At 38.7% G+C, this 72,089-nt stretch overlaps 1 long non-coding RNA gene across 1 annotated transcript; it reads left to right on the top strand.

The window, feature by feature from the left end:
* Window positions 1–61,084: 61,084 nt before the first annotated feature.
* On the top strand, window positions 61,085–71,678 carry LOC148977570 (uncharacterized). The gene is made up of 4 exons (XR_016169796.1): window positions 61,085–61,156; window positions 61,248–61,327; window positions 64,769–64,870; window positions 71,217–71,678. It is a non-coding gene; the product is annotated as an uncharacterized LOC148977570 (long non-coding RNA).
* The last annotated feature ends 411 nt before the right edge of the window (window positions 71,679–72,089 follow it).

Here is a 72,089-nt window from a genome sequence, read left to right as displayed (position 1 = left end):
CATGCCCACCTCGGGACTCGATCGCGAAGCCACAGCTGAAGCGGTCTCATATGAAGCAAACCGAGCGGCGTTGCCGCGGCCGCGGATGCCATATGCCCCAGGAGCCTCTGAAAAGTTTCAGTGGAACCGCACTCTTGCCCTCGAACTGACGAAGGCAAGCCAGCAGTGAGTGCGCGCGCTCGTTCGTGAGCTGCGCGGACATGGCGACCGAGTCTATCTCCATGCCGAGAAAAGAGATCCTCTGCACGGGGCAAAGTTTGCTCTTTTCCCGGTTGACCCGAAGGCCCAAACGGGCTAGGTGCCGGAGCACCAAGTCTCTGTGTTCGCAAGCTGAGCTCGAGAGTGTGCTAGTATCAGCCAGTCGTCGAGATAATTCAGGATGCGAACCCCGTGTTCGCGAAGGGGAACAAGGGCTGCCTCGACGATCTTCGTGAAGACGCGAGGGGACAGAGCTAACCCGAATGGGAGAACGGCGTACTGATATGCCTGGCCCTCGAAGGCAAACCGAAGAAACGGTCTGTGTCGAGGTAAGATGGACACATGGAAGTACGCGTCCTTCAGGTCGATCGCTGCAAACCAATCCTGATACCGAACACATTCGAAAATGCGTTTGGCCGTGAGCATCTTGAACGGTAGTCGATGGAGAGAACGGTTCAAAATGCGCAGGTCCAGGATCGGTCGTAACCCACCGGTCTTCTTGGGGACAATGAAGTAGGGGCTGTAAAACCCGGACTCCACCTCGGCTGGAGGGACCGTCTCGATTGCACCCTTCGCCAGCAGGGTCGCAATCTCCGCTCTCAGGAGTGGGGCATTGCCACCAACTATCGTGGAGCGAACTCCCCTGAAGCGGGGAGGAGACCGTGCGAACTGAATCGCGTAGCCGAATCTGATCGTTCTGATGACCCAGCGGGATATCCCGGGAAGCACTAGCCAGGCTTCCAGGAAGTGAGCCAACGGGGTCATGTGAACCACAGACGTCCCCCCGGAGGGGCAGCGTGGCGGGTCGACTGGCACGCGTGCAGGGATGACCCAGCTCGGATGCGTCGAAGCCCGCTCCCCGACGGAAGGGACCAGGGAAAGCGGAGCGTTCCACGGGGGTCCATTCCGCCGGGGGTCTGGCGACAGAGGGGGAAGGGATTGGCGTAGCCCGGGGACGACACTCGCACCCTTCCGCACCCTCAGAGACAGAGAGGAATGTGTGGGCTGACGCACTGGAACGTCGAGCGCACTCATTCCAGACTGTGGGCTCAGTGATGATGTCAAGTCTTTCTTAACCAACTCAGGGCGCTGCCCACCCGTGGGCGAGCAGCGGGAACTGAAAACGAAAGATTTTCCCCCCGGCCCTCCACCGGGGGCAGGAGGGGGCCTGCTCCCGCCTCCTGGGGAAAAACTCAACTCCATCACTGAGCAGCCCGTATCAGGATCATCGCTTACCTGGCGTTTAGCGGGGTGTGCGGCCTGAGGGGGCTGTGACGCCTGCCGGCGGCCTCCTCCACGCCGTGGCCCGGATGAAGGCTGCTGCTGGGGCGGGGCGGGAGGCAGGGGAGCCGCGGGGGGGCGTCCTCGGCGGCGAGCAGCGGGAGGCATCTGTGCCGACGACTGGGTGGAGGCAGCAGCTGGTCGTCGGGGCAGAACATGTTTGATTGCCTCCGTCTGCTCCTAGGCAGTGGAGACTGCTGGGCAAGAGTTCTCGACTGCACCGCCAAAAAAGGCCAACCTGGGAGAGAAGGGCGTCGAGCAGACGAATCCGCTCAGCGCTCCGAGTGTCTGCCAGGTTGACGCTCCTGGACCACACTAGTGGCCATCACCTGACCAACGGCGCGAGCGGCCACTTTCGTTGCCCTTTTGGAGAGCAAGGTCAGTGGCGGACCGCAAATCTTCGAATGCCGTTGGATCAGTCCCGCCCTCGAGCATATCTCTGAGCATCTGCGCTTGCACAGTGCTCATCGCATGCAAAGCGGAGGCCGCCCGTCCCGCCGCTCTACAGGAACGCGCCGCCATGGCAGACGAGAACCTACAGGCTTTGGATGGGTGCCTAGGAGGACCACGGAGGAGGCGCTCCGTGGACACAGCTGTATCGCAACAGAACGCTCCAGCGGGGGCATCCCAGTGCACCCACGGGCGGCCCCCCCATCGAGGGGGGAAAGGCGGGGGAGAGATCGCGCTCTCGAGTGGACAGAGGAGTCCCCCAAGAGCGCGATAACTCCGCATGCAGCTCGGGGAAAAAAAGGCAATGGAGTTGGCCGTGGCCTCGCGGCGGCAGCTTTGTCCAAAAACCAATTATCCCTCCGTGAGAGATCGGGGGAGAATGGAGGATGCCACTCTAACCCAATACTCCCAGCGGCTTGAGACAGCATGCCGTCAGCTCGGGATCCGACACGGGCAGCGCTGGCTCTCCCGAAGGGGGCAGTGCAGCCGCATCCTCATCTCCCGAGGACTGTAGCCCGCCTAGTGATGCTGCGATCGACATCACATCATCATCTGGAGCGCTGCTCGAAGCAGCCGGTACCACTGAAGAGGCAGCCGACTGAATCAAACTAACGCTCGCTGGCTCACGCACTGAGGCGGGAGGTGTGGCCCGAGAAATCGTCGGGGCTTTATGCCACACCGTCACCGTTAATTCGCCGGGTCCCCGGTCGACGGGCCCCCTTTCGTGAAGGAAGCCGATCGAGTAAGGGGGACCGGGGCTCTCACTCTAGTGAGATTTTTTTTTTTTTTTTATATATAAAAATATATATTTTATATATAAAATATATATATATATATACATATCTTTTTATATATATATATATATATATTTTAACCTCAGTGTGGAGATGGTCATGTCCCCATAGCAGGAACATGAGTCATCCACGAACGCTGCTGCTGCATGCTGAATGCCCAGGCATACAGAGCAGCGATCGCGACCATCAGATGACGACAGAAATCGACCGCATCCAGAAGAACACGGGCGAACCGTCTTTAAAAAGACGTGCCGCGTGTAGCTCTTTTACAGAGAGGAGGAAATTCACTCTTTCAGCGCTGAGGCGACCAGGGAGAAGCGCAAAGTCTGGCAGACCACTGCACAGATCGCAGGCAATGCAGAAACTCGCTGGGTACCGCCGTCACACCAACACTGAAGAGGACGCTCGTCTCGAAGAGTCTTGTAATAGCTTTCAGGAGTGAAGAGGTTCTCTTGGCTCCGAAGCGAAAACATACTGCGGTTGCGTTCACTTCCTCCTTTTATACTCACGGAGTAGGGCGGAGTACGCTATGCAAATTTCCGCAGCCCCAAGGCATTGCATGCCATTGGCTCGTTTTTAAATACTCGAAGAGGATTGGCTTTCTATGCGAAACCCCCAATCTCCCAATCTCCGTCACTTCTGACGTAACTCGAAGTGACTACGAAAGGGAAGCTCAGTTCTCGGAGTGACAAATGCAGAGAGACAGGGTCTGGGGTGGCGAGAGATGAAGAGGAAATGTATGGGTGATTCCATGTCTCAACAACTTGCTCAGGTCCAATACGATATGATTTTAACTGAATGTATACACACATTTCATGCACACATACAAAGAGACCTCACCTGAAGGGTCATGGGGGTTATTGAATATCCAACTGGGAAATGTCATCTCTTGGTCTGAAACTCCTGACATACATATTGTACAGTTCAGTGTGTGTGTGTAGTGACCTGGTCAGTGATGGCTACGTTTTATATGATGTGACAGAAGAAGATGACCAATATGTGAGGCGACCCTCTCTATCCTGAAAAACATCCCGCAGGACCATTGACTGTCTGTTGAGGTTATTGTAAGTCTTGGGGCTTTATTGCGTGAGATGGCCAACAATTGACCAACAATAAGCTCAACAATTGTGAGGGGGAAAAAATGGGAAAAAAAAGTATTAGATATATATTGCAACTCACATCACCTTGTACAATGTCTTGGTTATGAGAGGAAGTTTCAGAGTTTCTAAAACTTGCCACAGTAATAAAAATAAATGTTTTTTAAAGATTTTTTTTCTTTAATGTTGTACTGAGAGCTTTATTCATCATATTGATTAATATTATGAACACGTGTGGCATGTGAACATGACTTACATGTTTATGATTGATGATTGACGCTCTAAATACCCAAAGGCCTTAATGTTTACTTAAAAAGTTTGGCTTTAGGCTATGGCTGACCATAGTTATATATCACACAGATGATATGTAGTTTCCATATATGTCGGTATTTATTTGTGGATTGTATTTATGGATGTACCGAATTGCCTTAAAAATGTTCAGCACGCCTTTTTGAGAGCATGAGAAAGAGGATGCCTGTCACAAGTGTTCTGAGTAGTTATGGTGCTTTGTGTGTGTTTTAAAGCCCATATGTCACAAGCGATGCAGTCAAGTGGCATGTAAATCCAGTTAAAGCTACATTAGGCAAGTGCTATTCACACAAGACACAAAAACACATGCAAATCCACTCAGGCTACATAATGGAAATTGTAGTATGTTACCGCATAAACTACTATGAATGCCCACAATGATTTGCACAAACATGCAAATCCTGTTGGTCTGTGTAAAGACGGTATTATAAGCCCCTTTCTCGTACACAATACAATTTGGCGATATTATGTCGGAATCCTGTTATCACACATCAATAGAGAAGGACCACAAGCGGGGGAGCCCTTCAGGACAAAAAAAACAACGGCTTCAAACGTCTGTCGAGAACGTGTGCGTGCACTCGTCCAACAGTCTTTGAAAATTAAAGACTCACTGATGAAAGACAAGCCCACACTCTGAATAGGTTAGCGTAGCAATGCGACTCAATTAGTTGGATCGCTAAATCGAGCCGTGTCCGCAAAAACAATACTCGCGTTGTGATTGAGACTGTGCTAGACTGAAACGTACAATAAAAACGTGTTCGTTATTTCCTCCCTTCTGTCTTATCCTCCTAAATATACAACGAGAGACTTTTCAAGATGCAGATAATGCAACCAGCCTGCTTTGTGGTGGATTAGTACGTGTTAGTGAAAATTAGCATTCGCAGAGTTCTCTAGAATGACATGTGTTTGTACGCATTCAGCTCGCCCAGCTGTCTCCCTTCAGTATGCCAGCGCGACCCGCTGGTCCTAGTGTGTGGACAATGCCCTTGCGCCATAATTAGCTCTGCCAGTCAAGTGTCTCAAATTGGATTAGCCGCAGTTCTTTTGGGGTTTCTTCATATCAGAGGAATTCTCCACATAAAGCTCCTGATTGAGAGAGTCTCTGAGGGTCCTGAGAGAGGGCCCAAACCGCATAATGTTCAGGCCATAGCCCTATGGTTTTTCACCCACTAGGGTGCCCCCATAAAACAGACAATTGCATTATTCTCACTAAGTAGCATGGCGGGATAAACACAAATGGCCGTGCTTTCGATTTGTGGGCCGCTGTTTTTTTTTTTTTTTTTTTTTTTTTTGCCACAAGGGAAAGACTGATAAAAGAGTTCTTGAGGAGACAATTATTGATCACTATCTTTGTCAGCACCACAGCAACCCCATTTGAAAGCCTCCATTGTTTCTGTCATAAACTTATGAAACAAGCATATTTTGGTTTTATTTGAAGGAGGCTGAAATGAAATGCTGGCATAATAAAGTAGTTTTCTACAAAGAATGCAGAGATGGAAGAAATTAATCCACATGTGGACAATCAACTTATGTTCTTTGCTGCAAGACAAATCAAATTGAGATGTTTTTTATAGAAATAAAATCAGTGTGTTTATACTTTTTAGTGTACAAAGCAAACCATTAAATGATGCTCAAGTAATTAAAACTTGTTGCATTGGTTAGCACTGGCTATGCTTATTTTGGTTTCAATTTCTATCAGTCTGTTTGGTCACCTGTGTTCTTTTTTTCTCCTTTTCCAGCGTTAATCAGTTACCATGGATATTCATTTAATCTTCTCAGATGTTCATCATTTAGTTCATCACCATGTGTATTTAAGTTCCTCATCTTCACTCATTCTTGGTGAGGATTCATGGTTTATGTATATGTAAATGAACACATTCCTTTTTGTATAATGTCCGATTTGCTTAGGTCGTATTTACTTAACATGGTTCAAGTGACCCATTTCCAATTTTTTCTCCCATGTGGCACAGATTGGATATGACCCACGGATGTGTAAATGGGAAAGAAAAAAAAAACAACAACAACACATGGATTCTGATATTCTCAGATCAGTTTCAGGCCTCACTCATATTTGGAAATAAATGTGATATGCCTTGTAAGCGGACAGAACGAATATCCCCATTTATACGAGTTGTAGGTCATTGAAAAGCAAAGGTGGCAAATTGCATCAACTCAGGTGGACACTAACCATGATCAGTGATCACTTGACTCTTTTCAATTTCCAAGCTGCAACAAGGACTCTCTATGAATGTCTTGCTGACCTTTAATAGTGCAGTAAGCAAAAGCTTGTATTATCATTTCGTCTGCGACCATTGCAAATTGCGCTGGTTTTACTACTTACCTTTTTCAGCCTAAAGGTCCTTAAACTCTGTGTAAAATTCTTGTCCAAAATTTCCACACATTTTGTCAATCATGCTTACAAACTCCCTCCGAAACATTCGTCTATCATAAAATCGGATTGGATTTGATTTTCTGCGTTTTACGCATCCGTAGCAATCATTTTGAGAGGTGTTTTGACAATTCGGAGCCAACAAATGATGAATACGACAAAATGCTAAAGTTTCAGACTCAGCGTGCAAGGACTTATGCTTTTCCAGGTCAGTATTGGTCATACTCAACAGTACTGGTGTACTCAACAAATCAGAATTAGGCATCAAGACCTACAGTGTAAATGTGAAAATCAATTAAATAAAATAAAGTGTGCTGCCTGTCTTGGCCAGAACCCTCTTGCAAAAGAGATTTTATATAAATCTCACTGCACATCTGTCAGCCGTGTCTGTTTGTTTTACTAAATTGTTTTACAATTCATCAGAATATTGACGACTAAATCAAGTTTTTTTTTTGGTAGATGAACGTTTAGGGCTCAGAATGAAGCCAAACCCAGTTATTGTGCTGGTGATTTTGATCACTTTCTTAATCAATTATGTCAAACATACTGCCGGTTACAACCACTACATGTATAATGCTGATTCACCTACACACGAGACTTCTGCAACGCGTCTTTATTCCTACGACACATTGCTGTTACCACCGGGATGTGTCAGGGGTAACAACGCCAAAGCAAGGAAACGTGGCGGGAAAGGAGGAATCCAGGAACATGTGAAAAGACAGCCCTACAGACAATCACTTCCATCTGTTATGCTCGGCAATGTCCAAAGCCTAAGGAGTAAGACAGATGAGTTGATGGCCAGCACTCAGTATCTCACCGACTACCGTCAATCCTGCCTCATCTGCTTGACAGAAAGCTGGCTCACTGAGGCGGACTCTGACTCGTCGGTCGACCTAGAGGGCTACATGCTGGTGAAGATGGACCGCAACCTGAACTCCGAAAAATGAAAAGTGGAGGTGTGCGCGTGTTTATCAACAATTAATATTGTAACCCTGGTCATATTACGATGAAGTACAGTATCAGGTTTGTACGAAGGACATTGAACTACTAGCGCTCTGCCTAAGGCCTTACCATTTGCCTAGGAAAATATTGACCACACATTGACCGGTGGCACTATGATTCATGAACTTGTAACTAAAGCGGAGGAAGAGGCCCCAATTTCATGTTGGGTGACTTAAATTTATGCAGTTTAAAGGAACATTTACCTACGTACAAACAATATGTAACCTGTTCTACGTGCAATAAAGCTTGCCTCGACCATCCAGGATGCGGCAGGGAGTCCAATCTAAGCCCAAGAAGTACCCTATGGTAGCAGAGAATTATCTTAACCCTCTAGGCGCCACGGTCAAGTTTACTCGAAAAGTTGCGGCACTGCATAAAATGGCCGATTTTGTCAAATTGGGTGTCAAATTTAATTCGCCCTCCCCTCCACTAGATGGTACACATGTCATTGGATCTTTTAATACGATCCAATCCCACCTTTTGGTAAGAAAATTAGTGAATTTGGGAGTAAATTCCCAATTGATTTTATGGATCTATGACTTCTTGACACCCTAGTCAGCAAGTCAAAATCTGATTCATGTATATAATTTTCAAAAATTATAAATAAAGGGGCAACACAAGGGTGCGTTCTGTCGCCCATCCTATATAACAGTCAAGCTTCTTCTTCAGCCCACTCTTACTTTACATATGCTGACGACACTGGTTGTTTTTTTTTTGTTTTTTTTTAAGTCTGACATTTCCTCTCTAAATGGATTTCAGAGGGAATTACAGGGTTTTACTCAGTGGTGTTCTCATAATTTTCTTGAAATCAATGTGATGAAAACAAAAGAGATGGTCATAGAATTTAGCAAAGAGATCCCTCTAATATCCCTCTCTAAGATCAATGGTGAATTAGTGAAGAGGGTCTCAACCTAGAAATACTTGGGAGTTGAAATTGATTCTAATTTAACTTTTAATGAATGTGCACTGAACAAAACTAGAAAATGGACCAGTGGATGTACTTTCTGATAAATTATATAATTTTAGATTAGACAGACAAATTCTTGTAATGTTTTCTCTTGTAAGGTCTTCTCCAGAGTATTCTGTCCTTTGTTCTTATATTTGTGTTTGGCAACATGTACGTTCAGGACCAAAACAAACTGCAGCGAATGATAGAGATGGCCCTTAAGATCATCAGAGTTGACCAGGTGTCGGCAACTCAGCTTTGCAATGACCCCACTCACCCTCTCTATTATAAATGTATGAAAAGAAATAATAGGTAGAATCAACTGGCAGAATTTTACAATGTAGAATTAGAACAGAAAGGAACCATACATCGTTTGTACCAACAGTGATCAGATTGTATAATGATCAAGCACATCGCAAGCTATCTCATTTTTAGCTACCTGATAATATTAGACTTTTTTTAGATGTTGGATTGTTATTGTGATTTCTGTTATTTTGTGTTTTATCTTTTCTTTTGTCACTGTTAATTTCTGTCATTTCACATGTTTGTTTTTAGAGAATATGTTGTGGCGTGTAATGAATGACCCTATGAATTTCCCCCTGTGGGATAATAAATGACTTTACCTTGACCAATAAGTTAATGAAAAATCGGCATCACTAATGCAATAACATGGACATTTTGCTGGTCGTTTTCTTCATTTTATAAAACATACTACTTGTAATACAGACAATGTAATGAAAATGCTACCAAATAAATTCAGATATGTAAGTTATGTATCTTCTCCAGCTCGGCTGTGTAACATTAATAAAGTTGTTTGAGGTAATAATCTCACACAACTGCTGTGCTGCTGCTGGCCAGACATGTAAGGAACTATAGGTAGTCTTGAAGATTTTGATCTGTCAAACGGCCATGAAAGCAGGACCCCCTTCCAGCTGGCAGGAGCGCAGGCCCACCCCTGCCGTGGTATTTACATGGTAATTAAGCCGTCTTTATTGGAGATCAGGTCTCTCGTGCTGCTGACCGACCATGATCTTTCTGCCTGACCAGACAACTATTAAACATCCAGAAATTACAACACGTCAAGAGCTGGACACTGCAACCCTGAGCTACCACTGAGCGATTGAATGTTGCTATTCAAAGTATAATCATGCAAAGGAGAGAGACAGACAGAGAGGGAGAGGAGTTAAGCTCATCTATATTCACCATCAAGACTCCTCGTGTTTGTATTTAAGGAGCATGCCGGATCTTCGGTCTTCGATCTTCGCCTATACACTTGTTAGTGCCCTTTGTTTTAGTTTTTTCGGCATTCTTACTTTAAATTGAATAGATTGAACGCAGCAAATAACTGTCCCCATTTGAATTGTTAGTCTTAGTGAACATCTTAAACAGCAATCTTCAAGTCACAAAGCTGTTTCTGCATATTTATCTTTACATAATGAAGCCTGAACAAGTGAGGGAACGGGGCACTTTAAATAATATGAATTTTAATCTTCTTTTTTTTTTTTTTTTTACTTTTTTTTTTTAATAAATGTGCCACCCAAAGCAGTTGGTACTGCATATTCCTGTAGTACTTGACTGGTTGGGAGCCAAGCTAACAAGATTAGTTACTGTGGATTTTCAGCTTTTACACTTCATATTGGTGGAGGTTCGTTGTGCGTTTGATCACCTAACATGCGATTACGTTTTCCCAGTGTGGATTAGCTTCCTCGGAGGGGTCTTGTACGCTAGGTGTATCTCTGCACTGTAAGAAGCTTAGCGGAGAATGTGTGCAGGGTAATAGCTTTAGTTTTCTGTGCCGTTTTAGCTCTAAAAATCAGATTTATTCCTAAAGTTTGATGTACACACAGTGATTTGTCACACAGGCACAAATCCAAGGTTGAGTTTTTGGGGTTTAACTTCAGCTACAACTCCGCCACAGACATGCTAGTTAGCATTGTATGTGCATGGTTAAGTATGAAGCTTGTGTGTGTGTGTGTGTGTTTTTGTGTGTGAGAAAGCGGGATATTGGGCGTAAGCACTAAACTGTTCAGAATTCATTGGAAAGTCATGACCCATTCTTCATGATATTGCTGAGATGCTGGATAATAGAGTCCTGCATTCTGCTGGTGAGGTGATATTTCCCTGATATGTAATTTTGGAGTATATAGCGTAATGATGTGAGCAAACATCTCTCTCGCTCTCTACAGAGTCACTGACTGGTCTGCTTGCTCAGCAGAAATAACAATAGGCTGATTTAAAAGCAAAGTCCATGCATTCATAAACAGGCAAACACACACACGCACACACACACAATATTAAATGCACTCATCGCCAGGTAGATCTTTTTGTTCACTTCACTCTTTTATTTCTAAATTTATGCTTGGCTAATACATTATAATCGAGATCAGCGGCATGGCCCTTATCCAAATGCATACAATACGTGCTCATTCTTAAATTTGGCCCGTATCATGCAACCTAAACCATTTCCTCTCCAGGGTTGGGTAACTTTCAGAAGTAAAGAATTGGCTGCATTTTCAGTTCATGTGTTGGACTTTCAAATGAATTGGCCACACAAAACAGAACGTTGAATTGTAATGATTGCTGTCTGTCTGAATTTAGTTCTGAATGACGTAGCCTGAACCTGCCATGTGAATGTTGTGGGCTCACGGTGCCACTTTTGCTCTTTTCAAAACGTATTTCCAGAAATTACCCGAGGGTTAGTTTATTTTGAGAGTCTTCTTTGTTAACCTTTTTAACCCTCTGGGGTCGGCGGTATCGCGGGGCGATACCAGCTCACTTTTTTTTTTCTTTTTTTTTTTTTTTTCCAAAGTGCAATAGAGACTCAAAATAGTCTGCTGATTTTGATCTTACATATAAGTGTTATACATCATTCAATCCTGATATGTCTATATTTTTGTGTATACTCACAAAATAAATCAAAGTGTTCTGCTTTCCGTCAAATAAAGAAAAATAAACATGATGCGAATTTTGCCTTTTAACAGCAGTAAAATATTAGCCTTGAAAGCCAGACCTATCAAGATGTTAGGTCTGGGAACTCACAATTGGCATACCTCAATCCGAGGGGCGGGATCAAATGTTGTCATTCAATATCCCTCTGCACTCAATAGGATAGCGCCACAACCAACCAGAGCAACGAACGGCTGTGGATGAGTGAGTCCAATGCGTTTTCCCTCCAGTGGAGCAAGTTGATATATTAAACTTTTGCCGTATCCGGTCGTCAAAACTCCGAACACATCTTCCTTTTTTTAAGAATGACTTAAGTGACGTTCTCTTAACTCCAAGTCATCCAGAGTCGCGGTCAAAGCCGAATCCAAAGACCACTGTTCGCTAGCAGCATCTTGTTCGTTTTTAAGTAGCAGGGAAATCACCTATGGAAAATCACAGCGCAGAACCTTGACAACTCTGCTGTCGTTGTGTGTGATTGGCCTGACCAGAGTTTGGTTTTTCCACTTCGAAAGCAAACGGAGAGTTGCTAGACCACACTTTGCTGCAAAATATTTTTTTGCTGCCGCTAGGGTGCGTCTAGATTTCTAGGCTAGTAAAATTTGATAAAAAGCGCTGAAAGAGTTTGATGACTTTGCCCCAAAATAAGTTTTAAAACGCCCTTTTCCCCACAGGTTATACGTTTACTAAGCATGTGCAAGTGTTTTCGTCTCCGTTGTCACAAAACTCAACGTGCGTGCATCAGCGGAAACAGACGATAAGACAATGTTTCCCAGCTTGACTGTTAAAAGCAGACGATTTGCTTTCCAGCGGGAGGGGCGGGGAATGTGCATATAACCGTCATCTTTGGTGTTACGGGTTTTCCCTGTATTTGTATTGAGGAAGTGGCATGTCTCAATATAAATTTTCTCTGGCGCTATTCAAATGCATATGTTGAGGCAAGCCATACCAACAGTTTTATCAGGTGGATAAAACATCCAGTTTAATAAGAATCTTGTACTTTACCTCGTCTTGCTGTGTTGTGAGGAATAATACTATTGTAATAATCCTGTGAGGAACAATACTATTGTAATAATCCTGGAAAATTTACCTCAGAAGTGCTGGTAGTTTAATTTCAAAGAGCACGGATTCAGCTGATAAAATAAGTTATTTATTCTTAAGTGCTTTGTTCTAATCACGTTATTGAATAGTGTCTGTAAACTGCACAAAAACTGTTTAAACTGCACCTCTAATCACACACCACCTTGCAGATGTGTATTAAGATGCAGTAGTAAACCCAGATAGCCAACAGATAACAAAGATCTGCATGGAGCTGTCAGATTGGGTTTGTTATTGGAGTTATTTGCTCATGGCACTGTATGCATCCCAGGTCTGCCATGTTCTATGTTGAGCAGTGACCAAGCACCATCTCTCGCTCTCTCTTGTGTGTGCACGCTTCTTCCTCCGCCTGCTCTCCTTCAGGTTCTTGAGGAATTTGGTGAAGCAGCTCAGGCATCTTCCCTACTCCAAGCCATTTCCAATAAAGGTTTTGTAGTTCATAGTAAGAGTATTGTTTAGTCACTACCTGTTTAGTCAAACACTCAACCATTGTGTGTTCAAAAAAGAAAAACACCCCTTATATTCTTTATGTAAGCAGGTCAATTGAAAACACAGTGCTGACTACTTATCGGTGGTGTTTCATTGCTGAGCTCTAATGTTTGTAGAGTGCTTCTTAACGCTTGCATTATCACACTCACGCTGCACTTTATACTGGCTTTCTAAGCAATTTAGGACCATGGCAAACGTCTTCATTTGCATTCGAGTCGATAAAGCACTTTGCTTGTATGTTTTTTTTAGAACTGATAATCATTGTAATTATTATTATTAATCAATGAAGCAATTATTATTCAAAAAATAACATACTATACATTCAAGAGTGTTGCGCAACATTAATTCTTGAAAAAAACTAGTTATTGTAATAGTAATTTAATGGTAACACTTTACAATGAGGTTAATTAGTTAACATTAGTTAACATGAACTATAATGCATTTGAACTAGCAATACATTTTTCACGATCTTTGTTGATGTTAGCTAATGAAAATATAGCTGTTCATTGTTTTTTTCATATTAGTTCATAGTACATTAACTAATAATAACAAATACAACCTTTGATTTTAATAATGTATCAGTTTGAATTGAAATTAATATAAACTAATATATCTATAATTGCTGCTGTATACAATTAAATGTAACATTTAATTTAATATTCAACAATAATATTGATCTGCCTGCATTGACACCATTATATGAGAACTGAGCTGGATAATGACATCAGTTTTCTCCAGAGCAGCTATACATAAATTAACTAAATTAATAACTTCTTTACAATAATGAAACATCACTGAACTTACTTAAGCTGCATGGACTGTCACGCTATTTTCTTCTGGAAACAAGCTTTGTTGCATTATTTTATGTCTGTAAAGATGCTTCGAAACAATCAGTATTGTAAATAAATGTGACTTGACTTGTTGAAATTTTATTTTTGCCATTTGTAGCAGTAGAGCTAGTACAAGTACATAGGATTTTTTGTAGCAAAGCTCGTTGAGTCAACATTAAAAAGTCAACACAAGAAGAACTAACAAAACTACACACAATAAATAGATTTAAGAAGGTACAGTAAACAAAGAACAGTATAAAACACACAAACACAATAAAGATTATCACCTCCATATCAGAGTATTGCACTGTCCTGAGATTATACATAATATACATATTTAAAAAGTACTGTAATAAAACATTATCTGTTTAACAGAGACAGGCCCATACAAACATCACAGGCTCAATATAAAAGGAGATAACACCTATCATTTTATAAAAAAAAAAAAAAAAAAAAAATATGAGAGACATTTGTTGGCTCTGCCATATCCTCAGCCATCAGCCATGGCTGAAAAAAACAAACAAACAAAAAAAAAAAACTGTTATAAAACCGCACCCTGTAAGATAATACTTTGCGGTCTGCCATCTCTCAAGTTATATGTTGAGTGTTTAGGCCTGGACTTTACTTAATAGACATTTTTAAAGTGCTACCAGTAAATTCACTGAACTAACATACACATTAACAAAGATGAACAAATGCTACACAAATGTATTGATCATTGTTACTTTATGTTGACAAATTAGACCTTATTGTAAACTGTTACCAATATAAAAAAAATAAAAATTACTGTTGAATGTTGGTTTATTCTCAAATCATGCCGAAGAAGCATGATCATCCTGATTTAAACAATTTTTGTAATAAATTGTGAATAAGAAGATTTGATAAAATTAAAAAAAAAAACATTTAGATGCATTTTCACTAGTCATCTCAGTCTTCTGGGCCCGTTTGCAGGCTTCTCGCTTGGTTTGTAAGTTCTCAGAGAGACAATTTGCTGATTAGTCTAGTATGTAAAATTCTTGTGTTTTGTTTGGGCCCTGATCTTGAGGAATGTGGATACGGCCTGAGGAGTTATTTGCGTATTTATTTGTTTGTTTGTATTTGGAGCGTGTGATGGCAAAGCTGTGAATAATTGGCCCAATTTGTATTCTATTTACCAGACTCTGATAAAGGCCTCACAGGAATTCCACAAATTGATTAATTCAGACGGGGAAAAAATTTATCACCAGCTGCTGCTGAGCATCCCTCTCAAATGCATCAAAGGACCTTATTATAGGTCACAACAGAGTGGCCTCCAGGAACAAGGTTGGGAGCCGCTGTGTTAGGGAGAGAGAGGACCAGCGCTTCACACAGATGCTCCAGATTTGACCAAAGTGTGCAAATGCAATATGCTGAGGTTTGTTTGGAAATTTTATCTTATCATTGCTCTCGCTGGGAGAAGATATAGGTTGTAATTTTTCAATGAAGTTCAAGAAACAAACTGTGACGGCAAAACTAAGCAAATAAATCCGACATGTGCTATTATTAATAATGTATGTACACTACTATAAAGCAAACATTCTGACCCCAGACTTTTTGAAAGGCTGTGTTTATTTGATAAGTTCTTTGAAAAAATATAATGTTGGGGAAAAAAAACGCATTTATTAAAAATAGTAATCTTTCTTGTTTATGAAGTTGATTAAATGTGGTTAATAAATCACATGTAGTGTTCAGTGATCATAACTGTCACCTGGATTTGATATATGGTGTGATATTAATCTAAGCACTGTGACTTTTATATTATGCAATGTGGGAGGATGACAAATGGAGAACTAAAAAGATGGAAATGTCTTAATCATGGAGTGAAAAGTTCTAGTTGAGATTTATTTATTTATTTATTTATACACATAGGCCTATACATCCATACATTACTTAAAGTAATGTGATTATATGACAACTAATGCCTGAATTCCAACATCTCCATAATTCTAATTTTGTTTTTCATACCTGGAGAAGTTTAAGCTTGAAGTATCACTTTCATCTAGACACATTTTTTTTTTTAAGTTGAACTACGGCTTGATATGAATCATTAAAAAAAAAGAATAATATAAAATAATATTAATAAACACTACTTGTAATGTAATTATTCATTTTGTTTCATTGTTTAATTTTGAACATTTTGTAATTTGATTACAAATTTGAAATGATTGACAGCCCTAATATAAAACATAGACTTTGGAAAAGATATAAATCTTTTCAAACCACACGCAGGTTGGTGCACAGACATGTTTAGTCACATACACACACAGGTATTATCCAGCGGAGCTAAAGGCCAGGCTCAGTGCCGCAGAGCTGATGTACTCTCTGTATGTCTGCCCTGCATCAGTTCCCTGTCTGGCGCTGGCTCTCGGTGACAGATGAAACAGGAAGCTCACCGCCAGTTTGGCCTGTCACACTGTATGTAGAATTACTGCTCTGCTTCTCCAGCCTGCCAAATCTATCAGCACAAATAGAGAGATAGGAGCATGGATGGATAGTACATGGCCAAAAGTAAATTGCAATTTTGTGATGTTTTTTTTTTTTTTTTCCTATCTCTCCTATTGATGATTGAGCAGACTTGAATGTCACTGTTTTTTTTGTTTTTTTGTTTTTGTTTTTTGGTTGTTGTTTTTACAATTTATAGAGTTGCAGAGTCATTTATAAAGTATTGCATTAAGTTGTTATTTCATTTAAAGAAGGGGTGGTATAATGCCCTTTTCACAAGATGTAAAATAAGCCTTTAATGTCCCCAGAGTGTCTATGTGAAGTTTTAGCTCAAAATGTCATATTATTTTTTATAAAATGGTAAGATTTGAGGGTGAGCAAAAACACTCCTTTTTTGATTACCTCCACACAGATATGCACTGCAAAATTTCAAAAACCTTTAGCCATTTATGTTCAAAGTGGAGTCAGACAAAGATGGAGAGACTCAAAATGTAGTGACAACACATAGAATGCAACAGTAAATTTCTGAATGGTTAGTTGATGAATTTATGTGGCTTATGTGTAATTATATTCTATAGCTGGGGTGGGGTTAATGTAAGTTTGAGGGTTAGTGATGTCACTAACCCGGGAGGAATGTTGTGTAGTCCCTACCAGCTGTTTGTTGTAGTCCTTGAAAAGCAATTTCTTTAAAGAAAATATCTCCCTTTGCTTTGAACTTTGAGTGTTGTAACTTTGCAGATATAGTTTATGGTCAACTAAAGTCAACCACCCCTTAAAACATTCCATAGTGACCACAGCCCATCAATGGGCACCACATTTGATTTGTTTACCTCAGCAGAAAATCATCAGTGAATAATGGCTTAAATTTTTCTGAAAATATCGAATGCTTTGTTTGTCCTTTCTTTGGAGCTTGAAAGCCTGTGGCCCATTCAAAATGTGTTTTTTTATTATTATTTTTTTATTTATTTTTTTTAAGAAAAATAAATATTCATCTTACATGGTTATATAAAAAAAATACACCTTCAATCCCAAAAGAACTTTTTATGATTTCACTTCTTTTTTTAAACACTGCTGTACTGTTTTTCTTTTTTTTTTTATCCTTATGTTTTCCTTGCAATAACGTGGAGGTGGATTGTTGGAATGAAGTTTGTGTAAAGCTCTCCACAAAGGGGCAAAAAACATACTGTCCAAACTTATTTACGACCAAAGCAATTTTATCACAAAGCTTTGGACTCATTCACTCACTCATCTCCCGGACTAGAACAGAGCTTCAGTGTGGATTTGGAACAGCCCTCATTGCTGAACAAGACAGTCCACTAAAGCATGCACTTCCACTCAAACCCTGCAACAAAACGAGAATTGGACTTATGAGACAATATGTCTTCCAACCCACTCATGGCAAAAAATGTCTTTACGGCAAACTGGACTTCATTACATGGCAGAAAACAAAATCTCAGAGAAAAACAGTCTGTCTCAAAGAGAACATTGCCACAAACTCCCTGGAGGATTTCAACATTGATATCATTTAAGATTCCCCAAAGGATTTCCACATGGACACTGGGTTGTTGCCCCACGAAATGTAATTACCTCCTTCAGCAATCCCATTTGTACCACATGGAAAAAGTAGGACATGTGTAAAGTGTTCCTACATAATAAGTCTGACTTTTTGAGAGAATGTATTGACTCAAGGTGCATGCCTATTACAGAGGACAGACTTGCATATATTGTAGATAAGGGAATCCATTATGGAAGACATGTGGTATAACAAGCAACAATGGCATTTCAAGATAGCAGAGTGCAATTGGATAGTGCTGGTAATTCTGCAATGGAACCATACATCAGCCTGCAAAGTTATGGCTCACATCTTTATGCCTTTTTCCAGAACAAAGGTGCACTTCTTAAAGGTGCAAAACGCAAGTCTTTGAGTTTTTGCAGAACTACGCCCCCTCTGGCGACAAGCAAAACTGCAACCAGAGGTGTGCACGCTAATGGATCACACACACACACACATGCACATTTGCACGAGCTGTTCCTCATAACCAAAGGAGCATCAGCCGCACACATATTTTGTTACAGTCATACTCAGGTTATAAATCTGCAAGTCATTTAAAATATATGAAAGGAAAGGCATTCGAGTAAATTACACACTTTTGTGTGTGAGGGGGGAAACGGGGGTGGTAGAAAACTTTGTTTTTTGTTTCCATCCATCTCAGTGTTGAACTGTTTTATGTGCTTACTGTATCCACTTATGATTGTATCATTATGGAAACACCTTCATGAACAATATAAGTTATTACTTTGTATAGGATCCTTTTGAGCACTAGAGCAGACCAGAGATCTCTCCATTTGTTGAAAGCTTCCCGATGTTGACTCTCGTCTTACTCCGATGCCTGGCACCAGACAAAAGTTGAATTTTCTTTGTCTTACGTGGAGTTTGCGTTGGGGTTTGGAATGAACTACAAGCCAGTCTCTTTGAATCCATCTTCTACTTTTGTCGAAAGTTGACTAAAGTTGTGTCGCTCGAGTTGTCTTCGCTGATACGGAGAATGGTGGCGAATACACAAACCTGCCAGACATAGCCAGGCAAGCTGGCTATGTTGAAACTGAAACTGTCCAAGTGACTACCGTGGCTCAACCATAAGTTTATCAAACAAACAAAAATAATGACGTTATTCAACTATTTGTTTTCTTCTATGTGGGCCTCAGAGTGAGTTCGCTACGTCAGAACGTAGGCGCACTATTGGCCGACGCTGGTAATGAGTGTGATGCTGGCCAAAAGTGAGCCTGCAGCTGTTACACTACGTGAATCTATTATTCTCAGATTTAATCAAACATATCTTCATTTGTGTTCTGAAGATGAACAAAAGTCTTATGGGGTTGAAACAACATGAGAGTGAGTAATTACTTACAGAATTTACATTTTTGGGTGAACTAACACTTCAACCACTTATTTTTAGTTGGATGTATGAAATCAACCCGCCTTACTTGCACACGTAAGATTACTTGATTAGCAGAATAACTACGGGTATAGTTAAATTAACTGTAAACAAATTTCACAGAGTTTGACAACCAGTAAATGTCCAAAACTGCTTCTCATCATTTTGAACATGATTTGTTTCATAATATATAGCCAACTTCTTTTGGGATTTTTTGCTTGGATAAGGTGTCTACTGGACATTTTTGGAGCCATTTTATATGTAGTAGGATCTTTGAATGCTGTTTAAGATAAGTTTGATTCGGACAGGATTAAAATCACAAAGTCTTTAAAGTATAAATATATCCTTAAGGAGAGCGCGTCTTGTCCAAGCTTGGCTTGTAATATGGTATTTGAACACAAAAATTGGGTTTTTACATCGATGGACTCCCTTGTAGTTAGTTTATCCAATATTAAATGTGCATGAAATTCATTGTACATGATCAACCCATCTGAAATGGATCCATCAGGGTTCTACTGCTTTCACTGCCACGTCACTGAGTCGTCGGCCTGGTGCGTGAAAACATGTTCAGTCAATCACATTACTCATGAATTGCATTTGTATTCGATTACAAGCAATGTTCTTGTCCTGCATAATTAGAAATGCATTTTAATAAAAGCATTGCACATTTAATATGGTCAATAATCAGGCCAGCCAGCATTCTATTAGCACAAGGACGGACGGCAAACAGTTGTGTATGGGTGACACAAGTCTGCTCAAACACACACACTATGCATTTACCAAACAGTTCACACACACTCTAAAACACATTCCTAGAGACCGTTAAAAAGAAAAGATGTGTCTCAGCACCTGAGCATCTTGCCAGTTGGACCTCCTTTTTCTGTCTCACGCGAATCCACAGATTCTCAGCCTCGGGAGATGAGGGAAAGTCAAGAAAACGTGGCATGTCTTTAAAGCCACAAGATTAATAAACCACCCACAGCTCATGTCAAATTGGAAATAGAATTCTGCATGTAATCACACAGAACCCTGGCTGCGTGCGAGCGCACACATGTGCGAGGGAACCTGTGTGTGTGTGTGTGTGTGCTGGTCTGTGTTCGGTTAGAGCCGGAGTAAATAGAAGCCAATAAAACTGCGTCAGAGGCGTACTTTCACCTGCATATCCCCAGCTTGATAAATACCACGCCGACCAAGAGAAAATTGCCTGCAAAGGACAAGGTGACTAATTTTCGGGAGAAAAGTTATTAAGTTTCTTTTATTATTATATTTTTTTTCCTCCTCCCTCTCCGCTATGAAGGACTTACAGGTTGTTTGAATGAAAATGAGACCTGTTCAATAATACATAAGGCCTCGAGAGAAGACCATTACCAAAGAATATGTTTTATGAAAAGCTGGTAAAATGGGATATATTTCCATGGTGGCATACATCTTTGAGACAAGATAAATGGCAGCGTGGTGGAGAAAGTGCCCAGTGAGCTAATGCAGTGAGGCTGAAAAGCCTCTTTATGCGTAAAAAACACCCCACGCACTAACTACAACCAATTCTGAACTTGACTTTAACACTGCCGAGTCCAGTGCTGTATTCATTATGGAGATTGTTTAGTGTACTTCAGTCCCGGGTGCAACCGTACAGATCTACGCTTGCTGATTTTGAACTGATGCTAGCATTTATGCTCGGAATTGCATCAATACTGGTTATGAGCTAAATAATTTAAAATGAAATGTATCAAGCTGTGGGAATAGTCACTGTTTGCATAATCAGTTCCTTAATGTGTTGTGTTTGTTACCGTTAGTAATGTAAGGTTTGTGCATTTAAGTAATATCAGTTCTGCATTTGAGGTATTCTAGTATGTGCCGATTGAATTAGAAAGCTTGGCTTCCATCTGTCACGGTGGCTGTACAGTGATTGTTCCAGTGGCTCTCTCTGTTTCAATCCCAGCATGCATCAGCACAGCATGAGCTATCTAACATGGATTTAGCCACAAAACAATGAATAACTTAAAATGTGAATAAACAAGAAACTTTCTTTCTTTCTTTCTTTCTTTCTTTCTTTCTTTCTTTCTTTCTTTCTTTCTTTCTTTCTTTCTTTCTTTCTTTCTTTCTTATTTATTTCACATTTTACCTTTCAGAATCATGAGTCACAGACACAGAGGGTGGAGCTGCTGCTCTTAAAAAGTCCGACCACCTCAGATTCCTTCCTTTCAGTCCAACACTGGAGCATGTGGAAGAGAAAATCTTTACTGAGCATTTACTGAAAAGCCTCTTGAGAAGGTGCCATTCAGCTGAGGTGAGATGCTCTTAGAGGCAGATGTAAAATTAAGCTGAGCTCCTGGTGGCTTTTATATTAAAGTAAATCAAAAATAATCATCACTGAAGTGTTCCTTTTTTTTTTCGATTGCCAGTCATAAAAAGAGAGAGAGATTGACATAACACCCACTCTGAAATTACTGACATTTTAAGAGAAGAAAACATGCCTTCAAGTTAAATACCTGGATTCAAATTACTTCTGTTGGTTTTTTTTTGTTTTTTTATTTATTTATTTTATGTTTCTTTTTCATCATTCTTTCCATACAGGCATACAGTGCTTTGCATAAGTGAACACCCAGGCTAAAGTTGACTAAAAAGAGGAATACAAAATAATCTTTTGGAAATTGATCTTAATAACTTAACTTTAAAAAAATGAGGAAAAGTCCAACCTTTAAGCACATCAATTTTCGTAAATATCGTAAATAAATAAATGTTCTTCCTTAAAATATAGGACCCTTCTAAGTCAGGATGACCCTATGTTAAATTCCCATAGAGGCAGGTAGATATTTACATTTACATTTATTCATTTAGCTGATGCTTTTATATAAAGCGACTTACAATTGCTATATATGTCAGAGGACGCACACCTCTGGAGCAACTAGGGATTAAGTGTGACACATTTGTGTCTCACAGTGGATTCAAACCTGGGTCTCTCACACCAAAGGCATGTCTTAACCACTGTGCCATCACCACCCACCCAATGTTAAGAACAAATTGCGTTGTGCGTAGGAACGTGACGTTAACCTTTTTTTTTTTTTTTTTTTTTTTGTGAGAAGCTTTCCTACAGAATAGTCCACAGAATTATTAGTCGATGAGACCCAGTGTTTGTGTGTGTGTACATACTCAAGTATACGCATGACTGAAACCATTTCGCAATCTTGACGTTTCACATCACTCTAAGTGTTACATCACTCTTATACACTAAGTGTAAGAGGGAAGAGTCGCAGGCAATTAAAAGGCCTAAAACTGATGCTTGAACACACACATGCACACCAGGGAGTGGCTAAGAACGATTTCAGACAAGGTTGTATGCTGATCCTTGGGGAAGCCTGGCTCAGCTAAGAAATGACTTTAGAGAGTGAACTGAAGTGGAAGGTTACAGGGAGAATTCAACCTTAGAAAAGATATATATATATATATATATATATATATATATATATATATATATACCCTAACCACAATCTCAGGGTTGAGGTAGGACCAGTGTGTATTGTACAAGTCTTTTGTAAAAGATCACCCCCACTGCCCTGTGGGCAGCTAAACCAACATTCAATTCTAGTTCTGCATTCGATAGAAAATAGAAAACGCCTGTTTGTTGCACACAAACAGTATGAATTCTTATAGCAATATGAGACATTCACGGTTCATTGACTAAGACAATTGATATGTACTTTCTTCTGTATGCCTCCCCTGGTGAAACAGAAACCAGTGTTTTGATTACAAAATCATGAAGTGAAGAGTGTCAAAGCCATCTTTTCCCTCTCTCACTCGAACTCCCTTTCTCTTCCCAAGCGTTGGTGTTTGAAAGTATCCCAAATGAATTCCTTCGCAGGTGATTTGTTTGAAGAATAGTAGCTCTGATAGATTTAGGGTGGAAAGGAAGTCATAACCACATCAGTGCCTCTGACGGCTGGGCAGGGAGAGCGGCTCCATCACTCAGGAGATGACTGGCTCTTTACATATCTCAGGCCTCGTGCCAATAGCTGCCTCTGCCTACTCTTCTCATCCATTCTGTCTGGAGTTCAAGAGTTACAGCATGCCATAAATCCCACCTGAGAGCTCATTACTTTCCACGTTTGACGTCAAGGACGATCACCCCTACCTCACAGGCACACACAACCCTCGATGTCCACCCACAAATGCTCTCCCCGGCCAAACTTTGGCTATATTGGTGTGTGAGGTAGGGCTTGCACTCATGTTTACAAGTCAACTGGAAAAGCACTCAACTCGAGTAAGTGTTTGCCTCATGTAAATGACTCAACATTCTGTCTCGTATTATTATTATTGTTTTGAGCCAAGTCCACTCCAAAATCTTCCATTTTGTGTGCTTTTCATTTCATGGATTTAACTGGAAAACAGTTTTCAGGAACGAAATGCTAGTTTGGGGTCATGATGACCCCATACACACACTCATACATATAGATATCAGAAAGATGCATATGATATGAAATCAGAAAAATTTATCAATTAAATTGATGACGTTCTTTTGAACTTTCTATTTATCAAGGAATCACTGTTTACATGCAAACATTTGTCAACACTGATAGTAATAAGAAATGTATTTTGAGCACCAAATCAGCATATTAGAATGATCTAATAGTAGTAATGCGACACTGTTAGTGAATGTTAGTGTATGTATTTGAAACATTTCACATTATTATCAGTTATTTTTTGTGACTCCACATTATTTTATTAAATACTAAATACATACTCAAATCATTGACTCCATCCAGTTAGTTACAGTGTGTGCCCGAAATATTCCAGGTTATTCGGCACTACTGTAAATGGATTTTAACCAAACTCAAGCACAACTAAATGTACTAAACGTAAACTAACCGACACAGACCCAACACATCGAATAGTGGTGAAAGTTGTTGATTTCTTAAAACTCAGATGTGGAGATATCAGAGGTAACCTCGATTCTGACTCTGGCTTTTTAGTCTCTGGGGAATCAGTATCATGAGAAATTTTGCTGTCGGGGTAAATGCAGTAGCAATAATGCAGATAAATATAGAGAGGTCCTAGGCATCTCTGCGTGTACATGTCTCCCAGCAGGCCACAGAAGAAGTGAGTATAAATCTCTCAGCCAGGCCTCATAACTGCAGCTTCTGTCAGGCCTGATGTAGCACGGACTGCTCGTAAGTCTGGCACTGAGATGCTTTATCCCCCCTCTCTCTTTTTCTTAGATGAGGAGAGAGGGAGTGACAGGGCTGGTTTTAATTCCTCTCTCATGGGGCCAGCAGACATGGCTTTGAGCTTGACTTATGGGCGAGCCATTTAAATAAAGATTGAGAGATTGTTATAGAGTCAGAATGAGAGGAAAAGGATGGGATTGAAAAAGAAAGAGTGAAGGAGACGGAGACTTAGCACCGCTGGGAATCGTTCCTGTTATCTTTATGCGTGTGTGTGTTTTTCAGGAAGTGCAAGAGTTTTAATTAACACTGCAAGCAGAGAGAGGGCAGGCTTATCTCTAAAGCGGCTCTGATTGGCCGACGACGTGAATCTGCCGGCATGCGCGTTCACACTTCAGTGACAATCAGCCAAATTATTCTGCCTTCACCGCTGAGGCTCGCTGTAGACTTAACCTGCCTCGTGTGAATTCGCAAGCAGGAGTTTGAAAGCAACTCGCAGTGACACTCTTAATCATTGATCCAGATGGGAGTGTGTACCCGCAGATTCCCGGCAGGGTTTTGTATTTCCTCTATGAACAAAATGCTTGTCTGTGCTGCATTAAAAAGCTGTGTAAACAATTAATCTGATTGCAAGGTAGTGTGCTACAACTACCTCTTTGATGTAGAGATGGCACAGATGGGCACCTGATGGCAACAATGTACACAAACACACTCACACACACCCAAGTAAAATAATTCACTAAATATCCTCCATATGGCACTAAATAAGCTATTGACTCCTGTCTAAATATGACCCCCCCCCCCTCTCTCTCTCTCTCTCTCTCTCTCTTTCTTTCTTTCTATCTATCTATCTATCTATCTATCTATCTATCTATCTATCTATCTATCTATCTATCTAGTTGATACGCAAGTATACATTCTTGTTTTAAAATTCACCCATCGTCATTCCAAGCCAGTATGATATTTTTTTTTCCACTGTAAATGATAAATACATTTTTGAAGAACCATTATGCAAATCTATCCATGCAACAACAGTTCAATATGACTAGAAGTGTATATGTGTAGGTGTATATCCTTAGTGAAAATAACATTTTAATAATCTAAAATCGTTTGTCTCTATTAAGAACCTTTTGTGTACAGGAAATGCTCCATGGATGTTAAAGGTTCCTCGTGGAACCATTGATGCAAATAAAGAACTTTTATTAATATGCGTATTTGAAACATTTCATATTATTATCAGTTAAAATCTTAATATGTTTGTGGATTCTCAAAATTCTTTGATAGATATGAATTAATTTCAAAAGAACAGTGTTTATTGGAAATGTAAATAATTTGTATCATTGTCTTTAAATGCTAATTTTGATCAACTTAATGTAGCTATGCTGTAATTTATTGATTTATTTTTTAAATTTCTGATCCTAAACTATCAACGCATTCTCACCCCAAGGCGTCACCTTTGACCATGCTTCAATATTTGACGTTTTAGGCGCCCTTTAGCGTCACTTACATGACGCGATCCTTCGGCGTCATCTAACTGACGCTAAAGGAAAGCATCAGTTAGAGGACGTGGTTAGGTTTAGGTGTGGGGTGGGGGTAGGGTACACGCGATCCTAGGGCGTCATCTAACTGACGCTAAAGGGCGCCTAAAGCGTCAGATATTGAAGCATGTCCAAATGCTTCCCAAGGCGTCAGTTAAGTGACACCTTGGGTGTGAGAATGGGCTGAAACTATGCAAGTAGTTAATATAACATAGGCTAAAAAAAAGGGCAATTCACCTAGTGACCAGTTGGATGGCAGGCCAACTAAAATATGAACTGCACCATCTATTGTACTGGAGAAAATGTGCTTTTTGTTCAGCCCCTCCAATATTAATTTCGCTCTTTATGTGAACATGCTATTTTGCACTTTTTTCTTTCACATTTAGTGTGAAAGGGCCTTCAGGGTCTTCAGTGTGTTTAATTCCCTTCCTGGTTCCTCTTCAAGCATGTGGTGATGAGAAAGTACTGAAAGCCCAGGGCTGATCCAGGACCGACACCTGAGATATAAAAGGCGCCACTCTCTTAGGAGATTGAACGTCTTTCTTGCAGTAGGTCAGTGAGTGGAGCTGAGAGATCCAGCTCATATCTTCCTCACTCATGTATTTATGGATGACTCTTTCTTTATCCAGTGCTTTATCTAATGACGGAAGCCCCTGGTGGGTTTTACTTGAGGACATTTGAGTGCGAGGACACTCACAGACCACACACACTTGATAAGTTCTGAATGACTGACATTAGAGCTCTTGTTGGACTGCTTCATGAAAGGTAAAAAAGGTGATTTTATTGATAGAGATTGTATATTTGTATTGTTCATTTGCTCTTTGCACTCCTCAGAGTTTGTGCTTCAGGATGTAAAACATTGTCTTGAGGGATTCAGTTTAAATGTCAGAGAACATCTCTACTGCTCGCTCTCCCCCACCATTCGTCTGCGCTCCTCAGCACAAGGACAGGACACTTGACTTCTACTTGTGTGGACAAGGGCTTTAATTATGGCCACGGCACTGAGAGCCATGACCTTCTGTTCTGGAACGAATGCTGCACACACACACACACACACCAGAAAACTGCACAGCATTTCTTCACATCTCTCCTAAAATACCTCTCTCGTACTCTGACAGTCCTTAAACCCGCTCGAAATTAGCTTATACGCCACCTTTCTTTCAGTTGTGAGCTTCTGCTGTTATTTTCACCGCTTGATGGACAGTTTTAGCCTTGCTAACTCGATGTGTTTTAGGAGGTTGTTATCCTCTTGGATTTACTCGGTGTCATCAGAACTTGGAATGCTCCCAACGTCTACCTATTAAATCGAGCTACTTTTCATCATCTCATTATTAGATTTCTAAAAAGCCTGGAGCTTATTTTCAAATCCTGACACTCGCTGATCAAAGGCTGGTCCACTTAAAAAGAAAAAGGGAAAAAAGACTAAGTAAGGTGTTGGAGAGTACAAAGATTGATTGCAAAACATAACCTTTCCTCTTTGCTTTATTAGATCCCAAGAATCATTTTATGGCAAACTACTTTTTTTTTCTTCTATAATTTGCGTTCTTAGCTAGCCGGGGTTTGCCCATACCGCCTTGCCGCAGCGCGATTTTAATCATGTTGCTAGATAGTTTGGATTCCATGGACCAAATTTTCTCCTCATCTAGGGGACCAATCACAGAACGGGGAGGGGCAATTCTTTACAAAGACAGCTATACTTTTATTTTAAAAATTGGTCATTTATAACATGGATAGTCTTGAAAGTTTGTAATGGGGAGGTGTACATCATTTGCATAAAATGTTAAATGGCTCCAATCTATTAGTTTTTGTCATATGTTTACAACTCCGACTACAACTCCGCTGATAAAATACAATACACAAAATTAAACCACACACTTTGGTTTGATTTGGGTTATGCTGGCCTAAGTAGCTTTTTCCCAAACTGAATAATTAAAAACAAGTTTTTACCGTTTTTACCTAAATCTTCTATAAATATTTTTTGAGTCTTGATTTTATTTTATTTAAATACCGTTTAGATACACACCATTGTGTACACATAAATATCTGACCCATCGTCTTCTTCCTAGCTCGTCTTATTTCTGTCACTCTACATATGTCATCTGGTACAATTGAAATGATTGGCTATGAGCTACGTAAAGGCGCATTTGATAGACATTCTTAACACAAAATAAACAGTTCTGTGCATTCGTAAACTACGCCGCAAATATGAGAAAATTAACAATTGGTTCCCAGACCTAAGTCTCAATGAGATTTGGGTCTGACGTTAGTCAGGCTAGTTCTTAACAGAATTCGGGCTCCTCATAAAAGAGTTATTTTCTTCAATGTGTCTTGAAAGTGTTGCGCCATCACCGTTGCTAGCCTTCACCCCATAACACGCAAACACAAACATTAATCTTAGAGATATGAAAGGCTTTTGAGACTGCAGTATATCATTTTGTTAGCTTTCCAATAAACTCATTGGTCGGGTCTGCTATGATGGGAAAGAACTGCATTAATAATAGTGAGAAAAATTATCAACAAATCTCAGAGCATTACCTGTCCTCAAGCCTTTTTTATTGGCACATTTGCTGTCTCGCTTATGAGAAACACATTATTTAATGCATGGGATTCAAGCAAGCAACCGATACCAAGACTGTGTTGTATTTTTGTAATGGAATAAAAGTACTAGCTTTTGCTGCTTTCATTTATTCACCCGTATGTTGTTCCAAACTCATTTGCTGTTATTTATTTGCATTGAACGCAAGATTAGAGCTGCATTAAAGGATTATGTAGCTTGTTCTATTCAACTAGTGAGAAGAAAAAAAAAAATGTGTGTCCAGCCCAGGTTAAATAAAATACAGTATCCATGTCATTCACACTAATAAAATATTTATTTTATTGTATTTAACGTATATTTTTAAGGTCTTAAAGTACTAACTAAAGCTGCTTTTATAATTTATTCACCCTTATGTCATTCTAAACTTTTTATAATGTCAAGTTTTGTATTGAACACAAAATGTGACCTTTTTTTCAAAGGCATAATAATGACCTAAACGCCAAAAAGGTCAAAAAACTCGCATCTAGCCAATATATATATGAAGAGTTCAGATGCAAAAGCCTCTAAATGCCATTTGAAATTTTCTTCTAAAATGACCATTTTTATCAAGCTTGTATATTTAAGTTCAGTAATTTCACTTAAATGACAATTAATAGGTAATCTTCATTGCCATTTAAGTGAAATTACTGAACTTAAATATACAAGCTTGATAAAAATTATCATTTTAAAAGAAAATTTCAAATGGCACTTAGAGGCTTTTGCATCTGAACTCTTCATATATATATATATATATATATATATATATACTGTATATATATATATATATATATATATATATATATATATATTATGTGAAGAGTTCAGATGCAAAAGCCTCTAAGTGCCATTTGAAATTTTCTTCTAGAATGATTTTTATCAAGCATGTATCTTTAAGTTCAGTAAAAGCCTTAAACTTAGTTTAGATGACGTTATCGAATCCTAACCCTACCCCAGACCTAAACCTACCCTGTCACCTAACTGACGTTAAAGGTAAAGCGTCAGTTGGATGAAGCCCCAAGATCGTCATCTAACCGACGTTTAAGGGTACCCTAAAACGGCGGATGTTGACATATGGTCAAAAGCGTCAGTTATATGACGTTTTGGGATGAGACTGTGTTACTTGATTCGGTAACGTGCTACTAACATAAGGCAAAGCTAAAAACAGGTTGCATTGATACACGTTTTCCCGTTACCATGATTTACAATGTGATGAAGGTGAATTTCGTGTACGATTCATAAAATATACAGTGTTTTGCATGTAAGAGCTTCCACGATGAGAGCCTCTCCTCTTCCGAAATGAGCGAGTCAACCGAGTGTGCGCATGTGGGCAGCTCCTGTAGCAGCAGGGGTGGTAGCGAGGGAGAGTGACAGTCGCCCAGCCAATCATTTTATTCGTTTCGAATGCTGTTTATTGCAGCCCTGAGAAGACTACAGACACTCGATTTTTATACTCTCCTTTTCATAGTACTTACATTTTAAATATTTATTGGTATATAAAGACAGTTTAAAAAAAAGTTTTTTTTTTTTTTTTTTTTTTTTTAACCTGCCTACCCTGCCTTCAAGGTTATGTGTTCGAGTTAGTAGAATAGGTTGTCATAGTTGCGAAGTTACTTAGCCAGTATAATGTCAGTTGGGAGAACATCAAAATAAAGTGTTAGCAGTTAAACAGACAGTCTGCTAATTACCTAATGCCTGCTAGTTGACATATATTTGCAAAGTTACTTATAAAGTAGAACGTCGATTGAAATGCTTGTAAAATCATACTTCAAGATTAATGTGCCATACCGAGCTGTACTATCGGCAATAGCATCACTCACGTCAGTAAGTCAATTTTAATAGACAAATTGCCAGTTATTACCTTTGATAGACTTTCGCACTGGCTCACACAAACACCTGATGAAGAAAGCTTTCAGGCTTGGCCTGAGTTCATAACAGATTAGGCGGTGTGTGAATGAAAGTTATCTTTGCTTGGTGTACTTCAGCAGCATAAAAAAACAGAGACTGAGACAAATAGAAGAGCCAGCCAAGCGTTAACCACTTCGTCTACGGGTCTCCATTAGTCAAGGATGATTAACTGTTCATGTGTCTGTGTGTATCTGTTTATGCAACAAATAACCCCAGAAACACTTTTACCTAACCATAAGTGCCATAGGATTATTATGAGACCTTTCACAGCTGTAAATAAAATGCATGTTTTGATGTATTATTAACCCTGCTATAATCTGAGTTGCAGTTGGGGGCATAGAATTAAGGACCTATTAATTCGGTAATATAGATTCTACTGTCAAATAACGTCGGTGCAGAGGACCTGTTCCTGGCATCGCTGACAGATGACTCAGCAAACGAATATTGAACCTGTTGCTAATGCCACATGTCGAGACAATCATACACATCTCTTTGCAATATGTCAGCTCTGCCACATGTGACCACTGCTAATGTCAACATTGTGTCTATCTGTGAAGGTAAGACTACAGTCTGCATGCATCTCTACATTATCTAAACACTTTATTTTGATGGTCCCTTTTAGACATTCTGTTGACTATAACATTGCACCTATATGTCAACTAACTCTCATTAGAATATTAGTTAAGGATAGGCTTAGTAGTAGGTTGACATTTACTTGCAAAATTACTTATAGTGCAATGTGTGTTGGGGGACCATCAAAATAGTTAAGTAGAGTAAAGTGTTAGCAGATATTAAAGGAGTAGTTCACTTAAAAAAAAAAAAAAAACTTTTGCTGATAATTTACTCACCCCCATATCATCCAAGATGTCCACGTCTTTCTTTCTTCAGATGAAAAGAAAACATTCCAGGATTTTCTCTATATAATGGACTTCATTGGGAACCAAACGGTTCAAGATCCAAATGAGAGTTTCAGTGCAGCTTCAAAAAGCTCTAAACGACACCAGACTCGAAAAAAAAAAAAGTTTATTTTGATGAACGAGTTTGAACAGGAGTCACAGACGCTCATCACAGAACAGAGCAAGGCGAGCATTTGTGCTTATAAAACTTTAACTTTTTCATTTATTTTTTAAATGACCGATCGTTTCGCTTGATAAGACCCTTGTTCATCGTATGGTGTCGTTTAAAGTCCTTTGAAGCTGCACTGAAACTCTCATTTGGACCTTGAACTGTTTGGTTCCCATTGAAGTTCATTAAATGGAGATTCTTAAGATTAATTTCTTTTCAACTGAAGAAAGAAAGATGTGAACATCTTGGATGACAAGATGAACTAAAAGTGAACTACTCCTTTAAGACAGTCAATAAATAATAAGCAATATTCTAAGGGGAGTTAGTCGAATTGTGTAGGTGCAATTCTCCTTTATGGTTGACATAATGTCTAAAGGGGACCATCAAAATCAAGTCAGATAGGGATATCAGATTTTTCAGATCAGTTTTAAACCATAAGCAGCAAGGATGGCAGCTATAAAGGGAGATTACACACATTTCTCATCAGGTGGTCTGCATATAATAACGGGAGAATCAATAAGGCTTTGATCTTCCTCAGATGGAGCTTTGATTCAAATCCAATGCTCTCATGTTCCATGAAAAGCAGTCGACATAAAACAAACTATTTTCTTTCTTTTTTGTCAGTCTTATAATGTTGATATTCAAAAGAAATTTAACATTTGAAACCTACAAATAGTCTGTTCATAACAGCAGAGTTTTGCAAATAGAGTGATGTAGAGTTCTAACATCAAACATCTTTGAATAACTTTTTGTAACTGCTGAAGTGTCTTTAAAACTCACAGACACAATGAAGTGTTCATTTTTGGTTTGTTATGGTGATAAAGGAACATTCAAAATTTTGTCATCGACTCATGTCGTTCAAAACTTATACGACTTTCTATTTTCTGGGGACCACAAAAGAACATATGTGTGTATTTCTGTTAAGTCAATGAGGTCCAGTGATGTTTTCAGACTTGTTTTGACATTGTATGAATAAAAAAAAATTAAACATTGTTCAAAATATGTCCTATCGTGTTCTGTAGAAGAAAATGATTTACACAGGTTTGGAACATGAGGGTGATTAATTGGTAATGTTAATATTTTTGGTGATGTATGACTTTACGTTGGCTGTTAATCCAGTGACTTTTAGCTGTTCTGGGGTGCGTTTCCCGAAAGCATCGTTAGTCAACTATGGTCGTAAGTTCCATCTTTACCAATAGAGTTCAATCGAAATTGCAACCAACTTGCGACCATAGTTGGCTAATGATGCTTTCGGGAAATGCGCCCTTGAATAGTTACAGCTGTCTTGTTTTACCTTGGACACGTTCACATTAAGAACACTAGCGCCCTAATGTATTAGCATTTCTTTTGGAAAAAAACATCAATGTCACGTTCACCTCCCAGCCCAGAGAGTAAAATGCTGCATCTCTCATTTCCTCCATTCTGAGTTTTACAAAATACCTCGCTGACCTTTACATTCACACATTACACTTAGCATTTTCCATCCACTCTAGTTCACATGGCAGCCGCTTATCAATGCAGTTATGGTGTGTGCGCTTGAAGAGAGCTTGTGTGCTTGGGCTTTGTTATATCAAAAGTTGAACTTGGAGTACTATATGAAGAGTTCAGATGCAAAAGCCTCTAAGTGCCATTTGAAATTTTCTTCTAAAATGATCATTTTTATCAAGCTTGTATATTTAAGTTCAGTAATTTCACTTAAATGACAATAAATATATACAAGCTTGATAAAAATGGTCATTTTAGAAGAAAATTTCAAATGGCATTTAGAGGCTTTTGCATCTGAACTCTTCATATATATATATATATATATTGCTTTTTGTTGTCTGAAGAGGAAGAATACCAATATGGTTCGAAATTTGATTGGAATCAAAACTACTCTGTTAATGCTTCATCATTACTTTTAGAGAGAAAAAAAAGGTACAATGGTGTTCTATATAGAACCCATATAACCTTTTATGCCAAAAAGCGTCTACAAAAACTGTATGATCAATCTTATGACAACATCTGTTTTTACATTGCTTAACTCGTCAACATAAGCACTCGTCAACATAAGCCATTTTCAAACATTTTTTTCAATTTTCAAAAAGTTTTACAAGATCCGTCTATTTTTTTAGTCAGTTAAATGTAATTTAAGTTGAAATGACTTAAACATCAATGTTGATTGTCCCTAAAAATTGAAGGCAAAGGAGTTTGCCTTCAAGTCCAAATTTGTCGCGAAGGAGCTTTGCGACAAACTTGGACTTGACAAGACTCGCAAGTCTTTTAATTGACAGTTAAGCAAAAGCATTATTGTACACAAACAGTTTATTGCACTTTGTTTGTACTTCAGTAATGCTTTTTATCAGCGTCTGGTGAAGTCAAGTCTATGGCAAGTCTATGACAGTGAAATTAAATACAGTAAGTAGACCTGTGTTACACAAAAAATATTTAGCCATTACTTGCAAATACTGGGGTTTCGTTCAAAATAACTTTTGTATGATTGTTTTAAAATTGTAGAGCTGTGCAGGATTAACCCACAAAATCATTTGACATATATGTTCATGAAAAATAATTAATTACAATGACATAAAATATCCGAAATATTAAATATTATGGAAAGTTCATGTAGTGGTGCTTGTTGTCCACTTGTTCCATGTAGTTATAGGGTAAGTGTGAGATTGCTGACTGTAAATTAAACTGGTGCTTGTTACCCTCTTGTTCCATGTAGTTACAGGGTAACAAGTACAATAAAAATGCATACAAACAATCTTATATCACTGACTCGGAAACCTTTATTTATTATACAATCCCCACTTACCTTGTAACATGAAACAAGATATATTTCCCAGTATTTAAAAAAAAAAAAAAAAAAAAATTGCAATAGTCTTAGCTTTTCTTGTCTTGAAACATATTTGCCCAAACTGAAACATCTGCTCTTACACTATAAAAAAGAAACATATAAATGCATAGATACTGTATGTACCCTGCATTTAGATATGCAATGTATGTTCTCGCTAAATTGCTTCCGAAATGTACGATTGTTTTATCATAATGGTAGAATAAGAACCCCTCAGTTTTACAATAATTTCAGTATGAATATATATATGTTTTTTTTTAATTCTCCTGGTTGTTACCCCTTTATTCCACAAACTTAACATATTGTTCCCTTATACCTACATACAAGTACTTTATAATTACCAAAATTACTCTGTAAATTCCTCTTAATTACTAAAGCATTACCAAATGGTCTATAACATGAAGTGCCGGACATAACCTTTTACATTTTTAAATATAAGCTTGTCGTCTGAGGGTTACAGCCCTGTATATCACCCTTTCCCCCACATTTTTAACTGTTGTTTATGCTGAATGTGTTCTTATTCCATGGCAATACAATACCTCAAATAATTTGCTAGTTAATACAGTCTGCAGATGTGGTTGTAAATAACTTGCCATTTGAACAGTCAGTCTAAAAAAACTGCAATATGAATAGTGTATGTTCAGTGTTTTTGCTTATAGTGTAAACCAAAACAAATGTAGCTATCAGGTTAGGGTTCCTACTTCCTACACTACTGATATTAAGCATGTATAGTAGTCCATGAAGTAAAGCAAATCATTGAGTTTTATACTTCAGTGGTGAGGAACCTAAATGATCTAGACAGCCGCACAAGCAGTTTATCTACATCAAATTTCACTAATCAATCCTTGCAGAATGCAAAATAAACACAACAACAAGATTAAAGCAATATTAAAATCAAAATAAAACTTGTTACAATGTTTCCCCTGTTTACTCATCATATAAATCTCAATTTGGTGATAGGTCTCACTGTGACAGACTACAAAACCAATTTTAGGAGAGAGTGTGGAGTTGGGGCTTGATATTGATCTGGCTCCTGTTGAGTACTGCCAACCTCTTGTAACACAACATAAAGGCATGAATGCAGACTCCTGAGGAGGGATGGAGGGAGAAAAGAGACTGATCTGAATGGACATTGTGTAAAGGTTACAGTTCTATGTATTATTTCCCCTCCTCCCCACCTCTACCCGGGGGCAAATAAGAAAAAGAGGTGTGTAGGGGGTGCTTTTTTAAGAGGATTCTTGGAGACTATGTAGAAAGGAAAGATGGTCCACCTTCAATATAATAGAAAATACACTGGGGAAAACATGAGAGTGTGAGTTTCTGGGTGCAAGCGAATGTCAAAGAGAGTGTATGAGAGGAGAAAGGAGAGCAGGTAAAGTGTGTGCGTGTGTGTGGTGGTTGTGTTGGGGGGCATGAAGCACTTTGCCTGCCTGGACTATTTTGAGGTATCTTTTTAATTTCATGCACGATGGCTCTCACATTTGTTTCCCCTCTTCCACTCATTTCCTTTCCCCTCTATTTATCCCCACTCCAAACTTGTCATTTGTTCGCTCATTCTGTCCCCTCCTCGTCTGGTTAGAAATTTAGGACATGTTATTTATATGTCCATTTGTTTGTGACCTTAGAATAGCATAAATGCACTGGCAGACACACACCGCAAAATACTGTTGGCTTATGGGAAGCTTCATAAAGAGCTTGCAAGCTTTAATAACAGATGTGCTTTCAAGGGATATTAGTCGCTAAGAAATTGAAGTATTGAGACTTTGGAATTTCTTTTTTTTTTATTTATTGACCAAAACTAGAGGATTTTAATGCATCAGCAACAAAATAAAGAGCACAGACTGCACATTATACTTGTATTTATGCTTAACCTATTATACTCTTCATGACGCCACAGAGACTGATGGGAAATGTAGTTGTAACTTAACATAACTTGACAATACTTTGACGCTTTGTTCTACAACGTGAACTTGAATTATGATGCAGTTATTTTAATTTTTGAAAACTTATGTTTCCAATTAGAAAGACAGTTTGGGGTGTGAGTGTGTGCAGTTTCAGTTACCTCAGGCCGTTGTTTTTCACTCATAAATCGAATAAAATATATATATATATATATATATATATATATATATATATATAACTCTATAGGAAAATCTTGAGGGAACAAGTGCTGATTAGGGGTTTCATTGTGCAAATTTTTGAAAATGATTCCAGTATTCTCCGCAAATTTGTAAATTCAAAAATGTAAATTTGTGAAAACGGTTATATCAAGCGCATTTGTATTAAAGGGACAATGTGTACTTTTTCAGGTATTTTATTATCTAAAATCAATATTTTTATTCATAAATATGTCCTCAATGGTGTACAAATATCTCTGCCAATTATCGGACTAATCCTTGTAAAAAATGAATGTATTATCTTTATGGGACGGGTAGGTCCACGGTGGCTTCCATGTAGTTCCGCCATCTTGAAAAACTATAATAGCAAGAAAAGGGGCAAAAAGTACAAGGTCAACGCATTCACACAGCACATTTTCGTTCAGAGCCAGCATGACGTAACTGAAAACAGCAGAAATGGGGAGCAGTGAGAGGCACTTCACTGCCCCAGCAAGTTTAAAATGCTGCATTGTTATTTTCAATGGTGAAGCATAGCTAAAGTCCACAATAGAACATAAAAGGAAACATGACCGGAGATGACCGAAAAACAATGTCGGGATAGTTTTTTTTTTTTTTTTTCAGGTGGAAAGAGCTAATGCAGAAGAAAGATTCCAAAAGAGACGCTGAAGTCCAGCTTTCTTCTCGACAGGTAAGTCAACGTTACAGTCTTAATTACAAGCTTTTTTTTTCATTGCTTGGTTGTGTACTTTATTATATAGACAGTAGAACATTTATAGTTAAAAGTTAAACAGGCTCTTTGATGAATAGCAGCTATGTGATTACTAGATTAAAGACGCATCTCTTTAGTCAAGCATTCACATAATGCTTACCTTCTAGTCCTCTGTTATGCCATACGGAACCGTTTGCCACTGAAACTGCTTAACGCACCAGTGGGGCTCGACAGCCTTTTAGACAAACGGGTCGGCGCGTATGGTTGGGTTGCGGAGAGTTCGGGTTACGGAGAGTTTGTGAGTTATAACGGATATTATTATGAACATCAGCTATGCTAATTATTTCCCATCTGCCTTTCTGCTGTTATCTCGGGACGCTTGTCCCGAGAAAAATGGCGTTCGTCAGGTCCAGTTTTGTGTCCAGCCTCTCACGGGGATTTCGGATGCCCCAACGCCTGTGATGAGACGACTCAACGCCTGTGATGAGACGACTCAACGCCTGCGATATGTTATGGCGCCGTTTGATTCATAAACAATATTTATATTTAATATTTATATTTAAACAATATGAATGTAAGCCAGAGGAGAACTGGCCCCCGACTGAGCCTGGGTTCTCCCAAGGTTTTTTCTCCATCCAATCTGATGGAGTTTTGGTTCCTTGCCACTGTCGCCTTGCTTTTGGCTTGCTTTGAGCTTGCTCAGTTGGGGTTATTTATTTATTTAGTGTTTAGCAATGTTGTTGATCTGTGTTGTGCTACTTACATGTTATCACTGTGAAGCTGCTTTGATACAATCTGTATTGTGAAAAGCGCTATATAAATAAATGTGACTTGACTTGACTTGACTATGTGGAGAAGGAGCTAAAAACAAGGTTTGTAAGTTTAATTTTTGTAACCTAGAAATTTGTTAAGAATATATATTAATAGAGCATATGATTGTTCTTGCAATCTGTTCACCCGAAGGAACACTCAACGAATGCTATTATAAGACATCCTGTCATAGCTTTTTGGTACATAATGGCTACCGTAGATGCAACATGCATTTCAAAAAGCGAGGCGCTGGAGAGCACAATTCGTTTGAATGCAAAAAACAATTTCACCATTAGATGGGAGACATTACACAATGTCCCTTTTAATTTTTCGGGCATGTAGTGTTTCTTTACAAAGTGACATTGCCAACTACTGGGTTGAAATGCATAATATAGCATTTTTATTTGTTTTTGTGGATCCGTGTGAATGGGGCTCATTTTGACAACTTTGTCCCCTTTTTTTAGGAAATCGTCATGTAAACATAGCCACAGGGCCAGTAGTTGGCAATGTCACCCTAGTCCATATTTTTCTTGAGGAATTGAAACTAGCTGGCTTCAAAAAGTTATTAAAGACATCGTTAAAATAGTCCAAGTGACTTAAATGGCTCAATCTTAACTTTATCAAGTGACGACAATACTTTTTGTGCGCAAAAACAAACAAAAATAACAACTTTATTTCAACTATTCACTTCCTTCTCTATGGGCCATCACTATTTGACTCAAACTTGTCTATTAATACCTGTTTGGCTGAACTTTAACTTTGAAATATTTTAACTGGTGCCCAGCCTCTTACTTTATGCCGTTCTATGGTATCGTGCTGCATGGGAAAACAGAAAATAGCATTGTGCTTTTGCGAATTGCCCATCTTGCTTTGCTAGACATGTTTGGCAAACGGTTTGCCAGAATATACCCTGACCCAGATCTATTCCCCTCACATAAAATGTTGCTGTGATGAGCATTGAGTAAGCAGATGACAGTCTGTTGATCGTGAGCATGGAGATCTTATCATTGCAACAAAGTTTTTGCACTCTCTCTAATGCTTTCACTAATGCAAACACAATGCTATACAGAAAGAGCTTCATTGTGCAGTGTTATGTCTGTCATTGATTTCATAACAAGTTATCCAGATAAACTCGCACTGTGTGGAAAGATTGTTCTTTGATAGCTTTCTGTATATAATTTGTTCACAATTTGAATAAGATTATTTTTATCCTACTAAAAGAAACAATGTGAATTTGATATTGTAGTCACTGGTTTGACTTACTGATGCATAAACAGTATTGAACGATTGTCTGAACTTGAACAATTAGTCTACTCATCAGAAATTGTTGCTTTGTAGCTCGATCGATTTATTTCAGACGTTCATTGAGGCCAGCTCTGTATTGGCCCAAGTTGAGGAAACATTCGTCGCTGAAATGTTTGGACCATACAAAACTCTCAAATGGAAGTAAAATATCAATATGAATATATGCCTACATAGGGCGTGCGCTATTGACATCAACTCGACAAAACTCAGGTGCTGATCGGGACTTTGAGTCAGCGGCTTGAATTGATATGGCCCATGTCCACAGACAATTCACCCTCCTCCACTTCAGGTGAAGGTGGGGGAGAAAAGTCCTCGACTTCAAATGACCACTTTGTTGCAAAGCTACTTGTGTCACTCCAGTCACTCTCCGTTTTAGAGTTTGACAGCAGCTGTCACTGCGGGTCTCAGGTGAACGCCATATGAACTCCGTTTCGCGTCGTGCCTAACAACGCCCTTCAGCCGTAACTTATTCACGATACAGCGCAGCCTTTCATACCGTATTGCTTACATATGAAGAGTTCAGATGCAAAAGCCTCTAAATGCCATTTGAAATTTTCTTCTTTAATGATGATTTTTATCAAACTTGTATATTTAAGTTCAGTAATTTCACTTAAATGGCAATGATAATTACCTATTAATTGTTATTTAAGTGAAATTACTGAACATAAATATACAAGTTTGATAAAAATCATCATTAAAGAAGAAAATTTAAAATGGCATTTAGAGGCTTTTGCATCTGAACTCTTCATATATATTGTATTGTTCACTGCTTCTGCCCTATTTAACTTATTCTATAGAAATTTGGGGCAATAATTATAAAAGTTCACTACATACCCTCTTCTTACTCCAAAAACAAGCAGTTAGAATCATACACAAGGTGGGATATTTTGATCATGCAAACATATTATTTTTTTGGAATCTAACTTTGTAACTTTTTCTAAAGCCAACATTCTTGTCTAAAGCCAACAGAAATGATCTTCCAGCTGTTATTCAAAAGTTGAGGGAATGTGAAACTTTTCAAAGCAATTAATTATTATTCATATGACTGTTGTTGAAAAACTATGATTAAACGATATGCCTGGATATGGTTATGTTTGGGATTATTATAGATATTGGGACATATTTGAATGTTTACTATAATGAGGATTATAATATAGCATTATAGTGATTATTGAGAATTGCATAGCATAATAATTGTAAGAAACTATAATATCAAATAATAATAAAAAAAAATAAATTATTATTAATTTAACTGTTTATGGCAGCGTCTATATGGGGTAATATATGGGAAGGCATTGGGGGTGGGAGCAAATAAGTCATACTTCTTTCCACTCCCTTCCGAGCAACTATCAGTCAATTCTGAAAAGAGGTGTTGTTCATGGTGTGTTCATGTTAAATAATGCATTAACTAATGTTAATGGAACCTTGTAAAATGTTACCAATATTTATTGTCTAATTATTTGCACACCCCCACTTCACGTTGGGGTTATTGAGATAACAACTGACTGAATGTAGGCTACATTATCCCTTAAAACATAATTTATTCCTGTGATGACAAAGATGATTTTCAGTATCTTACGTCTTCAGTGTCACATGATCCTCCAAAAAGCATTCTAATATGCTGATTTGGTGCTCACGGAATATTTATTATTCCTTCACGTCTTCCTCCTGTAATGTGCGAGATATGGCATGGGCTGAGACTGTTATGAGAGAACCAATCAGCTGCTCGTTAGGAACCGTTAGTGCTTGTTAGGGTTTAATTAGTACAGCACAGTGCCTCTGATTATACCTCCTATGGTTTCAGCATTCAGTTAGCATTCTGTGTTCTTTTATCCCAGCCTAGTCGGATAACAGCTCCAATACAGTTTGGATATGCCTGTCGACTAACAGTCCAGCGTCTCTTCAGATTACCTGCCAAAACTACTTATAAAAGGCCCTCAGTATACCTGTCAAATTTACTGCATAATCCCCAAAGATGATCTGTCATTGTTCACTTCTAAAGGAACTTCAATGTGACAGTCAAAATTAGTTCTTGACCCATGGAATTTACCTTGGAATGCAAGGCTATAGCAAACAAACCAGCTAGAGTGTTATTTGTACTCTCTCTTACTTATAATTGTGAAGATTAGAATTACACAGCCAAACGAACATCCACACGTGCGTGATCGGATGGAGCAGGCTACGGAAAATCAATGATGATTAGCCGCATGAAGTTGCTTTTCATTTTTTTAAAGATTATTGCTGTAAATTTGGGGGATTACAGCTTTTATGTGAGAGCCGTAGACATTGGTCTACCACCCCTTTTACTGGGCCGTTAACCCGCTATGATTAAAACATGAGTACACATACACTTAAATGCACTGAGCATATATTTTACATTACAAGCCCTCTGTAAAATCACTCGCTGCAAGGCGAGCACTTCAAATGATATAAAAATTGCTGGTGATTTAATCAACAGGCTGCGGAGGAAGTTTGTTGGGGAATTAGCCGTAGCCTTGCTCTCTTTTTTTTGACTTATTGTGGAAAATTCAGCCTGAACACAAACTAATGGAGTAACTCAATCGCAATCTGACTCAAAACTGCTTGTGTACAGCAAAGTCGGAGTCATTAAATCATTAAATTATTAAGAGAGCTCTCAGATCATATATCACACAGATGGGGAATTACATGCTCTCTGGAATCCAAATTGAAAGCTGGGAGCATTACGGCAACTTTGACATAACACAGGCTGTGTAAATAAAACAGTTCGGACTGTATGTGTGTTGACGTTTGTGACTATGCACTCCAGTCCATCACGGGGAAAGGTTCTGACATTTGACGTGAAGTTCTTTATGACCCTGTGGTTTTTCAATATTCAAAACATCTCAGTGGGCTTGTACAGACGACATGATGTCTTATTGAGGTAAGTATAGATTATCTATTAACAAGCACTATACAGTTCACACAAAGCCTTGACAAATGCAGTACTGACTTGCCAATAAATTGACTATTAACAGCGCTGAAGGACCCAAAACTGTGATGATGCGTTTATGCAATAATTAACTTAAATACAAGGATAATATCGGAAGGACATTACATGTAGTCACACAATGCTTGCGTACGTTGCGTACAATTTGAGAACAAAGCATACTTTACACGGGTTTTGCGTGATATAATAACTTATAAGCAATTGTTAGATTTAATCAGCGCGATTTACTGCAATGTCAAAACCAGAACAAAAATGGATGTTTCTTACTTGTTCAGATCACATTTTCCAGTGAAAATTCTTATGTTGGTCATACTTCCAAAAAGAATAATCTGTGATTCTGAATTCCAGTATCCACACCGGCATGGTGACTGACAGCCGCACACTCTCCTAAAGCATTGTGTTCATCTGCGCTGTGCCGTTTCGAGGGTGTTGAGGTACAACTCGCATAAAGTTGATAATTCCGAGAATGACAGCAATTGCAACTTATTCTAACCCACTACCACTTATACTCTTCTAGTGTAGGTTCAATGTTACTTGTAGTCACAGTCAACAAAGAATGTCAGCAAAATAAAGTGAAACCTATGGGGTGATGCCTTAGTTCCCTTTTAGTGTTTTAAAAATATGAAGAGTTCCAACCCGATCTCACGGGAATTCGTACGAATTTTACGAGGTGGCTAATTCGTAACAATTCGTACCACCTCACTCGTACGAATTAGAACGATTTTGCTAAATCGTACATATTTTACGAATTAGCCAATTCGTATGAATTCGTACGAATGACCTACCCCTGACCCCGCCCCTAAACATAACCGTCACGTGGGTTTAGACAAATCGTACAAATTCGTACGAGTGAGGTCGTATGAATTAGTACGAATTAGCCACTTTTGAATCACTCGTACGAATTCGTACGAATTGGTCGTGAGATAGGGTAGAGAGTTCAGATGCAAAAGCCTCTAAGTGCCATTTGAAATTTTCTTCTAGAATGATAATTTTTATCAAGCTTGTATATTTAAGTTCAGTGATTTCACTTAAATGTCAATGATAATTACCTATTAATTGTTATTTAAGTGAAATTACTGAACTTAAATATACAAGTTTGATAAAAATCATCATTAAAGAAAAAAATTTCAAATGGCATTTAGAGGCTTTTGCATCTGAACTCTTCATATATATTACCATTGTATCTGTATATGCCAAATATATAATATTTTGTTTGACATTTCTGTTGTATTTTGTACAAGAAACAATTTTGGTACTTTGTTGAATTTAAGGCAGTACCATTTGAGCACTATTGATCCTAGCCTAGGCCTTTCCCAAATCAACAAAAATTAGCAATCCTGAGCAGAAGATAATGCTTTCTGAGTCGGCTGACTCCTCTGTTGCTGAGCCCTGCTGGGTTGATACGTGGGGACTTCCCAAGCCAGACTCTGGGAGGTCAATCTTCTGAGGTAACCATTACCGGAGCTTGTATGTGGATCATCCCTGGCTAATCTTGCCCCTGCAGCTTGTCTCCCAAAAGCTTTTCCCGCATGCAGCCGGGGCAAACCTAGCCACCCGTGCAGCAAGAGCAGCAGGAAGCAATGTGCTTTGCCACAGACCTACAGAGAGATGCTGGTTAACCAACCAGATCGATACGATGAGGCTCCATGATCTCTGACCCCTGCTTGCGTTATTATTTCCCTTTCTCTGTCTCCCCTTCTCACTCTTCTGACATATTTGGTTTAATAGTAAATATTAGAGCTGAGAGCTTTGCTAATGGATGTCTGTTCCACGCTACACTTATTAGGTACAAGAGCTCCTGTCCCCCATTAGGACTGATCACTAAATGGTTAATAAAGACAGGCTTTTGTCTCTTGTCTAATAAGCCCCCTACCATCGCTTCAAAATGTCTAGTATTCTCTTTCATAGCTGGTCCTCTGGGTCAGTCGAAGACTGGAATCGCAGACAGACGAGAAGGAGAGGATGACAGAATTACTCAGCCCTCGGTAAAGAATGAAAAAAGGGGTCAGATTTTAATGGCTGTGGTCTGCCCAGCTCGGAGGATCCAATTGGTTTATTAGAGTAGAGCCTCTTACCAGCCCAAATTACCAACAGATAGAGAGAGTACAGCTGGAGGTGTTTTTTTTTTTTTTTTTTTTTTTTTTCTTTGCACCCATCTCCATAGTTTGGGGTTTCTGGGTTGTTTTGTATCATGAAATCTCCAAAGCCTGTTTTACACTGACCAAACCACTTGTTTGCCCCCTGTCACAGGAGAGGAAAAATAACAAGGTACAAGGGTTACTGCGATGCAGAAGAGAAAGAGAATGCAAAGTGAACAGATTGGTACTGCTAGAATGAGAACGCCCAAAGTGGGTAGAGAGTAAGCAAGGCAGAATGTGGGAGAGAGAAAGAGAATGAAATGGAGAGAAAATGTCACACAACGCGGATCTAAAACAAAATTATACAATTAGTTTAGTGCCTCCTATCAATATCATTTTACTGTTGAGATGATCTCTAAAAACAATGTGGTTATAGCGGTCTCACATTCGATTTGTATTCCCTTTGAGGGGTTTAAAAGTATATTTTGCCCACAAATTAACATTTTGCCATAATTTACTCATTCTTGTATCCTATTCCAAACCTGCTTTTTTGCCCATTCAACATCAAATAAGAACTTAAGCTAAATGTCCGAGCTGCTTTCATGCATTATTTCTTACAATCGAAGTGGACATCCCTTTAAAGTCAAGAATAATGTCCAGTCCCCTTTGCCTCATTTTAATTGCTCCTTCTTTTTAGTCACATCTTTCCAGTGCATGTATGACACACAATTAATCATTCAACCAAGTATTTAACAGTATTTGTTAGTATTTATTGCATTTTAAAAGCCTAACTTTAATTTAGGAGATTTTGGAAAAATATTGTATGAGTAGGTGCAGGTGTGTCATGGAAAGCAAATGTGATGATTCATTGGAGCCTGGTTAAGTTCTGGTTGAGGGGATTATGGGTTTTGAACTGCATTGCAGAGTAACACTGCCACCCAATGGCCACTGTGAAACTGAGACAAGCTGCCACCTGCTTCTATAAGTGCGTGGTTATACTTTGCATGTGTGTGTATCTGTGTGTGATAAAAAGCAGAAGATGAAAATGGATTATGGGCTATGCTGCAAATCCAATACATCTGCCAAATGATTAGGAAATATGAAAAGAGGGAAAAAAAGGATGGAAAATTGAGGGTTGGAAGAGCAGTGGCTCTTATGAATCATATGAAGACACGTAGCCTTTATTATTTTGTAACTCACTGAAGCTCAGTAACATGAAGGTTAGCCAAGGACTCCCAATAGTGGCTATAAAATTACTGTAGTGTGGGCTTTTACCAAACGCATCTAAAAACAACCTGTAAAAGTAATGTCCCAGCAATCACAGGAGTCAGCATATCTGTGATATTACGGTATCCTGAACTCGGTCTCATTCGTGTGCTTTCTTTCTTTACTTCGCTCTCTCTCCACACGCACACATATGCACTCTTGACTGGGAAATGAGACCATCTCACACATCATAATTCTACTCTGTCCATCTCTCTCTCTCTCCCTCTTTCTCTCTCTCTCTCTCTCTCACACACACACACACACACACACACATACACACACACACACTTCCCGCTCCAGTAAACCAATACATCATTTCCCTAGTAGAGTCTGTCTTCTCTGCTCATCTGTTAGACAGGGGTTTATGAAGCATCAGCACAGTCTGGAGCCCTTTACCAAAGTACAGAGTTCAAACTATGAGTCCTCTATAGTAGTGTATATATCTCTGTTTTCACTTTATGAATAATCCACAGCCACATTTGACACTGGGTTTAATGTGTTCTCTTGAAATAGCTGTAGTTTTGTGGATTTAGTCCATGGCTCGTATGGCTTTCAGGTTACCTGTGTTAGAGCAGTGGTTCTCAAATCTGCCCTGCAGTACCTCCAGCCCTACACAATTTGTACGTCTCTCTATATCTGACAAACCCATTTCAGGTCTTGCAGTCTCTGCTAATGAACTCATGAGTTAAATCAGTGATAGAGACGTATAAATATGCAGGGCTCACCGAATGGTGTCCAGCTTGGCTCACCCCGAAGGAGCGACGTATGGCCGCCTTCCCCTCTGCTCACCGCCTACAGGAGGAAACATAAGGGGGCAGTGCTTATTGGATTGAAGGCGGGGGCCTCGGCAACCCAATCCCTGGACACGGAATCTAGCTCTAGGGACGTGGAACGTCACCTTGCTGGCAGGGAAGGAGTCTGAGATTGTGCGTGATGTTGAGAGGTACCAACTAGAGGTAGTTGAGATCACCTCCATGCATGGGTTCTTTACCACTCTGGAGTTGACCATTGGTAAGAGGCGGCGGGCTGGTGTGGGTTTGGTTATAGCCCTGCAGCTCAGCCGCCATGTGTTGAAATTCACCCCGGTGAACAAGACCCACCCAGAACATATCAACCCAGTACCCCGCCCTTCTTGGGGTCTCTGGGAGAGGTGCTGGAAAGTGCTCCAATCGTTCTACTGGGAGACTTCAATGCCCACGTGGGCAGTGACAGTGACACTGACACCTGGAGGGGCATTATTGGGAGGAATGGTCCCCCTGATCTGAACCCGATGGGTGTTCTGTTATTGGACTTCTGTGATAGTTACAGCTTGTCCATAACGAACACCATGTTGTTCAATCATTTCGTCCCGGTCGTGGAACACTGTGCCAGCTCTCCAGGGTAATGGAGGGTTCATGGGAGTTTGCCCAACCAATCCACATGTGCTTTGTGGATTCGGAGAAAGGGATTTGACTGTGTCCCTTGTGGTGTTCTGTGGAGTGTGCTCTAGGAGTATGGGGTCCGGGGTCCTTTGCTAAGTGCTGTCCAGTCCGTGTATGACTGGGGCAGGAGCTTAGTTTGCATTTCCAGCAGTAAGTCAGACTTGTTCCTGGTGTGTGTTGGACTCCAGCAGGGCTGCCCTTTGTTGCCGGTTCTGTTAATAATTTTTATGGACAGAATTTCCAGGGGCCAGAGGGTGTCAGGTTTGTGGACCACGTGATTTCATCTAATTGCGGATGATGTTGTAGTGCTAGCCACATCAGACCCAGGCCTTCAGCATGCACTGGGATGGTTTGCTGCCGAGTGTGAAGCGAAAGAGAATCAGTACGAGAGGAGCTTGGGTGGAGCTTGGTTGCGGACTGTTGACTGTCTGCTTAATATCTGCTTACTATTTCAACGCGTTCTCATCCCAAAGCGCCATATAGGACGCTTTTGCAAAAGCGTAAATATCCAACGCACATGGCACCCTTTAACGTCTAATGAGACGCTTCGGTTAATGGTTAAGTTTAGGTATGGTGTAGGGTAAGGGTTAGACCACTAGGGGGCGCCTTCTGCCCAAATATATCTGCGTCTCATTTCACGTTAAAGGGTGCCATGTGCGTTGGATATTTACGCTTTTGCAAAAGCGTCTTATATGGCACTTTGGGATGAGAACGGGCTAACTATTTATTGTGATGGTCCTCCAACTGACTATAAGTATCTTTGCAACTACATGACAAATTATTCGAACCCTAACCCTACCATTCGACTCTAATGACACTTTGATATACTGTAAGTAGGTGCAACATTAGTCAACAGCATTGTAAAGTCTGCAAGTTAACTGTTACCATATTGTTTTTTTTAAATAAATTAATACTTATATTTGATGCATTAAATAGATCAAAAGTGACAGTAAATATAAAATGTTTCAAAATATGTATATCCCAAATAAATTATTCTTTTGAACTTTCTATCCTAAAAAAAATGTATCATGTGCACGGAAATACTAAGAAGCACGACTTTTTGACAACATTTTCAACATTGATAATAACAAGAAAGGTTTCTTCAGCACAAAATCATCATTTTAGATTAATTAGAATGATAACAGATCATGTTACACTAAAAACTGGAGTAAAGGATGCTGAAAATGTTGCTTTGGCATCATTCGACTCCACCAATTGACAATTTATCGAGCAATTTTACAGGGTCCTTTATATCTAAAATCAAATTATATCTAAAACTTATATCTAAAAAGTCACTGAAATCTAAAAACAGCCCAATCCGATGTTTCACAACTTACTAGAAGCAAGTAGGATGGCAAAAGCCAGGAACTGGAAACGTGTCATTGCTGTTGAGGCCCTGCTCTGGCATTCATGAGTATGCATATTTCAAAGCAAAAATCAATTAGTGGCCTCCTTTGCCCTTTGCAATTTTGCTACTGCATTTTACAAGTTCCAAACTTGTAAGCAAACATCTTCCTGTAAGCCCCTTCTCATTCCCCATGAGCTCTACCCGATTACGCTGATCTCTCTGAGACAAATCGCTGACTCTGGGCTTGGGTTTCCTGCCCCTTCCTGGAACTCTCCTTTCATCTTTCTTTCCCTCTTTTTCATCTATTTTTGGGGCTTAAATGATATTGAAAGGCTGTGTTCCAGTCCTCTGTTCAACCAAGATAAGATTATTGATGTGGGTGCATCTAGCTGAGCCAATGCAACCCCTCTCCCAAAAAAATAAAATCTCATAGTGGCTCTGAAACTCATAGAGAGCGGACGTGTTCCGATTGCCTAGATGTTTCATTCTACAAGCTTATATAACAATCACGGGTATTGAGAACAGGCTAAATGTTTCAGTCACAGCGATCCGTACAGACAAGTCCACAAGCTGTCTTTTGTTAGCCGTTCTAGACAGGCGCTTCATAAAAAAAATAAAAAAAATTTAAAGAGTGAAATTTGTTAATTAACCTTTTGGGCAAGTGCGTTCATTGTGCATCTGATTAAAAGAAAGCGTTCATCATTTGAAGCTGGGTCATCGCTCTCATCTTCCTCTTTATTTCTCTATTGTCATTTCTGACTTGCTGCCTTTCACAGTTTATGGGAGAAAGAGAGAGAGCAAATTACGAATCACTGTCAACACAGTGCTCTCTCACCCTCCATCCTCTCCTCTGTTTCTTCCTCTTCACTGTTTATCAATGCACCACTCCACTGTGAAACGCCACACTGTAACTATAGTAACCTCTTAGCAGGTTGCCGTAGTGATATAGTGTATTCCTGAGCAAGAAACAGAGAGAGAATGAACCGTCAGAAGCTTCTCTCTTTTGCACTTTAAAGGGTTAGTTCACCCAAAAATGAAAATGATGTCATTAATGACTCACCCTCATGTCGTTCCAAGCCTGCAAGACCCCCGTTCATCTTCGAAACACACTTTAAGATATTTTAGATTTAGTCCGAGAGTCCGAGAAACAAAAAAGTTAGATTTCTGTCCCTCCATTGAAAATGTACGGTATACTGTCCTTGTCCAGAAAGGAAATAAAAACATCATCAAAGTAGTACATGTGACATCAGTGGGTTAGTTAGAATGTTTTGAGGCATTGAAAATACATTTTGGTCCAAAAAAAAACAAACAAAAACTATGACTATATTCAGCATTATATTGTATTCCGGTTCTGTTGTCAATCCGTACATTTTCTATGTATTTTTAGAGACTATGTGTGTTTTATACCTTGTGGGAGTGTTGTGTGTTGTACAAAAATTGCCCCTCGTGGATAATAAAGTAACCTTGACCCCTTGAAATGTATGTAAATTTACATTTCAAAAAATGGAGGGACAGAAAACTCTCGGACTACATCTAAAATATCTTAAACTGTTCAGAAGAGGCTGAGTCATTAATGACATCATTTTCATTTTTTGGGTGAACTAACCCTTTAACTCACTCTTTTAGAAGCCTGACACTGTTCGACTAGCCATCAAAACAACCCTAATTGTCCAATCATTGATTGAGCTGTGTTTTTTTGTGTGTGTGTGTTTTTTTTTTTTTTTTGGTTTTGTTTTTTGGGACGGGCTTTACTTTAGGTTTCATTCAACCTGGTATCCAAGAGTTCTGTGATATTTCAGGAAAAGGTGAAACAGACTACTTGAAAACCTGGAAATGCAAGCAATTGAAGTGCATACCGATAACCATGTGTTAAATAGGAAGCAGGGGCTAATTATTAATAGCTATGCTAGTGTGTATCACTATGCTAACACTCCTAGCTACCAATTCGTTCTGAAAATATTCCAAGAAATATGATTTTACTTATTTCCTACATCTGTTTCCCCTGTCTTGATGATTCAATTATTCTGGTAAATGTGTCTGCAGTGAAAATAACTTTATGCCTCTTTGTAAATGAAAAAAAAAAAAAAAAAAAACACCAATTTGCTGCAAAATGGAATTGTTTAATTCAAGGATGCACAGTAGCTCAACATTATGCCAAAACTATAAACATCCTTTTGTCAGATAAAAACATTTCCGACCTATACTTATAAATGGCACAATGGCGGTCTGTGATGTGCAGATGATGTCTGTGGGAAAATTGCTCCGTTATCTGTGTTTTTGCTTATCGGATGTGGGGGACTGCAGCAAATTGAAATGCGCAGTGCTAAGAGGCGGCTTTTCTCTGGTTGCGTCCAATCGCTCATGGTTTATCAGGACTCAACCTCTGGGCACATTAGCACCAGACTGGAGGTGGAGACGGAGCATCCACAGAGCGTGAATCTAATTCCCTGTGTGTGCTCACATCTTCCCTTCATATTCATGTGTGGGTTATGAGATGCAATTATGAACTCTTTGAAATCATGGAGTATTTTATGAGATAGCATGAAGTTATCGCTATTTGTCTCTGTCTCCTGTCTCCTCTCTCTCTCTCTCTCTCTCTCTCTCTCTCTCTCTCTCTCTCTCTCTCTCTCTCTCTCTCTCTCTCTCTCTCTCTCTCTCTCTCTCTCTCAGTATGTCAGTACACCGCCGTTTTTGCTTTGGAAATCTCTCATATTTTTTATTTTTTATTTTTTTTATTTATAAGCCGGTTAGATCTGCAGGCATATGTGTATGCGCGCGCGTGTGTGTGTGTGTGCGTGTGTAATGACACCATCACCTCCCCTAACAGGGTCATTTGTTGCTTTTCCAATATACCATTACGCCCAAACAGCTATTTCTCACTCAAATGGAAAATGTGGATGTGGAAAAGATTTCTGCTCAACTTGATTGTTTTCCACGCGCTCTTCCAACAAATCTCCTGCTTGTTCTCAGGCAGCCTCTGTCGCACATTTGCTTTTATTATAACAAGTCTGTCGGTGTGTTTTGTGGATTTGGATCTGGAATAACACTGCTATTCACTGCAATTTATGTGGTTAATTTTCAAAGCTAATTTTGTTGTTTGGAGTTTAAACCCTGGCGATCGATTGAGAAAAAAGAAAAGCCACTTTAATATTGAATCGGGAAATGTTTCAGGATGGATTTAGGAGGTGATTTGTGGGATGGAGAGGAAACAACGGTGGGATCAAGGGATTCCTTTCCACCTGAGACGGCGATATGGTTAGGAGATGCAATGTAGCCAAAAGACAAATGCGTTTTTTCCCCTCCTCCCACGACTTTCCTCTTCGTCTTGTTCTCCTCCCCTCGTCGCGTCCCTCAAGGTCTGCAATTAACGCTCTTGGTTCCCTTCCAGAGAATGGAGGGAGTGTGGGATGGGCTGGAGCATGGAAGGTGGAGGTGGCTATAACACAATTTAGTCTGATTTAGCCCTTTTCCCAGTGATCAGAGCTGTCAGCGTTCAGTAATGATCCTCTCATTGACATAGCAGTCAACAGCTCTTCAGGAATCTCACTCCCCACTGTGCTCTGCTCCACATGTATTAACACTCTGCTTACCATGGAGAGAGAAAGAAAGAGCAGGTGTATCAATGGTCGTTTTTAAAGCTATATATATTGGGCTATTTATTCATGCAATGCCACAAAAACGTTGTTATTAATTGATCAAGTGAGGTTTATGCTTCAAACTAGAGAAACATGACAATTGAACCAAACCAAACACACTTACACAACTGTTCAATGCTAGAATTATCTTCTTCAGTGTCAAATGATCATTCAGAAATCATTCTAATATGCTGATTTAAGTAACCAAGGTAAAATTTTTATCATTATAGTAACTTTTTTAATAAAATGAATGCTGAAAGCAGTTATGACGCTTATTTTATTTTTTTTGGTCCCACTTTATATTAAGTTGCTTTAAGTACTATGTACTTACATCGAAAAATAAGTACAATGTACTTATTTTGTTCAGATTGTATTGTAAAACACTTTTGTTGCTATTGAGGTGTGATACGGGTATGGTTAGGGTTAGGTGTGGTTGTATAGGTCGGTTTAAGGGTGGGTTAAGGTGTAAGGGAAGGGTCAACTGTGTAATTACAAATGTACATTACATTACATTTATTAATTACAGCTGTAATTACATGCAGGTATTTTCCAAATATAAGTACAATGTAAAACATGTATGTACACAATAAGTCCATTGTATCAAATTATTAATTTCAATGTAAGTACATAGTACTTAAAGCCACTTAATATAAAGTGGGACCCTTTTTTTTTTTTTAAACGTGATATTTTCTTTGAGGATTTTATTTTACTTAAAAACCAGAACTTTAAAAAAAGAAAAAAAAATATTTCAAATAGAAACATTTTGTAAAGTTATAAATGCTTTTACTGTTACTTTTGATCAATTTAATGTGCCCTCACTGAATAAAAGTACTAATTTCTAAAATAAATTCTAAAGACCACCAAATTATATTATGCAATGCTGTATTACAACCATGAATGCCCACTTTTTATTTTTTTTAAAGTTTTTTTTTTTTACATTTGATACAAAAAAAATGATATAGTGTTCTAAGCCATGTTTTAACGATAAATCAATCAATCAATCAATCAATCAATCACTAAATCAATACATGTTTTGTTTTGGTTTTTTTTAGAATAATATTACATTTTTTAAGAGTGAATGGAACTATTATGTCTTTTTAATATTGTAAGTTGTGTGTATTTTGGACTGGGTGTGTGTCCTAATAATAATAAACAATCATACTCATCCCGAGAGGAATTCCAAATTATGTATTTAATTAAAAAGTAAAACTAATCAATCTCAGTCATTTATTGTTTAAAAAAAATATACCCCAAGTTTATTTCAAAATGTTTCAGATATTTAGTTAAGTTTACTTTAGTTTAGTTGTACAAATGCACAATATACAAATCCATGCTCTAAAATGAAACATGAGTCTTTTCTAAGAACTGATATTAGACCAGACTGATTTTCAATTCCTCTCAAGTCAAGTGCAGCCTTTCCTCTCTCTTCCCTGTTTTCCTTACAATTGTGTTGTTAACGTTCCTGGAATTGCACAGTTCAGTTGCCGAGAGAGTGAACGTGGCTTAATGAAAGACTCCCATGAACACACAGTGGTGTCTTTGATCTGCAGAAATCAGGCTAAATGCCACGTGCGCCTCTCTGATTAGGCCATAATGAAATGAATTAGCCATGACTGCATGAGCTCCTCTCTACGGGTGAGCTTGCGGTGCAGACTCAACAATAGAGAGGACAGGACAAGCAATTACCACAACAGGACTACGAATGTAGTTGAGCTGTATAATTTAGCACACATGCACACACACAGTGGTGGAGGAAGTACTGAATCTCAGTACTTAAGTAAAAGTACAAATACCCAGATAAATATTTACTTTAGTAAAAGTAGAAGTAACACAATGACAACCATACTTAAGTAGAAAGTAAAAAGTACTTTATTTTAAATGTACTTTAAGTATTAAAAAGTAAAAGTACTTGCATAACAATTTATTATCTTAATGTCTATTTTCTAATGATTAATAAAACATTTAATTCTAACTCATTCAACCTAATAGCCTACTCCTATAATGATGTTCAATAATGATGGAAAAAAATGTCACCATTTCTGAAACAAGCTTGCAATTAGGCAATACACATCATCCTTACTATATGTTAATAACTATGTTTGGCAGTAAACGAGATGAATTTATGGTGTAATTCTGAACCTCTTGGCTTGCCATATCCTAACCAAACCAAACATATATTACACACGGTGTGTTTCCAATGCACGTAAAAACAAATTTTCGCGTATGAGTTGCACGATAAACACACTGCGTGTGAGACGCATTTAGTGTGACCGGGTTGATATACTGTATCTATGGCAACCAAACGTCACTGGTGAGACAAACGTGAAACGAACGGATGGTCAGATTACGTTTTTGCAGGGGAAAAACTGATCAGAAAATGTAACGAAAATGTAACAGAAGTTGTAGAAATGTAGTGGAGTAGAAAGTATAATAATTGCTGCAAAATGTAACGAAGTAAAAGTAAAAAGTAGGCACTATTTATTGTACTTAAGTAAAGTATTTGTACTTCGTTACATTCCACCACTGCACACACACATAACTCTGTGATGGACATTCACACATTTGCAGACGCAAAAAACACACTGGGAAACACACTCCCGAAAGCCATCTCAGCCACTTGCTCACCATGCATTCAAACATGCAAACACGACGCATTAAGTTGTCAACGATAATTGCGTGGCATTGTGCACTATAGAGTAGTGCAGATCGGCCCTTGTGTAAATTAATTGCACCCTAAAAATGACAGGAATGCAGAGGTGTCAAGAACACACATGCTGAAAGACATTACTGAATCAACATAACATAATCAGTGAATATTGTTGATCATCTCCCATGATCCACATATTAAGGTCTGGGTAGATTAGATGGTAAGCAAACAATCAGTTCTCAAAGTCAACGTGTTAGATGCAGGAGAAATGGGGAGAAAGAAAGATCTGAGTGACTTTGACAAGGGCCAATATTATTATGGCAGGTGACTGGGTCAGAGTATCTCTGAAATGACAAGGCTTGTGGGCTGCTTCTGGTCAGCAGTGATGAGAATTTACTAACAGTGTTCTGAGGAGGTATAAACCACTGCACCCAAGGCTCACTGATCCATGAGGGAAATGAAGGCTTTGATGAAGGGCTTGGGCCCGAAACATTACACGTGGTGAGCAACTATTAAAATTGCTAAGGGGCATTTTCTGGTGTGCGACTCGTTGTTTACTTTTGCAATGAAGGCTATCCCAACTGGTCCGAGCCAACAGAAGGTAAACTGTGGCACAAGTCACACAACATTTTAATGATGGCTATGGGTGTAACAACAGACAGTGTGTCACGCTCTGCTGCATATGGGGTTGCGTAGCCACAGACCAAACAGAGTACCTGACTCCATCCACCGTCAAAAAGCCTATAATGGGAACACGAGCATCAGAACTGTACCTCGGAGCAATGGAAGAAGGTTGCATGGTCTGATGAGTTCTGTTTTCTTTCACATCACATGGATGGACAGGACATGTATGTGCTCTATTTACCTGGGGAAGTGATGTCACCAGGATGCACTGTGAGATGACGACAAGCCAGTGAAGGGTGTATGTGCAATGTTCTGCTGGGAATCCCTGGATGCAGCCATTCATGTGGACGTAAATTTGACATGTCCCTCCAACCTAAATATTGTTGCAGACCAGATTTACCCCTTAAAGGAGCATTTCACCCATTTCAACATTAATCTTTATTGAAAGTGGATCATATATGTAGTCGAAATGTAAAAGAGTTTTTGAATTTGGTGCCGAGAAAATTTGAATTTGGTGCTGAGACTTGACCGAACTAAGAGGGGCGCATTTGTATGTAAGACAGCAACTCCCACAATGCACCACATTGCACTGCTCCGCAAGCCACACCCACTAATCCAGAACTGCGCACACATCAGAGAAATCACTCTACAAGGCTAACTTTCGCTGTCACCAGAGTTTGAAATTCATTTCACACAAAATTTCTAGTTAGTTGGCTGTGACGAGCAGGACAATTGAGGTCGAGGGACGTAAGAAGGCAGCGCAAGGCTGGTGGCGTGAGTGATAATGAGAGAAACACACCGGTCTCGCGTCTCTCACGGAGGAGCGAAAGCATAAAATGAGGAGCGATGACGGAAGATCGAGAGAGAAACAGGCCTGATTTTATGATGTGTTTTGTTTCTGTTGTGAGTAACGTTGCAACAGTCGTCAATGAGGGGCTGCTGGCTTATAGTTTCGTTTTGTATTTGTTCATTTTACTATTTATGTTCTCCGGTTTCCGCCTCCTTCTTCCCACAACAACAAACCCCGCTAACGTTACATTGGCAAACTCATTAGTGAATTACTCCTTGTTTGTATTTCTTTCTTTATGGTGAATTACTGCATGATACCTGAATTACTGCATGATACTGCATGATTGCAGAATTTCAAAATCCTCTTCTTCCATATCATGTTTAGTTTCTTCCATCATTATAACACTTCCTATCTCCACAGCAGTTGTTAGCTTAGCTTCCAAACAAGATGGCTGATATATTGATTCAGTATCTGCAAGTGAAGTCCCACCCACTGATCTGTAATAGGCCTGTAGGGTGAGTGTGTCCCAAACCCTTGAATAATAATGAGCTAATGTGTGTAGTCACACATTTTAATGAAATATGACTTTCTGCTTATTATGACGCAAAATTACGATTTTGACGTCATAATAAGCAGGAAGTACAACACTTCAATCGTTATTTCTCCCATCTCAGGGGAAAATAAGGGAATAAACCATGACCATTCAGAAATATGACTGGGTTTCTAAAGATACAAAGCTTAATGCAAATGGGTGAAGTGTCCCTTTAATGACAATGTTGTAGCCTAGTGAAATGGCCTCTGACACTGCCCACTTTGTTCAGGAATAGTTTGAGGAACATGATAAAGAGTTTAAGGTGTTGCCCTGGCTTCCAAATTCCACACATCTCAATACAATTGGGCATCTGTGAGATGTGCTGGATCAACAAGTTCAATCCACGGCTGCCACAGCTTGCAACCTGGACTTGAAGGATATACTGCTAAGGGTTTGGTGCAAGATACCACAGGCCGTCAGGGGTCTTGTTGAGTACTCGCCTCATGGGTCAGCACTCTTTTGGCAAGACGCAGAGGACCAACAGCAAATTAGGTGGCCATAATTGAATTAAATAGACAAATGCACTATCCTTTGTTGTCTTTATGTTTTGGATTTGATTTTAACATCACTGTAGCACTCATGACATTATCTGTAAGTATGGTAACAAAGTCTTATTAAAGAACTGTCAGGTGACTTGCACTCAGCATAATTGCTAAGTAGAGCTCCCCTAACAGCAAGCCATTTCACAGCTATTTAAAGCTTAGCACAGCCGTGGGACAGATGCTTGTGTTTATGTACACAGTGAACACATTATGCATCGTGACTATTTGAAAATTTGAATTCTTAGAATTTAAAAATCACCTGAAGAATATCAGGATTAATATTGTCATAGCTGTGTCTGTCCTCATATTACAGTACAGTAGCTCAGATGTTGTGTAAATCTGAATTTAATTTTTGCATTGTCTGTTTAAGCATAAACCTGGTCTATGCTGGTCTTTTCAACAGGACTGGGACGTCCACATGCACAAATTCACTATGCTTTTAGCTCTGCACTGAAGTGGCTCTTCTCAGTCATTTGCTTGCTGCATGGGCTGTGAGAGAAACCCTGAATGTGAGCTGCATATCAACCAGTAAGTGTTTCTCAAACCCACCCACATACACACTCCCTTATAAATCCACATACATCAAACACCATTCACACACACAACATACATCACACGCTCACAAGAGCATATGTTTAATGACTGTGTGTCTATGAGTCTGGATGTATCCTTGACACCTGCCCTTTTAATGAGGTAACAGAGGGAGAATTCAAAGCTGATCCAGAAGAACACGAGCCAATCCCTGATCCCACACGGAATGTCCCCATACGGAGTGTCCGAGTGACAAGGCGCATATGCCTTTGAACTTCACTCGGCTCTGGCTCTGTCTTTAAATTTCCCCTGCCTCACAAACACCAGTGCCACCCATTGGATGAGTCTCTTTATTTGTCCATGACTATGTTGGGTTCTGCTTTATGGGGAAATCTTGTATGCTGTACCTTTCTATGTAATATCAGTCACATGTGATGAAGTGTGAAAGGTCAGCTTTAGTTTTCTGATTTGAGCTTCTGGTTCAATGAATCATCCATTACTGTCTGTGCTCAGAATATATACTTTTCAGATGAAGAATTGAATTTTCCCAGTAGATACAAACTGTACAGTATTTGGTCAAAGCCAACATATTTATGATCTTATTCATTCTAAAAATAATAATAATAATAATTAAAAAAGTTATTATTTTTAAAAACTATTATTAAGTATTATTATTATATTATAGTAGTTTTGTTTAGAAACAGTGTCATTGGAATATTTGATTTTATTTTTAAAATATAAAATTATTTTTATTTTATTTTATATAATAAAATAAATATATATTATTTTATAAATAATACAATTTTAGATAAAAGGCCTATATATTGTCACATGACGAAGGTCAAGGTCACTGTGGTGAGTCACTATCACTAACTCCCTGGAGTAGGCTAAAATGATCCAATCGTCCAGGTAATTTAGAATTTGGATGACCTGAAGCTGCAACGGGGCCAGAGCAGCATCCATACACTTTGTGAACGTCCTCACCATGCCAAGGCACAGATCATGAGTGAGATGATACAAGAAGAGCGGCCAGATCTGCCTTGTGCGCAGAGCTTGGTAGACTGTCATTTTCATTGCGACTCCCCACCCTGCCCCGCGTGCCCCCTAACTGTCCTATGAATACTTTGACCACGTCAAACATGCCCAGTGGCATTAGAAAAAGTCTCCACCACAATACGTTTTGCCGCAATTACGGAGAGGCTCTGATAAAATGGCTCACTCGCACACTATCGCACTGATCCAGTGCGCTCTAGCTCGAAGATTTTGTATAGAAGGATGACATTTTTTTTTAAGACAGGATGAAGTATGATATGTCTGCCATCTAGTGGAAGGGAGTTTGAACAAAATTTGACAGCCTGTTTGACAAAATCGGCCGTTTTATTCAGTGCCGCATCTTGTCGAGTAAACTCAACCGTGGCGCCTAGAGGGTTAAAATATTTTATTTTGAGGATAGCTGAAGAAAGTCAGTTGAACAACAAGAATAAATCTTACCAGAATTTTCATTTTTGGGTGAACAATTGCTTTAAATCTTGTGAAAAGGCCAAATCAAGGTGTGGTCACATTTACCATTGCTCTGCAAAATTTTGCAATCCAGTCATTCCATTGGTTAGCTACGTAATTGGGAGTTTCTTGTGAGGGCATTTCAAGTTGAACACAGGAATTTGCTAATGATCAAGAGAAAACTACTTGATTCGAACATGACTTCTGTGTGATCTGTGCCCCACTTCTACGCTATTGACAATTGGCCTTTTTTTTTAACCTTCGAAATTTCTCTGAAGGTACTGCACCTTTACTCTGAAATTGTTCCATTGCTTAATCTAAAGTTGAACATTCTATTTAGCAAATTAGTAGTCACCACAACAAAACTCATTAATTTAGAGTCAGAAACAGATTCATGAGAAGCATTTCAAATAAGATGAATTTTTGAAAACTACTCATTATTTATGCATCAAGCCAAGCAGTTATGTTAAACACACACATATATATATATATATATATATATATATATATATATATATATATATAAAACATCTTAAAGACTGTTAATACCTTTCCATTGAAATACAACAAAACAGATTGTGAAGACAAAAGAGAGTTGTTTTACGGACATACAGATGTTTTTTTTTGTTTTTTGTTTTTTAATACAGCCATTGGTGCTTGGCCATTGGCAACTTTATTGTCCTTATAATAGTTCTAGAGAAGGTGATAATGATGTTCCTTCATTTGAAGTGTGCTGAAAAAGTAAATATTCCTTTTAGTCCAGCAGAGGAAAGTAATTTCAGCATCATGGTGTGCACAAACAGTATCTTATTTGCCATTTCTGTGTTTCACATGGACTGATGCACTGATATTGATGCCATATTCCTTGTCACTGTCACCCCATCATCATCATCAGCATCGCTGTCACAAATAATCTAGTACTTTTTTCCTCTCTTTTTTTCCTCTCCCTCTCTCTCTTTCTCTATCAATAGACTTCCAAAACACAAACTACAATGGAGCTCAGATGGGATTGAGGGCAGAAGGAGACGGGGGTACGGGTCTTTCATGCTGTCTGACAAAGCAAACAATCACACCTCGTCTGTGGCTGTCTGCTGTGTGTTTGAGTGAGATATGGTTCATTTTCCTGAGATGGAAAGCAAGAGAGAGCCAGGGAAAGGAGAAAACAGGAGCGAGCGATGGAGTGAGTAAGTGAGTGTGTGAGTATTCTGCTTCATGCTTCTGCTCAAATTAAAGATACACCATTACCCCCTTTTTTCAGAATGAGTCTGATACCGATACTTTCTTAAAGTGGTTGAAAGTGGTCATATATGTAGTTGAAATGTAAAAGAAATTTTGAATTTGATGTTCTCTTGAGCGAGAAAAGACAGAAAATAACTTTAAGGCGCATTTGTACTGTATGTAAGACAACAACTCCCACAATGCATCACATTGCACAGCTCCACGAGCCCCTCCCACTAATCTGTGTGCTCGCCTGATTCAGAGATTTCGTCCAGGAGAAATTGCCATCTTTAAATTCTCTGCAGCAGACAGACTCTGTGAAGTTAGGTTTGAAGTGTCCCTTTAAGTATTTACTGCATAAATTAAAAAAAGATGTATCTTTATCAAAGCTACAAAAGTTTATCAGTCAAGAGCAATGGGTCACACACTTTTTCTTTCTCAACTGTTTACATTTACTTAAAATATAAGTACAAGCAGCTTTCTGGGCGAGCGCTTAGGATGTTTACAGAATATACTTTGTTATTAATGTGCGGCTTTCCACTCGTTATACATGAGTCATGTAACAGTTCATGTTTTCCTTTTGTGGGGATCTACGCAGGCAGGCATACGACACAGCTGCAGCACATTCCCTCAACACCTGGGATCATATGATCTGTTGTAAGGTCACATGACCAATCAGGAAGTGATAAGTCTGCAAGGCAGACTTTTTTGTGTTGATGCTAGACACTGTTGTGTGAGTTGGGCTCTTTATGCAGGTATGTTTAATCACCACCATTGAATTATAGTACTTATTTATTTAATTTTATTAAGGGTAATTTTAGAAGTGTGTGTCTTCTCTTCACAGAGGACACAGGCATCTGTACAGTATGGAGGTTTAACCTTTATGTGATCACCTGCAGTGTGACTCGAGCTGCTTGGCTACACTGGTAAATACCTCAATATGTTCATTTTCCATTAAATGTTTTATACTTGCATTGAAACAAGTTTTAATGACTTTTTCTGTCTGTAGCAATGGAACGTTCATGGGTTATATTCATTTTATTAAAGTGGTAGAATTAGGGTAATTTTTAGTATACTGCACCTTTAGCATTGCAATGCTGAGACACTGGAAGACAGGATGGTGTGAGTGAAAGAATGAGGAGGACTTTATGCCACAGTGGTGTTTTCCAATATTGTGATTTGCAGACTTGCAGATATGGAATCCATTTTACGATGTACTGGAAAGCAATTCTTTACCATCGCCTGATTTTTATCAGAAGCAAATGTTGCTTACGGGTTTTCCTAAGGTTGTGTGGACATTGTGAGAGATGAGACTGCAGGGTCGATACGGCACCACCATCCTGTCGCCAACATCCCACGTCCCCATGTGTGTGTTATCAGAGATGCATCAGTTCTTAGGCGAAACCAAATTCTTGCAGATGGAACTTCACACATGCACGTTCACGTGCACAAACACGTACACAAATAACAACAGATCACCCTCTCATAACACTCATCTGTCTGTCAGGTTTTGCCTTATTATTCCATTTCGGATCAGTAACGACAGTGGTTTCTTGTTTGCAGTCTGGCTTTGGTGATGAGATATTAAATTGCCTGGAGTCTAGCTCTAGCATGTAGCTTTAATCTCTTACAAAAAATATTTGAGAAGTTTATTTTCATCAGCCCTGAGGTTAGATCCAAGTTAGCTTGTCCCAAACTTCAGCTGTTGATGTAATACACATTATTGATTGTGTAAGGCAAGTATCACTATTCATATTGCTCAAATTGCTGGAGACTTATAATGCACATAGCTTGCTATGTGTGAACAGATCAAGTGAAAAGTTTGTATATTAAGCTAGTATATATATATATATATATATATATATATATATATATATATATATATATATATATAAATTAAAACAATCCAGTCAATATAGTGCAATTTGTACACATCACATCCTGAATTACTCTCAAAACTGTATATTTATGTATTTATGTACACCTTTATCCAAAGTGCCTTACTGAACATTTCATTCAATGTACTGTATACATTTCATCAGTTCATTTATTCCCTATAGGAATCAAAACCATGACCAAAGTCTAACTGTGAATGAATGAATGAATACAGTCTATTCATGAATTAATTAAAACTCATTTATTTATTCATTCATTCATTAAAACTAAGGTTTGCTTGTAGGGCTGCACTTATTGGTCACATTATTGATCAAAATGACTATAATACATTATTATTATTATTATTATTATTATTATAGAAATATTAAACACAATTGGGAATCTGACAATTGCAATACTGACTATAATAATTATTATTTTAATATAATAATTATTTTATTTTACAGTACAATTTCAGTTTTAACATTTATGGCTGTCTTAGTTTCTTTTTTTCACTTCACTCTGAAACTCAGCAGATTTATCTATTTATTTAAGCTGCAGTCTGTAACTTTTAGCTCTCTAGCGGTTAATAAACAGAACTGCATGCGTCTTCGTCTTGCGGAAGAAAAATGTAGCGAAGCTGCTTTTCTCTGTTTAATGAGTCACGCAGGTACTAGGCTACTCCGCGGCGGTGCCGACCTGAACCAGTCTAAAATAGGCAGATAACACTTATTATGGGTCAGGGTAAGACAAAAACATGGTTTGGAAAATGGATTCCTGATTTACTCACTTATTTGTATAAATATTGTAAAATTTTAACACACAAAAAAAATAAAAAAATAAATAAAATACGGACTGCAGCTTTAAATATGGGTCGAAATGCAAATTTGTTTTCGATTAATCATGCAGCCTGACTGTCTACTCAGAATGAAATGCATTTGAATTCTACAATATGGATTTGGATTGGATCAAATGTCATGTCATGTTTTTTTTTTTTTTTTTTTTTTTTCTGTTTACAGTTCAGGCAAACGACAAAACAATATCTTGAATCTGTTTTTCCAAACCAGCTATTTCAGCTGACATAATTTAGGCTAAGGTCACTTACATTTTGATTTGGTTCAGCATGTCTTGTTTATGTGATGATTGCTCAAAGGAGCACTACCATATAGATAGAAGGTAACCTAAAAGTATTCTCTCTTTCTCTCTAACACATCACACACGGTTCTTTTTTATCCTCCTGCAATCAGAATAGAGTAAATAGTCGGATGTGTTGGAGTCATCCATATGTGTGTCATTGCTTTGCTGTTCTGCTGTTTTTAGTGAAAGAGAGGCTCTAATCACATACTGGCTTTCCTTAAGATGTGAAGAAAACTTGCCTAATTTTTTGCAGTCTCACAAACAATGGAGAAAAGCAAATGGAGGGAATGAGAGAAGAGTAGAGATAAGACATGCGGAGCAGGAATTGCCTGGGTGCCTCAATATGCTATTAGAATCCTGGGCTCATTACAACTGCCCGCACTTTTGTAGTCTGTGATTTTGAAGAACTATGGTGGCTGCATGCTGATTGAAGTGTTAAGTGTATGTGGAGGTGAACTGTCAATCATCAACTTCTGTATAGAGTTATAACAGGTTTCACATGCTTGAAGTGCAAAGTTAGGTAATCAGGTTGTTTAACTAATTTGAATGCATCCAGATTATCCTAATGTAGTCATTTAGTTCGGCCGTTCTCAACTGGTTGGCGGTGAGCAGTGTTATTTTAGTACTTTTATATATATATATATATATATATATATATATATACTATAATAATATATTTATTAATATTTGTAACTATAGCTTTCATTTTATATGTTCAGCTTTCATTTACATTTTTTTTTTTGCTAATTTTCATTTTCATTTTATAATGACAAATTAGCTAATGTAAAAAACTGCAACGACACCACTTAAGAGAATATGACCCTGAAAAAATGAAATATGAGTTACGTATGGTGATGTCTTGTTGGTCACAACTACTATATACAATCTGTGTCATTACGCAAAACAAGCAGAGAACCTCTGATTTAGCTAATTTTGACTAGTAATGCATCTATTACAGCACTGTTTTAAACATTTAAACCCCAGCTTAGACTAACATTACAATTTATATTCCTTTCTATTCCTGCTGCTTATATTGGTGATGCTGTTTTCAACCAGCATGGTCTTGCTTGTCAACTGAGGTATTCTAGCGTTTTGTTTAGCATATTCTTTTCAATGATCCTATAGGGACACCAGCATACCAACATTCAAAACGCAACGTGCCCATCTAGAGAGTGTATAATTCAATATATAACTCATTTTGTTGCGTTTTTCTACTGCATTTCTTTAAATTGCACTTCTCTCATATGAGCAATTGCACCTCCATGGCATCTACTGTATGTATTTTCTTTGCACTAAGCATTCAATAATGTTACTATTTAAATAAAAGTCCAACTAGCTCTGTGGTTTCTACTCAGCTCTATGACAGTGTGTGACTTTTGCCATCTGCACCAGTTGTCTCCGCCGCTTCAGTCCAAAGCTACTTACTTTTGCCTGAAGCAAAAAACAACTGAACAAATGTAAGTGTATCTTACAATCATTCTCTTTATCCCCTGTGTTCTATTTTCAGACCCAAAATAAAATGGCTTCCATCAATGAAAGTGAGAAACCTATTCTATTAGTGCCTAGACATGTTAGAACATTAAACTCTCATAATGCTTAACTATATCAGGGATTTATTTTCGTCCGCTTCAAATGACTCCCTAGGTGAGCGCTCAAATAATGTGCACAAGCGACAGAGAACTGAAATAGAGTGAATATAGAAAAGCAATAACACTGCGTTCCTTCAGAAGTGAATTAGATTTGCTGCCTTGCTCTTTCTCATAAGTATAATGAAGTCTTCCCCTTCCTTTAAGGTGTGTGTGTGTGTGTGTGTGTGTGTGTGTGTGTGTGTGTGTGTGTGTGCGTGTGTGCACCCTGAAATATTTTAGAGTTATAGATAAATGGGAAATGGCAGGGCAATGTGTTTTGTATCGTATGATCAGAGGCTGAGGTTTTAGTCTACCTCCTGTCTCTGCTGCAGCCCGGAGCAGACTTTCGGTGGGCCCTGCTTCAAGATGTTTAGTGGCGTTAGACCAAAAGAACACAGAATTAAACAATGCACTTCAATACAGAAAAATCTACAAGATACTATTTCAAAGTATTGAACGTTAGAATGCATAGGCCAGACAAAAGTACTTTGGTTGACAAAATTAACTATCCAAAATGAACATTTCAGGAGGGTCAACCAAATAACTACTTCATTTTGAATAAGTGAACCCTGTTTGTTTGTTTTTTGTTTTACAATGCCATATTTAAATTTAAATGTTTCTAGTGTGTTTTGCTTAGTACTTTTATGTTGTAATAATATATATTTAGATAAATAGTTGCTTACAGGTTTGGTCAGATCAGTCTCATGCCAAGACGTCATACAACTGACGCTTTTGACCATACGTCAACATCCGCCGTTTTAGGGTACCCTTAAACGTCGGTTAGATGACGTTATCGAATCCTAACCCTACCCCAGACCTAAACCTACCCCGTCACTTGACGTTATAGGTAAAGCGTCAGTTGTATGACGCCCCAGGATCGTCATCTAACTGACGTTTGAGGGTACCCAAAAAAGGCAGACGTCTTGAGATGAGACTCTGTTAGTTTGGTAGCATTAGTTCATGCGTTAACTAACAAAAACTTATAATGAACAATACATTTGTACAACATTAATTACATTTTGTTAATGTTAGTTATGTTCATGTTAGTAACAGTGCATTAAGTAAGGGATAGGCTAATGTATATCCAGCTGTCTGGCTGTTGCAGAATAAACCCCAAGGGTGATCAGGACTTGCATCAACCGAACTGGTCAACCGTCTGGATGTACATTATCCCACTTACTGTGTTACACCTCTACTTGCCACATTAGTAAATAATTAAACATGAAATATTGATACTATATATATATATGCGCACATGATTCTTAACTGAGTCTGTTTCTGTTGCCCCACTTCCATCAATGTTTATCTGTTCAGCAGCCGTTTGTTTTTTTTTTTTTTGTTTTTTAAGTTCTTTTAGGAGCAAAATTGCAGATCTGAAATAGATCTGAGTATATATGTTGCTATTGATAAATGACATCTCTGCTTCTCCACTCTAGAGAAACACCAGCTGGCACTGGTGAGCATATATGCTTGATTTCATGAAGGCAAGCTTTAAGAGCAGCCTGCTTTTGATAAACTGGATTAAGAACGTTTTGGCTTGCTTTCAATAATATAACCAGTCTGCATCAAGACAGATGGGAGTAGTTTTAATTTAGACTACATTGCCCAAATTCCCAAATATATTTAGTGTTTTTTAATTGGGCTGCAAAATTTGTATTGCTAATTCATTGTAATCCTTTCTAAATTTTGTCATTGTCGTGTATGCAGGGGCTTATTGCGCCTCAGATTTTGGACAACCAGTAATTACAGCCCATTCTCACCCCCAAGGCGTCACTTAACTGACGCCTTGGGAAGCATTTGGACATGCTTCAATATCTGACGCTTTAGGCGCCCTTTAGCGTCAGTAAGATGACGCCCTAGGATCGCGTGTACCCTACCCCCACCCCACACCTAAACCTAACCGCGTCCTCTAACAGACGCTTTCCTTTAGCGTCAGTTAGATGACGCCGTAGGATCGCGTCATGTAAGTGACGCTAAAGGGCGCCTAAAACGTCAAATATTAAAGCATGGTCAAAGGTGACGCCTTGGGGTGAGAATGCGTTGGTAATTACCATAACTACCCAGGGATAAAAGATAAGCCTACAGTTCATTTAACACATTCAACATGTTCAATCTTTATTTATGAAAAATTCAGTTACATGACAGCACATTTGCAACAATCGTTAATTATCAGTGCTTTTTCTTGTCCTGTTTTCCGCAGTCATCTAGACATCACACTTGCAGCCTAAATCAAATTTGAATGACGACATTAGTCAATCAACTAATCGTTGAAGCAATTAACCAATCACTTATTTTCTTGGTAATGGGACAGGCTCAAAGCAGGAGTACAGGGGATCAGTTCTCCATAACATGGCTTTAATGTTAGTCTTCAAGAAACCCGTTTATTAATTGCCTCACGTAGATCACACATACACCCCAATACCCCTTGTCGCATGTTCAAACGAGATGGATTCCTCTTCAGGCTGCACTGCTCTCACTTAGGGAGAATCAATGGCCTGTTTTCATTTTAATTAAAAAATTGAAACAAATGTTTGCCTCGCCAGCTGTCTTTACCTCCCTTGAGTCTCTGCTCTTCTTCTGTCTCGCAGATTCGAGCGCATAATCAAAAGACTCGACAGTCGAAGAAATGCTTTGTGTCCCGTTGCCAGTTTCCTAAAGTGAAACAAAGCATCCGAGAAGGGAAACGTTGAAACTGTGATTTGTTTTATTTTATTTTATTTTTTTAAATATTACAGTCTGATGTGAATCAATGATGCAGCACTCCAAAACAGAAATCCAATTAATGACATTATAATGAATCTGTTAGTTCTGCAATCTCAGGACACAGCAAACATTTGCTTTTTTCTTTGATGGAAAGACAATCTTTAGAGAAATGCTGGTCATTAAATATTGCTTCCTGAATTGGGCTTCCCTGTAACATTGATTACCACCGGTTTCCCGAGTTTTTTTGTGATGCGGGCAAAAATTATTTATGCAGGATATTTATGCAGTTTTTCTGCAATAAAATTGTGGGAACTTGCAAAAACTGTGTTTTGATGAAAAAGAGAGAAAAAAAGTGATTCCCTCAACACCCTGTTCTCACTAGGCTACTACCTTAATGTAAAGAGTGAAAGTGCTGGTAAAATGTAAAATGTAAGCAAGAAAATCTTCTTTTATTTCAGATCTTAATAAACACATCAAACTTAAAAAAAACATTGAGTCAAACAAGTTCTATAGCTTTACAATAGGAACATGCTACAACTTCTGTAAAAATGAATAAATAAAATATAAAAAAATGAAGTGCACTCCTAGTTTACAGCTTTTTGATGTTCATGTCCCGTAATTACGTCACTTCATAACGTTTCCATGGCAACAGGAGGAAATGGCTGCTCTTGTGTGAAGCAAACACAACATTTTTCAACTTTCAGCTTAGATATATGTGACATATTGCAACAAAAATGTGAGGATTATGAAATCATGCAAGCCCTGCATATTTTGCATGGGAATCGGAAATTTATGTGATGGAAGTGCAGCGTGTTTGAAAAAATGTGGCCGACTATGCACTAAATCATGCGATCGCATAATCGCGTTTTTCTGGAGGGACTGTATAATACTGGTTTAATAGACAATAAATACTAATGAAAACATTTCTTTTTTTTTTATTTGTCATTAATATTGCAGACAAGACAAATAAAAAAACACACCAAGAATGATGAAGTAAAACAATTTTAATTAAAACTTTCTGTTGACTAAAATATAAACTAAAACTTTGCTAATTATTAAATAAAGCATAATAAATTAATTCCTCCTCAGTAGTAAGTCAGTTTCAGTCATTTAAGTTTCAGATATATTTTACATTCCAAGTAAAGAATTCCGAGTGATCTCAACCAGGTACCCCCAGATTGAAATGACTGGCCTGAATTGAGGCAGTTGTAACACAGTGAGTGTAATTAAATGATGGCTGGCTGCATCGATGGCCAGGAGAGGCTATTAGATGCACTGCTTAATGCGAGTGGGCAAATCCAATTGGCGTATTGATCCGGCACTTACAGATCTCAGCAGCTTCACATCCTGACCTTCCTTTCATTCTCGGACCATTACAGTCGCCTGGAAAAGATTTAGTACTGTTCGGGGAGAGAGTGAGAGAGAGAAAGAGGCTGGAGGGCATGAGGGAAAAATGACAGGTATGGTGCATGGGTAGAGAGATTAGTAGCGCAAGATTAAAAAAAGAACCCATGAGAGAGAGAAAGCGACAAACAAACAAGAATAGAGAAAACGAACGAGCGATTCAACCCCCTCTCTCCCTGGTCTGGAAATCAATGAGCATTTCGGATTGGAGAATCACTAAATGTAGCAGTGCCACACTCGCGCACGTCTTTGAGCCAAATGAGCCCCAGGCTTTGAAGATGGAGGGCCGTGTCCTGAAACCAGCAGATAGAAGCCAGAGAAGGGGCTTATCAATAAGGTGCATTTAGGGACTTTCCGAGGGTGGTCAGGGTCAGGAGAGAAGAAGTGACCAGAGCAAATGTTCCTCATCGATTTTAGACACACTCACTGGAATAACAGCAGGGCCCCAGTCAGGCATAATTATACTAGCTCATTTTCTGCTTCTTTCATGCTGAGCATTTTGTTTGGTCCTATCTGTTGTTTTCTTTAACCTGTCATCTCTGTTGCAGAGATTGGGTTTCCTAAGGGCAGATGGGTAGGCCGAGGTAATCTATATCAGAGAGCAGTGTCTGCTTCGAGGCAGCTGTTATTCCCCAAAGGACGATGCCAGACACGGGCACTTATCAGATTCTTTTTTTTTTTTTTAAGTTAATGGTTCCATTTCAAAAGAAACAGTTTAAAGATATCTTTTTCTAATGGAATGATACTTTTTCTTTAAAGTACTGTGTAATTTTTGCCCTTTTAAAGTGTGATAAAATCGATTCATCGCGATAAAATCGTGTTTGTGTTTACATAATATATGTGGGTGTGCTGTGTATAATTATTTTGTATATATATATATATATATATATATATATACTGTATATATATATATATATATATATATATATACACACACACACACACACACACACACACACATGCATGTATATTTAAGAAACAAATATTATTTATATATAAAATATTTATATTTATATGTAATATAAATGATATATAAATCTATACACAGTACATACATGAAAATGTTTCTTAAATATATACAAGCATGTGTGTGTATTTATATATATATATATATATATATATATATATATATATATATATATATTAATCATGATTTATAATCATGATTAATTGTTTGACAGCCAAATAAATTGTTTTCACACAGGTTTCCTAAACACTCTTCCTATCTACCATTGGTCAGATAAATAGGTGTCCCTGCCCCCAAACTCACACCATTGGTTGAAACACTTTAACTATTTTTGGCGGATCAGGATGTTCAAACAAATAAACAGTAAATTGTAATAATGTATGAAGTGTTCAGATGCAAAAGCCTCTATAAGTGCCATTTGAAATTTTCTTCTAGAATGATAATTTTTTTATCAAGCTTGTATATTTAAGTTCAGTGATTTCACTTAAATGGCAATGATAATTACCTATTAATTGTTATTCAAGTGAAATTACTGAACTTAAATATACAAGTTTGATAAAAATCATCATTAAAGAAAAAAAATTCAAATGGCATTTAGAGGCTTTTGCATCTGAACTCTTCGTATACACTCTTTTGTTTAAACTTTTGAGTGAAATCGTTTGGCGTACTGAAGAAAAAAAGTATTTTAACATTTTCAATTGAACGGAATGCATGCATTTAACTGGTTTGTTTAATAATTTACTGCATTAGCTGTGTTTGAGATAACTATCAAAGAAGCCTTATTTGTCAGAGAACAATGGCCACATATTCCTCAGCTTGCTCTGGGAAATTGACATTTTGACCTGAACGAACTTCTTGAAGATCTGGAGCCTGACAGTTTAGAAAGAAAGATAGCGAAGAGACTCCTTTATTCTTTATTATTCTCTCTCAATGTTCCCCCAATCATTGTGAAATGTGTAAGGAGGGCAGCAGAAGTCGACAGAGGTCAAAACGAGAAGCAAAAGAGGAAAAAAATGGAGAGAGGCAGAGCCGTGCATGACTAAATTAATAAGGAATAAGAGAGGAGCGCTTCTCATCACACCTTTCTCTTCTCTTTTTTAGCCAACCGCATAGAGTGTTTCCTCACAGCAACTTGACATATACTCCCTTTGATTCTTTTCTCACCCTTCCAAGCCATAGACAACCTTTCATGGAGTGGACAAAGATGAAAAGAGAAACAGATAAAGGAACAAAAAGGTGGCTGGTATGAAGATGAGCTGATCTAGAGACAAAAGAACACAGAGAAGTTCAATCACCATCTCCTCTAGTCTGAATGAGCTGAACATAGATGGACGTGTGTGTGTGTGTGTGTGTGTGTAAGCATATTTAGCTTTCATTGCTAATTTCATCTCATGAATGTAAGTGCAGAGAAACCTCACCACAATCAGTTTACATTTATTCCTCGGCAGATGCCTTTACCCAAAAACAGTTTACAAATGAAACATGCAAAAAGGTTAGTTAGCCAATCAAGTATGGAATTCTGTTCCCACCTAACAGTTTAATAAATATGTAATTGTGACTTTACTTTTTACTATTGTGTTGTTAATGCTTGCAATTGTGACTTTTTTCTCATAATTGCGATCTACATCTCACCATATGACTTTTTTCTCTCAATAGTAACTTTGTTTCTTACAATTTAGACTTTATATCTTACAAAGGTGACCGTTTCTCTCAATTGTAACTTTGTCTCCCAACTGTAACTGTTTATCTCACAATGTGACTTTATATCTTTCTATCTATTTTTACTTTGTTTCAAACACATACTAATGCCAAGTTTATATCTCGAAATGTGACTTTGTATCTCACATATTTGTCTTTACCACTACAATGTGTCTTTATTTTGAACTTTGTCTCAAAATTACCTTTATTTTTATTTATTTTTCTCTCTATAGGAAATAGGGCTGCTGGAAGAGCTCTGTCTTAAGTCATTTTTTT

The sequence above is a fragment of the Pimephales promelas genome, chromosome 9, assembly GCF_988280905.1.
Source record: "Pimephales promelas chromosome 9, fPimPro1.hap1.1, whole genome shotgun sequence".
Taxonomy (NCBI): domain Eukaryota; kingdom Metazoa; phylum Chordata; class Actinopteri; order Cypriniformes; family Leuciscidae; genus Pimephales; species Pimephales promelas.
Note: the sequence above shows the minus strand (reverse complement) of the source record. Positions and strands in the feature narration are given on the sequence as shown.